Below are 63,916 nucleotides of genomic sequence, written 5' to 3'. Positions count from 1 at the left end.
GCCGCATTCCGCTCCCTGAAGCAGGCCTTTGCTTCCTCTCCAGTTCTCAATCGTCCAGAGTTGAACCGAAAGTTCACCTTGGAGGTGGATGCCTCCTCCTCAGGGGCCGGGGCAGTACTCATGCAGAAGACCGCCACCGGGAGAATGGTCACTTGCGGATTCTTCTCCAAGAGCTTCTCGCCACCTGAGCGCAACTACACCATCGGTGATCGAGAACTACTGGCCGTCAAACTGGCACTGGAGGAATGGCGTTACCTCCTGGAGGGTGCAGTATACCCCGTGATCATTTACACGGATCACAAGAACTTGGAATACCTGCGATCGGCTCAAAGACTGAACCCACGACAAGCCCGATGGTCCTTGTTCTTTGCCCGGTTCGATTTTCAACTCCATTTCCAGCCTGCGGATAAGAACATGCGAGCAGATGCCTTATCCAGGTCCTTTGTGCTAGTTGAGCAGGAAGAGGAGGCGTTCCAGCCCATCATTTGTCCCAGCAAGGTCATTCTGGTGGCTCCTGTCACCCAGGCTCAGATACCTCCTTGGAAGACCTATGTCTCAGAAACCGACAGGCAGAGAGTCTTACACTGGGGTCATGCCTCGAAAACAGCCGGCCATGCTGGCCAGAAGAAGACGTGGAGTACGATTACCCGTCACTATTGGTGGCCATCTCTTCGCGAGGATGTCGTCTCCGCCTTTCCATCCTGTGCCCGGAACAAACCGCCAATGCACCTTCCGTATGGCCGTCTTCTGCCTTTGCCAATTCCCTCCGTACCGTGGCGACACATTGCCATGGACTTCATAACGGACTTGCCCTTGTCCTCCGGACATACGGTCATATGGGTCGTGGTGGACCGTTTCTCTAAAATGGCTCATTTCATTCCCATGGTCGGACTACCCTCCGCTCCGGAGCTCGCTGACGCCTTCATACAACACGTCTTCCGGTTACATGGCTTTCCCGCACACATTGTGTCTGACAGGGGAACCCAGTTTACCTCACGTTTCTGGAGGGCCCTCTGCAAGCATCTGGGAGTGACTCTGGACTTTTCTTCAGCCTACCATCCTCAGTCAAATAACCAAGTGGAACGAGTCAATCAGATCCTGACTTCATTCCTGCGCCACTACATCAACGCCCATCATGACGATTGGTCCACGCTTCTTCCCTGGGCTGAATTCTCCTACAACCATCACGTCAGCGAGTCCACCTCCAGCTTTCCTTTCCATGTTGTTTACGGACTTCAGCCTTTCGTTCCTTTACCAGTATCCGCGGCTTCTGATGTCCCCGCTGCTGGCGCCCCAACCCGGGACTTCTCTGCCATATGGAACACTGTTAAGGCCTCTCTTGAACGCGCCTCCCTGCGGATGAAGAGACACGCCGACAAGAGGCGCCTGGATCCACCGAACTTCTCTCCTGGCGATCTGGTCTGGCTGGCTTCCAAATACATCCAATTGAAGCTGCCTTCGTACAAGTTGGGTCCTCGATACATCGGGCCGTTCAAGATTCTCAGCAAGATCAATGAGGTTTCCTACAAACTGCAGCTCCCAGCCATGATGCGGATACCCAACTCCTTCCATGTCTCCTTACTCAAGCCGGTGGTTCTTGGTCCCCTCTCCGATGACGCCTCTACGGCTCCTCCTCCTATTGCTGGCGATGACGTGTATGCGGTAAGGGATATCGTGGCCATGAAGACCGTGTGGGGCCGGCAGTTCTTCCTGGTGGACTGGGCAGGTTATGGCCCCGAGGACCGGTCCTGGGAACCTCAGGAGAATGTTGGCACTCCCCTGATTCGTGCCTTCCTGTCCCGGTTGCGGGGTGGGGGACGTGGGGGAGGGGGTACTGTCACGCTCCCCAGTCCCCGTGCTGCGATCCCCGGTCCCCGTGCTGCGATCCCCGGTCCCTGTGCTGCACTCCCCGGTCCCCATGGCACGCTCCCCGGTTCCCGACGGCGAGCTCCGCTCACCACTCCCGCTCACGGTCCTCCTGCTCCCTCTCTCCCGCCGGTATCCTCCAGGCGTCCCCGCTCCAGGCGTTCCTCCGCATCGCAGGACACCCTGTCCGGCACTCCTGCTTCCTCGGCGCCGCTTCCTTCCCTGGTCTCAGGCACTCAGGCACTCAGGCCTCGCGCATGCACGTTAGGGCGCGCGCGCGGTCATTAAGAAAGGGTCAAAGGGCCAGCGTCCAGAAACAGGATATTGGCTTGCAGGTACAGGGTATAAGAGGATTCTTCTTCCAGGTGGGCGGGGCCTGTTCTACATGTTTAGTAAGCTAGGAGTTCAGGTCCCCCTTTGCCTTGTCCGGTATTAACCCTTTTCTGTCTCGCAGAGCCCGTCCTGCCACGCCATCCGGTCCTAACCACGACTGCTGCGTAATTCCTGTCGGGGGCTGTCGGCTGAGGTGACCACCATCTTCTTCAGTCCGGACCCGGCTCCGATCCCCAACGCCACGTGGTGACCTCCGTCCTCTCGTCCAGCTGAATCCGGTTCCACCTGTCATCTCCACCCGGCACTGGAACCAGAGCTTTGTTGTTGGGACTACCATCTGGACCCTTGTGACCTCAGGGACATCTTCCTTCCTCCTTCCGGAACGGACTGTGCCCACACAGCTACTGCTTCGGCTACCGTGCATCAAGGCCCTCTGACGGGGTGACTGGACAGTCCCTGTATAGGGGTTAGCTCTGAGTTGCTCCGCTGGAGGAGTCCGGTGCACGGCCCAGCGTTTCCACCACCAGGACCTTACAATATCGCACTTTCAATTGTTTTGGCATTGCTAATGCCATTACAGATGAAAGCAATGATGTAAGAAGGAGTGCTCCACTCTCACCTCCATCATTCTCCCACTCTGTCTGCGCTAATATATGGAGAACTATGGGAGGGCTTTCTAATAAATGGAGTACGGTGGGGTGAATTATACTATATGGAGGACTATGGGATGGGGTGTGCATTATGATATATGGAAAATATGGAGGACTAAGAAGGTTCAGTATAATACAAGGAAGACTATGTGGTTGGATTATAACATATGGTGGACTATGGGGGTACATTATAATATATGGAGGACTATGAGGTGCATTATATTATATAAAGTAGTATAGGGGTGCATTATACCATTTGGAAAACTATGGAGGATGCATTATATATGGAGTACTATGGGGTGCATTACACTATCTGGAGAACAATGGAGATGCATTGCTATATATAGAGTACTATGGGGGTGCATTAGACTATCTGGAGGACTATGCAGGTGCATTATAATATCGCACATTCAACTGTATTGGCATCACGAATGGCGAGACAATTAAAGCAATGATGAAAGAAAAAGAGCTCCGCTCCCTTTTCCCTCATTCTCCTACTGTGTCTGCACTAATTCATGTAGGACTATGGGAGTGCCCTCTTTTCCAAGCGCACTTTTAGTGTCTCCCACTCCCACACAACCTCTTCATTCCGGCCTCTGCTGGCGTCCCTCAAGGTTCTGTCCTGGGACCCTTACTTTTTTCTATCTATACATTTGGCCTGGGACAACTCATAAAGTCCCATGGCTTCCAGTACCACCTATATGCCGATGACACCTCTCTAGCCCAGATGTCACATCTCTGCTGTCCAAAATCCCGGAGTGTCTATCTGCTATATCCTCCTTTTTCTCCTCTCGCTTCCTAAAGCTCAATGTGGCCAAAACTGAACTAATCATCTTTCCTCCATCTCACCTACACTCTCCACCTGATCTATCCATTACAATAAATAACACCATGCTCTTGCCAGTACCCAAAGTTCGGTGCCTCGGAGTGACCTTTGACTCTTCCTTGTACTTCATACCACACATCCGATCCCTCACCACCTCCTGCCGTCTTCAACTCAAAAAGATTTCCAGAATCCGTCCTTCCTCAATTCGCAATCTACAAAAATGCTAGTGCATGCCCTCATAATCTCCCGCCTCGATTACTGTAACATCCTCCTCTGTGGCCTCCCTGCTAATACGCTCACCCCTCTTCAGTCCATCCTTAATTCTGCTGCCCGACTGATCCACCTCTCGCGTCAATACCACCCTGCTTCTCCTCTCTGCAGATCCCTCCATTGTATCCCAATCTTCCATCGTATCCAATTCAAACTACTAACAGTGACCTACAAAGCCATCCATAATCTGTTTCCTCCTTTTATCTCTGAACTAATCTCCTGCTACACTCCAACACGTCATCTCTGGTCCTCCCAAGATCTCCTTCTCTCCTCCTCTCTCATTCGCTCCTCATGCAACCGACTCCAAGACTTCTCCCGAGCATCCCCAGTCTTCTGGAACTCGCTGCCTCATCACTTCAGACTATCTGCTACCCTTGCAAGCTTCAAACGGAACCTGAAAACTCATCTGTTCAGAAATATCTGTAATCTACAATGACCTCATTGCCTCACCACCGTACGGAGCTGCTGCCTCACCACCGTACGGAGCTGCCGCCCAACCTACACCCCACCTACTATCTCCTCCCCAAAATCCTATGGAAAGTAAGCCCGCAAGGGCAGGGCCCTCTTCCCTCTGTACTAGTCTGTCTACTGTAACTTGTATATGTATTCTGTATGTAACCCCTTCTCATGTACAGCACCATGGAATTAATGGTGCTCTATAAATAAATAATAATAATAATAAATAGAGTATGGGAGTATCATATTTGAAGGACTATGTGGGTGCATTATAATATATTGAGGACTATGGGGGTGCATTATAATATATGGGGGACTATGAGGGTACATTATAATATATAGAAGACTATTGGGTGCATTATACTATATAGAGGACTATGGGGTGCAATATAATATATGGAATACTGGAGGACTATGGAGGTGCATTGTACTATATGGAGGACTATTGAGGTGCATTTTAATACATGAAGGAATATCGGGTGCATTATACTATATGGAGGACTATAGGGGATGCATTATTATATATGGAGGATTATGTGGGTGTATTATGATTTATAAAGGACTTTTGGGTGCATTATACTATATGAAGTACTATGGGGTGCAATATAATACATGGAGAACTATCGGGTGCATTATACTACGTGTTTTTCCAAAAATAAGCCCTCCCCCAAAAATAAGCCCTAGTCGCGGATCTATAATGAAGTGTCCGTGCAGCTAAAAAAGATACAGATACTGCAGGACACTTCATTATACACAGCGGCACCCCGCAATTACACTTACCCGACACTGAGCGGCAGGACCTGCAGTGATCACACACCTGCACACATCAGCTCTCACACACACACACACAATCAGATCACACACACCAGATCTCACACACAAACATTGGATCGCACACACAGTCAGATCGCACACATAATCAGATCGCATACACAAACATCAGATCACACACACAAACATCGGCTCACACGCAAACATCAAATCACACACACAAACATCAGATCGCACACACATCGGATCGCACACACATCGGATCGCACACACATCGGATCGCACACACACTCACCTCATCCAGCGACACGATCTCTTCTCGCCGGCAGAATCCTGAGAGGCTGTGTAGTGGAGCGCAACGAACAGGACATGCGGCAGGACACGTGACTTGCTCTCATTCCCAGCAGCCATAAGTGCTGGATGTGATGTGATGTGTGCGCGGCGATCAGCTGTGTGTGTGTGTGTGTGTGTGTGTGTGTGTGTGATCTGCTGTGTGTGACTGCAATCGGCTGTGTTTTTCTGCGATCAGCTGTGTGTGTCTGCGTTTGGCTGTGTGTATCTGTGATCGGCTGTGTGTATCTGTGATCGGCTGTGTGTGCCTGCGATCGGCTGTGTGTGCCTGCGATCGGCTGTGTGTGATCTGCTGTGTATATCTGTGATCTGCTGTGTGTGTGTGTGATCTGCTGTGTGTGCCTGTGATCTGCTGTTTGTGTGTGATCTGCTGTGTGTGTGTGTGTGATCTGCTGTGTGTGCCTGTGATCTGCTGTGTGTCAGCGTGTCAGCTAGCAGCAGGGTAGGACGGCATGTCGCACCGACCGGAGATCACAGGGAGGACCTGGGAGTCACGCAGACGTCCTGGTCTGGTGAGTATAAGTCTCCTGGGAAGTGGGGGGGTCTGCTTTTTTGGGGGGTAAACTTACCCCCAACTGTGTTTCTCCAAGAATAAGACCTCCTCCAAAAATAAGCCCTAGTGCTTTTTTGGGGGGCAAAAAAAATATAAGACAGTGTCTTATTTTTGGAAAAACACGGTATATGGAGGACTACGTGGTGTGCATTATACTATATGAAGTACTATAGGGTACATTATAATATATGGAGGACTGTGGTGGTGTATTATACTATATGGAGGACTATGGAGATGCATTATAATATATGGAGGACTATGGTGGTGCATCATACCATTTGCAGTACTATGTTGTACATTATAATATATTAAGGACTATGTGGGTGCATTATAATATCATACTTTTCCTATTATCGGCATCACAAGTACCGATACAGTTGAAAGCAATAGTGAAAGAGGTCTTACGCATGATTTCCCTTTATGGCAATGGCAGTAAGCTCAGTTCTGTTCCCGTATTAATATAGTAAGCTCGGTTCTGCTCCCATATCTATGTGTTAGTGTTTAAAGTGAAGCTTGTACAGAGCCTAATTCGGACACCTGTGAGCAGTAAACTAATGGTGCTCAGCACATAATAGAAAGAGACATCAAGTAATATCGCTGAGGTAAATAGAAATGTGCGGACTCCCCGGAGGTAAAATTCAATGGTTTATTCTTCAAACATTAAAATATTGTACTTTGGTTCTGTTCCTGTATCTATGTAGTAAGTTTAGTTCTGTTCCAGTATCTATGTAGTAAGGTCGGTTTTGTTCCTGTATCTATATCCAAGCCCCATTTACTTTGAAGGCCTTTTATCTCTACTGCTTTAATATAGGAACGGGAGATTTGCAGGCTAAAAGTGGGATGCTGCAACTCAAGGGCAACTTCTTTGATTGCCCTCAAGCCAAAATATTACAGCCAGACCCTGGGCACCGAGCCCCCTGACTCATGGGCCCAGGAGTGGCTGTGTGGTCTGATGCCATTAGCCGTACAGCACTGAATTCGCCCTAAGGACTTGTTAATACAATGTATTCCAAAACAACATTGAAAACAATAAAATTGCAGCCTTTTTACTATATTTTTTTTAAATATGCATCAAAAAATGCATCAGGAACGTAAATACATGGTAAGTGCACAGGATTAACTGTATTTTTATGCAATTCTAATTAGTAAAGCGATTAGGATAATTAGTATTTGCTGCTTTGTTCATTTGTTCTTCATAACACAATATACTAATAAAATGAAATAAAAAAAAATAAAAAAAGTGTGACATACATTTTAGGATGTTTTTATCATTTTAGTTTTGAATTGTAAATAACAATGTGTAATAAAATGTTGCAGTTGTCATATTGGCCACAAGATGTCAGTATCAGATGCAAATGTTACAGACTTGTAAACCACAATTGCCACTTTTAACGTTATGATATTAAGTGTCTTTATGGTCTATGAATTATGGAGCACTGGAAGAAAATGAATGCATAAGAAAAAATAATAACATTGCTTCAAAAATTAGTTCTCCTCATGCCGAAACCCAGGATCGAACCAGGGACCTTTAGATCTTCAGTCTAACGCTCTCCCAACTGAGCTATTTCGGCTGGTGCTGTGCTAGCAATGCCAACAGTGTAAACCGATCCGCGGACAGGCTCGAGTCCAGTAACGAGTATAATGGAAGTCTATCTGGAACTCGAACATTTTTCCAGAAGATCCCACAGGAGGGCTGAGGGGGCTGAAATAATTGTTGAAATAGATGGAAACAGCACTCAAATTGAATGGCAACAGCATGCAGAAGACACCTGGATGCATCTCTGACTGCTGGGAACTAAAATAGATAAATAATTATAAAAAATGACTTTGGGTCCCCCTAGTTCTGATAATCAGACACGGTAAAGAAGACAACTGGGGGCTGATCTTATCAGGCTGGGATGGTCCATGGATTTTGGCCCCTTCCCCACTTAAAAATACCAGCCCGCATCCATCCCAAAATTGGCACATTCATTAGATGTGCCAATTCTGGCACTTTGTGTGGCTTTTCCTGATTGCACTCGGGGTAACATTTTTTGGGGATGGTTTCAGCTCTGTAATGTCAGCTGCCATCAAAGGTCGGTTTCACACATCCGGCTTTTCGCCAGTTTGACTGATGCGGCGCACGCCAGCACATGCTGTCATGTGACCGGAGAATGTGACCCAGAAGTTGCGGCTCTGCCACTGTACTGTATACACTGTACTGGCGTGCGCCGCATCCGTCAAACCGGCGAAAAGCCGCATGTGTGAAACCGACCAAACCCAGGGCTTAGTAATGGAGAGGTGTTTATCAGACACCCACATTATTAACCAGTTCTACAAAACAAAACACAGACACAGGAAAAAAGAGTTTTTTTGATACAAGACTCCCCACACTATCAATGCTGCCCTCAGCGAAACTGGGTGCTGCTGATTAGAGCTGTCTGCCTGGTGCCTGTGAATAGCTGCACTTTACTGCCATTAACAGTCTCCAGAGCTGCATTTGAGGATCATTGACTATGATGGAACATAGTGGGAACATTTTTGGCAATAAATTGGTGAATGAGAGAGTGTGATGGAGTCGTTAATCAAATAAACTATTTTTTCCTGTGTCTTTTTTTTTCACTTACTGGGTTAGTAATGAAGGTATCTGATGCCTCTCCATTACTAACCTCTGGGTTGATGCCAGAAGACATTACACAGCTGACTTCAATCCCCAAAAATTATTACCGTGATTGGCAATGCACTAGGGCAATTGGTAAGAGCCAGGAAAGCGCCAGAATCATGCAGATGTGAAGCCGCGTTTTTTTGTGGTTTTATACTTCTGAAAAGCTGTGATTCTGCATCTAAAAAAGAAACTGCAGTTTTTTCCATGTTATTTTAAGCTCCACATAGAAAACGCTAGCGAAAAATAAGCAACAAAATCGAAGAGTTGAGCGGCGTCTTTTCATGAAATCACATCCATCTGTTTTGGACAGTTAGGCTATGTTCGCACGTTGCGTTTTTTTCCACGTTTCTGCAGCGTTTTTAGCAGCAGTGTTTTTGCGCTAAAACGCATGCGTTTTTGATTGCCAGCAAAGTCTATGGGAAAAGCAGAAATCCTGTCTGCACTTTGCTTTTATTTCTGCAGCGTTTAATTTGCATATTTGTGGTCAAAAACCATGCTGAAAAAGAAGCAGCATGTCAGTTGTTTTTGCCATTTCTGCAGCGTTTCCTTAACATTGGAGTCAATGAGAAATGGCAAAACGCAAACAAAATCACAATTCCTGCGTTTTTCATGCTTTTTACCTGCTTTTCCACTGCGTTTTTGGCTCCAAAAATGCATGATTTTCTGGACAAAATTTAATGGGTTCTAATGTTCCTTTACACACACACAATAACCAAAAATTTAAATGTTAAAAAATTAGAAACTTCACCTATTTTTCTGATAAAATGTGCATAACCACTATTTTCTCATTAAAAATGATAATTTCCCGAGGGGGCGTGGCCTGGCCATGGTGGAGACAAGACGCATGTGAGCACCGCTCCTGACCCGAGCCAAGAATAAACGGAGAAACAGAGCAGTAAACTCAATCAAAACCAGTCCATGGGAGTCAGGAAGAGGCAGAGATCAAAAGCAGCACCCGTTAGACCACCTGCAGCGACAACGGGAGACATAACCAGATACCTGACAGGCCCCAGTCAGGCAGGCATGACAGACCGTGCAGCAGCTTCAGAGGCCATCCACCCACGCATGTCCCTGAGGAGTGCTGCAGACAGGCAGGGGACAGAAGCGATGCTCAGCACAGCCCCACGGGCCTCCGGTGGAGTGAATCAGGAGCTGCAGGGACCTCCGATGAGCAGTGAGTCAGTGCCCACGTGGAGGGAAGATGGCGCCGAGAGTGCAGAGGAGATGCTGCTGATAACACAAAGGTCACCACTTGAACGTGAGTCTCTGTCTGGGAGGGAGAAGGGGTTAATTGTTTCATGCAGCGGCGGCAGGAGACAAGCAGAGCAGCCACACGCACTGACATTAAACAGTGATAAGACAGAAGCCTGGATGACAGGAGCTGGCACACAGAGTGAGATAACTGCTGAGAACAGGAATGTGGTGAGGGGGGAGGGGAATGAAGGAGCAGACAGCAGATCACATAGCTCTTCCCAACAAAGCCCCCCCTCTCACTCTAATCTACCCCACATGAATGCACGCCAGGAACCGGGGCAGAAAGCAGATACCATCATAATGCCACATACCAATATAGTAACAAGGTGGGAGCTCCCTCCACGGCTCCAAAGCACAGAAGCTGAAACAGACAACAGAGCCGCTCTAGGGGGCCATACAATGGCCATGGATATTCAAAGCCTGGCTGCTCATATCAGAAACATCCCAACCAAACATGACATGGAGAAATATGTTGAAAGACTGGAAAGTTCTTATAAAGCTGAATTGACAATGCTGAAAGATGAGGTCCAGCACTGGGGTGAAAGAGTCACAGCAATCGAGGCTGCTGCATCCACATTGTCTGGCCAAATTACAACACAATAAGAGGATACATCTATTCACTCTTTTCAACTCCACTACCTGGCGGATATGATAGACGATGCTGAAAACAGGGGACGAAGAAACAACATAAGGGTCAGAGGGCTCCCAGAATCGGTACCCACGGGAGAGCTGCATGCAACACTCGAAGAAATCTTTAACCCCCTACTCGGTTCCCCCGGGGAGGCACACCTGGAGCCGGATAGAGCCCATAGAGCCCTGGGCCCTAAACCCGTGGATCCAAACTTCCCACGGGATGTAATCTGCAGAGTCCACAGATACCAAGTGAAAGACTCTATAATGACCCAAGCTCGGGCAGTGGGAGATGTTTGTTTCCAGGGAACCCGCCTGCAGATCCTTCCGGACTTATCGAGATGGACCCTACAGAAAAGGAAAGCTCTAAGGCCATTGCTAGACGTCCTCAGGGAACGCAATATACCATACTCATGGGGCTTCCCATTTCGTCTGAGAGTACACTGAGAGGGCCGGATGCATATGCTTACCCATCCCAGAGGTCTTCAGGACTTTACGGCAGCATTGAATCTACCGCGAGTCCAGATAACAGAGTGGCCGGAGCTACCATCGGGTCTGCAGGCAGATGGTCCGAATCACCCGCAGCCACAACGGCGCAGAGACCCGAGGAGAAGGATGAGACGAGAGGAAATGGAGCAGTAGTGAATGAGGCTCTGAGCGAGTGGTCTTTATCACGGTTATACTGATAAAATTTATTGTTGATGGTCGGGCTGCGGAGGCCGGTCACACACGTCCCAAGACAACCCAGTTATGCTTATTTTCTAAGGATTAGAGGCAGTTGGCTCTCATTTAAGGGCCCCACTGTGACCGGCCTCTGTGAGCACAAACCTTGGAGTAACACAGAAGAGCGGAGGAGCAAGTGGAGAGGGACCGTCGCTCCCTCATAATAAAGAAAGTGTATAAATATATGCATTGATAACATGATCCGCAAAGGAAGACCAACAGCAAATACTGGTACCATTATATAGTTTTGACACCTGTAGGGGGCATCGGTTTAAATGCTCACAATAATATTTTGTTAAGCTTACATATATTGAAAGTTCTTGGCTCGGGGGGAGATTCTCCCCTTGGAAAGCACAACCCCTATAGAGGGTTCTATTCCTCACGTTGCGAGGATTAGTTAAAAGTATCACCCTCCTTTCTTGTGTCTGGGGGTGAGGAAGACGAGAATTTGAAGTTTTTTGGGTTTTTTTTATTCTCCTCTGACCCACCCTTAGAGGAAAGTCAGGGAGATAGAGGTGGACTCGAAGTGCTGACTTCTTGACTTTCTTGTATTCTTTTTTCTTTTTCCTTTTTTACCTTCATCTTCCTCCTAAAGGAACTCTAGCCTTCTCCCCACTTATAACCATAACCTTTTCTTCCCCCTCCTTTCCCTCTTCCCTGTGTTAATCCCCTAGTACCCGGAGTGTTCTTTACCTTAGGAGATAGTGCTGCGCTGGGATAGAATGCCGGGATTAAAAATAGGCTCACTGAATGTTAGGGGATTCAACGTGCCCCAAAAGAGATCACATATCCTATATGAGATGCACAAACAAAGAGTTAAAATTTTCATCATTCAGGAAACGCACTTTAAAACTGGCCACATACCAAATCTACATAACAGATACTTTGCACATTGGCTTCACAGCACGAACAATGAATCAAGATCGAAAGGGGTCTCAATCGCAATACACAAAAACCTGGTCCACACGGTTTTAGATTCTAAGACAGACAAGACAGGCAGATATGCTTTGCTAAAAGTTAAAATAGGCTCGGTGGTCTACACGATCGCGGGGTGGTACGGACCAAATATTAATCAAACTAAAGCATGCTGCTCTTTTTTAAAGGATCTATCAGAATTCGCGGAGGGGGAGGTGCTGGTGGGAGGAGACTTTAACTTTGCACTGAATCCCACAATGGATGTGTCAACGGGGAGGAGCGCCATATCTCAGAGACGCTTGAGCGCCCTAAAACGTAAGTTAGCAGATCTCCACATGGTTGATGTGTGGAGAATCATGCACCCCACAGATAAAGATTATACATTTTTCTCTAATCCCCACCAGACTTACAGTCGCATTGACTTTATTCTGGTCAGCCAAAGAGTTATTTCGTGGCACCCGGTCGCGGCTATAGGGAATGCGGTCTGGTCTGATCATGCTCCAGTGTTCCTGGAGATCTCCCCACTGGACTACCCAAACAGGGCGTGGACGTGGCGGCTCAAGGATTCCTTATTAAGAGATGAAACATGTGTAACAGACCTAAGGGAGACAATGGAAAGGGCTGCTCTCAATAGATGCAGAAAAAGCATTTGACCGTGTGCATTGGGGATTCATGAACTCAGCATTAAGACAAATTGGTTTAGGCCCGAACTTTGTGAGTAAGATAATGGCCTTGTACTCTAGACCGTCGGCCCGAGTTCGGGTTAACGGGGCCCTCTCGGATCCGGTGGAAATCAGAAACGGCACCCGTCAGGGGTGCCCTTTATCCCCCCTTCTATATGTCATTGTTATGGAGCACCTTGCAGTGGCCATTAGACAGAACCCCAATGTACACGGTCTGAGCATTGGAGACAGGGAATTTAAGACGGCTATATACGCAGATGACCTCCTGCTCTATACGTCCCAACCTCTGATCACATTCCCTTCACTACTAAAAGAATTCGAACGATTTGGAAATTTGAGCAATTTTAAAATAAATTATTCCAAAACAGAAGCGCTAAACATCTCCCTTAAAATAGAGGAAGTCGCCCTACTAAAAGAAAAATTCCCGTTTCGATGGCAGGCATCCTCAATAAAATATTTAGGGGTAACGATCCCATCTAATTTGGGGACACTTTATTCCCTGAATTACCAAGTCTTATTAAACAGAACCCTAAAAGATATGGAAGAGTACAACAAACGACCCCTTTCGTGGTTCGGCCGCGTAAACACATTCAAAATGGACATACTACCACGATTCCTTTACATCTTTCAGGCGATACCTATAAATCCCCCTCCGGCCTTCTTTAAGACATTGAGGTCCGCACTGGTTCGCTTTGTGTGGAAAGGGGGAAAACCAAGGATCAAATATCAGACTTTGATACGACCCAAACAGAGGGGGGGGAGCCGGATTGCCTGATTTACGTACCTATCACCATGCTGTCCTGGTGGCTAGGTTGTTAGACTGGCATTTTCACCGGCAGACCAAGCAGTGGGTGGCACTAGAGCAGCTTTATTCCCCAGTTCCGCTTGGGGCACTCCCCTGGCTATTACGAAAAGAGTTGGAGGATGTAAGGAGACAGGTGGAGCCTGGTGGGATTTTGCTCAGGGCGACACTGGAGGTATGGGAGGCCACAAAGCTGAAAAGCAATCAAGAAGGGTAATCCCGGCACACAGCATATGAAAAAATGGTAAGTCCAGGTATGGTATGCTTGAACAAAATTTCTTTATTTTTCAACAATTATTGTACTGCCCGCCCAACGTTTTGGCTCACGCAGGAGCCTTCATCAGGGGTCAAGAGCACTAAGAAAAAGAGATATGGTATACAAAGAAAAACAAACAGAAACAGTGTTTACAAAATGCATCATAACATTACATCAAACAAGTAATAAGGTAAGTAACCTATTGGGGACTATGCAAAAGAGGGGGAAACCATTGCCGTAGTGTGAGGGGTAACCTAAAGGGATCTAACCGCTAGAAAAGGAGAAATCCTATGAGTATGAAGGGTGAAAGGAGGAAGAGAACAATGCAAAGGAAAAAAGAGATATAGTGAGAAGGAGAGGGAAACAGGGAAAAGAGCGAAGCTGAAAAGTATGCATTAGTCAAGAAGTAAAGGAAAAAATTTTTTCCTTTACTTCTTGACTAATGCATACTTTTCAGCTTCGCTCTTTTCCCTGTTTCCCTCTCCTTCTCACTATATCTCTTTTTTCCTTTGCATTGTTCTCTTCCTCCTTTCACCCTTCATACTCATAGGATTTCTCCTTTTCTAGCGGTTAGATCCCTTTAGGTTACCCCTCACACTACGGCAATGGTTTCCCCCTCTTTTGCATAGTCCCCAATAGGTTACTTACCTTATTACTTGTTTGATGTAATGTTATGATGCATTTTGTAAACACTGTTTCTGTTTGTTTTTCTTTGTATACCATATCTCTTTTTCTTAGTGCTCTTGACCCCTGATGAAGGCTCCTGCGTGAGCCAAAACGTTGGGCGGGCAGTACAATAATTGTTGAAAAATAAAGAAATTTTGTTCAAGCATACCATACCTGGACTTACCATTTTTTCATATGCTGTGTGCCGGGATTACCCTTCTTGATTGACTTATTTTTTTCCCGAGCACCAGGTCATTGCAGTGAGCACAACTTATTCTTCTTTACAAAGCTGAAAAGCGGCCTGATTGGCTCGCCCACTCCTCTGATGCCTTTGTTCGGCAATCCGGGCTTCCCTCCGGGGTGTACGGTGGAGAGATTTCTGGGCTGGCAACGAAGTTTGGATATTAGACTGGGGCAGATATTACAGGGCAGAGACTTGCCCCCTTTTGAAGACTTTCAGGCCGCGTTCCCCGGATTGAGATTGAGGTGGCTCGAATACATACAACTTCACTCCTTTGTGCGATCCTGGCTGGGTGGGAAGAGGCCCCCCTCCCCGTATACATCCACCCCATTTGAACACTTATTCCTGCAGAGTTTGCCTCCGACGCACCAGATCTCCCTCATTTGCAATATGATGAACAGGAACCTCTATTCTGAGGACCCCAGTTACATTGGAAGATGGGAATCGGAATTAGGTTTCAGCCTTACTGAGGACGAAAAACGAAAGGCGTATGTGTTCTCCCACAAGATCTCAGTAGCATGCAATGCCCAGGAAAAGAGCTTTAAGCTACTGGCAAGATGGTATCAATGCCCGGTCAACCTCCATAGAGCCTTCCCTATGGTCCCGGAGGAGTGTTGGCGCTGTGGCTCAGACAAAGGTACGCTGCCACACATTTGGTGGGGTTGTAACAAACTATCCAACTTTTGGACTCAGGTGTTTGCGACCTACAACCAAATGGCAGGAGAAAGCGTAACTCCTTCCATTAAGATCGCCCTTCTGTCTATTTTACCCGGTTCACTGGGATGCCAAAAGAAGCGCCTGTTGCGGTTCTTTTTGATTGCGGCCAGAGCAGTCATTCCACGACACTGGAGGACCACAGTGACCCCCGGAATAGGGGAATGGCTGACAGAGTTAACGCATCTTTGTCACATGGAGGAACTCTCCTCTTGGGTATCGGGCACAAATGAGAAGTTTACCAAACTATGGCAGCCGTGGATACTGTTCAAGGAGTCCCCTGCATTCAGGAGCCTGTTCTAGTGACAGTGCATAAACAACCCCTCTTACCTCCCTCCCGCAACCCCTTGTATAAGTCCCTTCCTTTTCCTTCTCCCCTCTCTTTCTATTCTGCTATCTACTCACTCTATATCTTGACCACTTTTCTAGTAAGGTTCTTCATATAGACAGGCGGGTCTAGCCCTTTGGAAGTAAAAGGTGACAAACAGTAACCTATGAATATGGAATAGTCACAGATAATCTATCAAAACACGGGTGGAAATACATTCTTGTCAGTAATGTATTATATAGATTGTATAAACACCAAGGGTAGCGGCCCATCTACGGAACTTGAAGTGGCTAATATTCTCTTATTTTTCTTTCTGTATGCTTGTTATGTTTAATCTGTTTCTGTTATGGAAATCTTTAATAAAAACTGATTGGTTAAAAAAAAAATGATAATTTCCCATATAGTTTTATTAAATGTTAATTTTATACTTTTTTTTCTCTTTTTTCATTCTTTTTGACTAATTCAACTTTATTTCTCAGTGTCTTGATCTCAAAAACGCATCTACAGAAACGCAGGTGAAAACGCAGGTAAAAAGCGCTAAAAACACACTAAAAACGCGGTAAAAACGCATGCGTTTTTAGCGCTTAAAAATGGTCAAAAGCCATTTGGTCAAAAACCAAGGGAAGGAAAACGTGCAGAATAAACTGCAGGTACTCCGACGCAACGTGCGCACATAGCCTTAAACACAGCAGAATATATGTGCAAAAAAAAAAAGCAGCAGAAAAACCTGGCATTTACGCTACATGTGAACACGGACTAAATGTCAGAGCAAAGTGGATGCGATTTTTTGAAAGCTCTGCTCTTGGTGCGTCTAAAGACACCACTGAAATGTGCAGTTTGGTTCTTTTTTTTTCTTTATAGGCCTCTTTGTGGAGCCTGAAAAACACACAAGCAAAAAAAAATGCCGTATTTTAAAATATAGAATCAAAGCTTTTCTGTAGTATTAAAATGCATTAAAAACCCAGATTCAAATCTGCACGAAACATGTATCAAATATCAGGGAAAACATATAAAAACCGCAGCAAACATGCAATAACCAGATAAGATTGTTATTGTGCTGCGTGATGTGGACACCTGCAGAAGTAAGCAGCATTTATGCTACGTGTGAACATGGCCCCAACATTACATTTTTTTTATATGTTTTAATAGAGAAAAAGAATCAATTGCATCATTTTTTTGCTCCTTTTTTTTTACTCCATTTACCGTTCACCATAAATAATCTGATTGATGTGTTGCTGGGGTCTTTACGATTACAGGGACACCAAATATATATTTGCAGAGCTGTCATATTTATTATTTTTAAAAAATGTGCAATAAAAATTACATTATTCTATTTTTTTTATCTATTTTTAATTTTATTAGAAGAAAAAAAAATATTTTACTCTCCCTCTGGAAAACAGGAGATAGAGATGCTGCTCTGGGCTTACAAGCTATGGGCCTAGAGGCATGTAATGTAATTTTTAGTTGATTTTCCTTTATTCTTTTAATATTACACAGGGATTGGTTTATTTTGTTTACACTAATACACTGCATATCTATAATCCAGCACATTAGCTACAGGTGAAAGGGTTAAGAGAGGCTTTGGGATATTTTCATTACATTATACCATATTAATGGCAGGGATAGGGTTAAATGTGTTGTTACACAAAGAGATATTGATTTCATTCTGGATCCTCAGCTGTCCCTATAAGAAACCATTGTGAGCTGATATTGCAGTTAGAAGAGTGTTAGACAGAAGAGCTGACGCTCCACGGCTCAATACTGCGTTACAGAGTAAATTCTATGTAAGATTTTAGTGTTATTATGTTTTCTAAAATGTACTAAATAAAAATGCTGATGTCAGAAGTGGGATTCGAACCCACGCCTCCAGAGGAGACTGCGACCTGAACGCAGCGCCTTAGACCGCTCGGCCATCCTGACTTCTGTTCAACTCTTTGAATTAACTCTTTCCACACCAATCGGCAGAAAGATACTTGTGATGAAATGAAATATATCATGACTTGTTTTAATATTGATTCTTAACCTCTTAAGGACAAAGCCAATTTTGTCCCTAATGACAGAGCCATTTTTTGCAATTCTGACCAGTGTCACTTTCACGGGTTATATCTCTAGAACACTTCAACAGATGTCGGTGATTCTGACATTGTTTTTTGTGACATATTGTACTTCAGGATAGTTATAAATTTAGGACAATATGTTTTCCTGTGATATTATTTGTGAAAAAAAAAAAATCGGAAATTTGAAGAAAATTCTGAAAATGTCACAATTTTCAAACTTTTAATTTTTATGCCCTTAAAGCAGAGAGTTACCGTATGTCACACAAAATCAGTATGAAATAACATTTTCCACATATCTACTTTACATCAGCGCAATTTTTGAAACAACATTTTTTGGGGTTAGGAAGTTAGAAGGGTTTAAAGTTCATCAGCAATATCTCATTTTTTCAACAAAAATCACAAGTAGTGATCATCTTTCGGCCAACTGGTTTGGAAAGAGTTAATCCTGAAGCATAAACAGTAGTCAGGATGGCCGAGCGGTCTAAGCAATCATCAACATCATTTCATTATCATTAGTAAAAAATTGTTTTTAAAATTAAGTTAAAGTCTAGCTGATGTGCATAGCGGAAACACCAAGCCCCAGTGGCCTAATGGATAAGGCACTGGCCTCCTAAGCCAGGGATTGTGGGTTCGAGTCCCATCTGGGGTGGTTGTTTCCCTTTTATAGCTTTCTTTTATCTCTTCTTCCGCAATTGCTTTTTGGTCTCTGTTATATTAATGGGGTAGTTCACCCATATTCATTATTGGCCTCATCTATATTATAACCACACTGTACCTTTTAATATACATAACGGCCAAAAACTAGTATGATATAAACAACAAGAACCATAGTATACGGTCAAAAACAATCAATTTATTAGCAAAATTTATTAACATAGACACATAACATACAAAATGCCAACAGGTATTGGGAGGACAGAGAATATTGCACACTATAATAGTAGATCAGATTAATATCCAAGGACTAATAAAAATATAAAGTGAGACAGTGCTTGTAAACATCCAAGGAAAGTTCTTTATGTATTTAGCCTGAATTGCAGTCTATGGAATTATAAAGTGCAAAAGTGCACGTTCTAGCAATAAACAAACAGCAGGGGGAGCCCAAACAATTGATTTATATAGCGATCCAAAGTAAGTGGATAGTATAATTATGCAAAGCAAATCTAAGAGGATTCGGGCGATTGCAGTGTGCAAATATGCTAAAAAGGATAATAACCGGCGGCAAAGCAGGGCACAACAGGCAAGACAATGAGAGATCTACAATTAACTAAGTAAATGGGCTTGCAAGTAGCACATAATACCTCTGTCCACACACCCACGCCTCCAACGCACGTTTCGTGACAACTTCTTCAGGGAGCGTGCGTTGGAGGCGTGGGTGTGTGGACAGAGGTATTATGTGCTACTTGCAAGCCCATTTACTTAGTTAATTGTAGATCTCTCATTGTCTTGCCTGTTGTGCCCTGCTTTGCCGCCGGTTATTATCCTTTTTAGCATATTTGCACACTGCAATCGCCCAAATCCTCTTAGATTTGCTTTGCATAATTATACTATCCACTTACTTTGGATCTCTATATAAATCAATTGTTTGGGCTCCCCCTGCTGTTTGTTTATTGCTAGAACGTGCACTTTTGCACTTTATAATTCCATAGGCTGCAATTCAGGCTAAATACATAAAGAACTTTCCTTGGATGTTTACAAGCACTGTCTCACTTTATATTATTAGTCCTTGGATATTATTCTGATCTACTATTATAGTGTGCAATATTCTCTGTCCTCCCAATACTTGTTGGCATTTTGTATGTTATGTGTCTATGTTAATAAATTTTGCTAATAAATTGATTGTTTTTGGCCGTATACTATGGTTCTCATCGATATTATGTTGAGAAACAAGGTTTCTCTCATATACCTTGTGTACCCAATAGTGCCTGTGAGCAGCGCTAATGTGGCGCCCTGGTCTAGCCAGGTCGTCACGGATAACACTCAAACACCCCCCACCACCATTAGACAGGGACACCAGCCAAACACAAAACCCTTGTTGCCTCCCTCCAGTGTCTGATGTCCACACCAGGTGGGGCGGAGCTAAGTGGTTGGCTCCACCCACCGAGGAGTTCACAGGCCTGGAGGCGGGAAAAGTGACAGTTTAGTCCAGGAGGTGGACGTGAAAGGAGTAAACACTTGGGTGTCTGGGTTTGTGGCCCAAGCACTGACAGCAAGGTTGGCAGACGGTGGTGGCAGTCTGCAGGACTGGTGTAGCAACACGGAACCGTAGGACCGGGGACGGGCGACGGCCCGCCGGTACCGACCGGGGAGCGAAGTGAAGCCAGCACACACAGGCAGAGCCATCGGACCCCGACCAGGCTTGGAGCCGCTGACAATATTCAGATCCGAATGTGACTGGAACCCCAGGGGTTTCACAACAGCAAAAGTCCTGATTGAAGGCAACCGCCCACACCGTGAGGGTATACAGCTACCGCCTAAGGCTAGAGACCCGAGGGCCAGCGCCTGCGGGCAAACGGGCTCCTCCGGTACCCATACACCGGGGAGCGGACTACCGTTGGGAATCCATAGTAGTCAGAAGAAGAACATCAAGGTGCAGGGAAAGACAGCCGCCATCACCTGTCCGGGGAGAGACACTGCAGCCGGCTGCGGGACCCGTACATCCAGCCGTTTGGTTTACCGAGGACTTTGTACCTTTCTTGCTGAGTGAGTACACCCGTGCCATCCGGCACCTCGCCGCGCTGTCCCTGCAACCCTGCACCTCACCGACCCTGCCTCCCCGTCACCCTATCGGGCCCCGGGACCACCGACTCCTACCCACGGAGGGGGAAAACAACATCCCAGCTGCTCCCTACCATCGCTCCCGGGATCCCTGTCATCAGCAGCGGTGGTGCCCATCTTCACCACGACCCGTGGGTGGCGTCATGGACTAAATCACCCAAACCAACCTCCCCTTTCACTCATGGGCGAGGAGCGCCGCTCGAGTCCCTGGATCCGGCCCACCGCTCGAGCCACCGAGCAGCAGCCATCGCAGCAGCGCCAGACCCGAGCGTTAGCGAGAGCGCAGCAGCGACAGCGTCCTCCCCTCCTCGACACTATTGTGCTCCACTTTCCTCTTTGCATGACCCCCGGGCTCCGTGATCTCTGATGTCCATTGATATCACGTCAAGTGAGGCAGGACCCAGTCTCCCTGAGTGACTGGGTTGTCGGCGGCGTTTCACCACTCAGCACAGCCCAACGTCACAGTCCATCCTCTCCCTGCTCCCTCCTCCTTCACTGCAGATCACGCAAGCAGGAAACATGCTGGGCTGTAACAAGCAGTGAAACACAGTCCACAGTTCAGTGACTCATGGAGACTGGGGCCAGCTGCGGTGTTGTCATGTGAACAGGAAGTTGACGTGACATCACAACTGTACATCTTAAAGGGCCAGGGTACCTTTCACTCGCCTTCCGGTCCTGGATGGGGGGGTGGACTTTGGCAGAGCCCTTCCCAGCACACCTACCCTGAGGAAGCCGTTTTTCTTGCGGCGATACGCGTGGGCCTTGCTCACGGGATTCCATGCCTACCCCCCGTCCCTGCCTCCACATTCCTTACCATCCTCTCCCTTAGAGGGACTTATGGTCTGTATACGAGCATAGGTATATTGCTACATCAGGTTATTTGATTATAGTCAGTTATTGCAAACTTTATACTTTTGACTATGTCCTGGTATTGTTGGGCCTCTTCTTGCCCTGTGGCTTTATGAAGGTATATGCTTATATTCTCCCTCTGGGTTTTGTTACGGCTGTATACATCCTGTTTATTGTCATCTCAAATTTTGCCACGTGTCATTAATGCTTGTATTTCATGATTTGTAATACGCACAATATTGCTTTGGAGCTGGGCGGTGGACGCATGCTGTGCTATTAGGTGTGTGTTTTGTATTTTAATGGTTTTTAACTTTTGCTACAAATAAAGGTTGTTTTTACCATTTATTGTTGTTGTGCTCCCCATCATGTGCGGTACTCTTCTCATCTTGTCTCCATAGAGCCCTTCCCAGGTGACAATAGCGGAGTGGCTGGTGACTGGGCACATTGGGCACAGTCAGATTAAATGCACCAATACAAGCAAGAAAAGTAGCACAAAAGAAAACAGGTATTGAGTAAGGCTAGGGGCAAAGCCAAGACCAAAAAGACCAGAGCAGAGAACAAACCAGAAGAAACACAAACCACTAACCTTACTACCCAGGCACAACTGAAAATAATCAGCACTGGCCCAGAGGAGATAGCGGGTATAAATCTCCCTCTCCTGGATCAGCTGACATTGCTGAGGTAACTCCCAGTCTCCACCTTCAACCCAGAGTGAAGTGAACCTCCCACTGCCTTGCTGAACCAGAAGACATGGCTTCCCAGACTAGAGCAGTAAGGGAAAGAAAAGAAGTATTTTTTTAAATGAGTGAGTACACTGGTGAAGGACTATAGAGGTGCATTATAATATTTGTAGGATATGGGGATACATTTTAATATATGGACATCTATTGAGTTGCATTATAAAATATTGAGGACTATGAGGGTGCATTATAATATGTGGGGGACTATGGTGTGCTTTATCATATATGTACAACTATTGAGGTGCATTAAAAGATGATGAGGACTATGGGGGTGCATTACAATGTATGGAGGACTATGGGAGGTGCATTATTATATGTGCAGGACTATGTGGATGCATTATAATATCGCACTTTCAACTGTGTTGGCATCGCTGATGCCATTACAGATGAAAGCAATGATGTAAGAAGGAGTGCTCCACTCTCAACTCCATCATTCTCCCACTCTGTCTGTGCTAATATATGGAGAACTATGGGAGGGCTTTCTAATAAATGGAGTTCTGTGGGGGGAATTATACTATATGGAGGACTATAGGATGGGGTGTGCATTATGATATATGGAAAATATGGAGCACTAAGAAGGTTCAGTATAATACAAGGAAGACTATGTGGTTGGATTATAACATATGGTGGACTATGGGGGTACATTATAATATATGGATGACTGAGGTGCATTATATTATATAAAGTAATATAGGGGTGCATTATACCATTTGGAGGACTATGGAGGATACATTATATTTGGTGTACTATGGGGTGCATTACACTATCTGGAGAACAATGGAGATGCATTATTATATATAGAGTACTATGCAGGTGCATTATAATATCGCACATTCAACTGTATTGGCATCATGGATGGCGAGACAATTAAAGCAATGATGAAAGAGGAAGAACTCCGCTCCCTTTTCCCTCATTCTTCTACTGTGTCTGCACTAATACATGGAGGACTATGAGAGTGCCCTCTCTTGGATCTCTTCATACCTTTCCAAGCTCACTTTTATTGTCTCCCACTCCCACACAACCTCTTCATCCCGCCATCTCTCTGTTGGTGTCCCTTACTTTTTTCTATCAATACATTTGGCCTTGCACAACTCAAAGTCCCATGGCTTCCAGTACCACCTATATGCTGATGACACTCAGATCTTCCTCTCTGGCCCAGATGTCACATCTCTGCTGTCCAAAATCCCGGAGTGTCTATCTGCTATATCCTCCTTTTTCTCCTTTTGCTTCCTAAAGCTGAACTAATCATCTTTCCTCCATCTCACCTACACTGTCCATCTGATCTATCTATTACAATAACTAACACCATGCTCTCGCCAGTACCCAAAGTTCGGTGCCTCGGAGTGACCTTTGACTCTGCCTTGTCCTCCATACCACACATCCAATCCCTCACCACCTCCTGCCATCTTCAACTCAAAAATATTTCCAGAATCCGTCCTTTCCTCAATTCGCAATCTACAAAAATGCTAGTGCATGCCCTCATAATCTCCCGCCTCGATTACTGTAACATCCTCCTCTGTGGTCTCCCTGCTAATACGCTCGCCCCTCTTCAGTCCATCCTTAATTCTGCTGCAAGACTGATCTACCTCTCGCCTCAATACCACCCCGCATCTCCTCTCTGCAAATCCCAATCTTCCATCATATCCAATTCAAACTACTAACACTGAACTACAAAGCCATCCATAATCTGTTTCCTCCGTATATCTCTGAACTAATCTCGCACTACACTCCAACATGTCATCTCTGGTCCTCCTAAGATCTCCTTCTCTCCTCCTCTCTCATTCGCTCCTCATGCAACCGACTCCAAGACTTCTCCCGAGCATACCCAGTCTTCTGGAACTCGCTGCCTTAACACGTCAGACTATCTGCTACCCTTGCAAGCTTGAAACGGAAACTGAAAACTCATCTGTTCAGAAATGTCTATAATCTACAATAACCTCATTGCTTCACCACCGTGCTGAGCTGCCGCCTCACCAGCGTGCGGAGCTGCCGCCTCATCACCGTGCGGAGCTGCCACCTCACCACCGTGCGGAGCTGCCGCCCAAACTACACTCCACCTACTGTCTTCTCCCCAAAATCTTATAGAATGTAAGCCTGCAAGGGTAGGGACCTCCTCCCTCTGTACTAATCTGTCTACTGTAACTTGTATATGTGTTCTGTATGTAACCCCTTTCTCATGTACAGCACCATGGAATTAATCGTGCGCTATAAATAAATAATAATAAAAAAAAACTATGGGAGTGTATCATATTTGAAGGACTATGTGGGTGCATTATAATATATTGAGGACTATGGGGGTGCATTATAATATATGGGGGACTATGAGGTGGTAATATAATATATGGAGGACTATGGGGAATGCATTATTATATATGGAGGACTATGGGGGTGCATTATAATACATGAAGGACTATCGGGTGCATTATACTATATGGAGGACTATATGGTGTGTATTATACTATATGAAGTACTATAGGGTACAATATAATATATGGAGGACTATGGTGGTGTATTATACTATATGGAGGACTATGGAGATGTATTATAATATATGGAGGACTATGGTGGTGCATCATACCATTTGGAGTACTATGTTGTGCATTATAATATATTAAGGACTATGTGAGTGCATTATAATATCATACTTTTCACATTATCGGCATCAGAGATACCGACATAGTTGAAAGCAATAGTGAAAGAGGTCTTACGCATGATTTCCCTTTATGGCAATGGCAGTAAGCTCAGTTCTGTTCCCGTATTAATATAGTAAGCTCGGTTCTGTTCACGTATCTATGTATTAGGCTCTGTGCAACCTTCACTTGAAAAACTAATTCGGACACCTGTAGGGGGTGGGCAGACCCCTTACAAAGGAGCCCGGAATGTTGTTGCTGTTTAATAAAAATGTTTTTATTATTGTTATATTGTTTTAGTGGGATCCCCTAGTGGCCGGGTGGGACGGCTGTCACCACAGTGGAGAGGAGGAGCCGGCAGCAGAAAGGGGAGGGAGAAGAAGTGTTGTTGAGGAAAAGTGTGAGATTTGAAGGCAGTTGGTTGTGGGACAGGAGAGAAGAAGCAGAGCAGGGGCAGAGTGTGGGAGCTGGATAAAGGAGAAGCCGGAGAGTAAAGGAGCAGGCAGAATCTCAAGAGCGAAGCAGACCGGTGTGGGTCCGGTTTGTGGGTAGCCATAGTGGGAGCCGGGTGAAGCACAGTAGCCGGGCACATCCCCACTGGAGAAGACGCCAAGGGCAGGTTTCCCCCAGCTAAAGCAGTGTACAACCATCTAAATCTGCATATCTGCCGGTTGTGTGAAGAAGCGGTGAACAATAAAAAATGCTTGCTGATTTCACTGAAACACGTCTGAAGAGTGTTTGTCCATCGGACGACCGTTGCACCACCACACTCTGCCCCACCATGACATCTCCTGTCCCCAAAGTGACGGCGGAGCCAGGGGTAAGCCTGATAGCAAGGGCCACGACTACAAGCCCTGAGGCACCCCTGGCACCCCGTTACATGTGGCGTAGTCGGCAGGATCCGGATTGTATGCAAGGGTTCCCGACCCAAGAAGACGGAGACCAAGTCGTGGCTAGGGCACAGGATCCGGATTATTGGAGAAGAGTCCCGATCCCTTGGTGGGAAGAAGAAGTAGTGCCTGAGGCGTTGGACCGGGCACAAGATGGCGGCAAGATGGCCGTCGTCTTTAAGGACGCAGAAAGCGCGCGAAAAGTTGGCGCCAAAAGAAGAGCCTGGGGCTGGCCGGTGCCGAAAAAGAAGTTCGGAGTACTCCGCCCAAAGAGGGGAGGTGCCGGTCCCAGGGCACGAATGAAGATATGTGAAGTGGGCGGTATTCCAGAGAAAAAGAAGAACCGCTGCGGAGGGGTCGATCTGATGTGTGAGACTGGGGGTGGAGTATACCCAAGAGCGGGAAAAATAGGCCCGCCTCCACTTCCTCCAGCATCTCCACTGACTCCGCCGCCATTATCAGAGTTGCCGACTGCTAACGAGATGGAGACCTCCAGCCAGCAGCAAGATGTGGTGGCCGCGCTGGCAGCCACTAACCTGGGCCGAGGACGTCCTAAGCAGACTGCGGCTGCAGCTGCGGAAGCACTTCCTATCAACATACCGGCTGTACCAGGAGGACAAGAGCGCCCGACCAAAGTGACCTGGGTTACAACGTGGGACGCTGTGACCGGAGAGACCACAACTGAGGTCCGGGCGACGTACACCGCTCGGCTGCCGTCGGGGAATCGGCCCCTGGGAATCCCATACCCAGACCTGGAGACACCCCCGCCAGTCGCGGTGGGACCGTCGACACCTGTTCCAGTTCAAGCTCCGGAAGATCCACACGCCTGGAAGCTGGAAAGGGACAACTGGGGTTTCTTTTGGGACCCAATACAGCCGTCACCCCTACCTCAACGGAAGTCCCCGTCCCCAGAACCGGACCCGGTACAGGAGCGACTGCTTGCCGAGACCGTGGCCCGGGAAATGATGGCTGGTTCCCGGAGTGAGGAGTTCGAGCAGCAGTGCACCACAGGAATTGTTGTGAAGTTTAATCAGAAGGAGGGTTACGGCTTCATCAAGGACGAAGAGACCGGCGATGACTATTTCTATAACAGAGTGCACCTGGACGTTGAAGGCCTACCCCAGCGCCTGCACACGTTATATCCGGGGGAAAAGGTCCGGTTTATGCGAGAGGTGGGATGCCGAGGCCTCTTCGCAGTTGGCGTAACCCGGATGCCTACCTCACAAGAGGCTGCTCAATGGCAGCAAGAACTGGAGTGGGAGGAATGCCAGTACCGGCGGCGGTCGCAGCCAAGACCGGTGCTGGCTGAACTCTCCTACCCGAAACGCACCTTAGCCGTAACTCCTGAAGTGATGCCCGGACCGACCGCTGACCCAGAGAAGGGAACCCCGGCGGTGCTGGCTATTAGCCAAAACATAACCACACATCCGGTAATTGTCATGGACCTACTTCAGCCGCCTCGTGCAGCGACCCCGTCACCCCCATTGGGGGTTGAGGAGACCAAGGCACCGGAGCCCACCGTCGGTTATGAGCCCTTCCAGAGATTGCGCCGGCTGCCCGGGCAGTCCTTGTCGGACTATGTGAGGGCTCAACAAGCTGAATGGAAGCGGGCTTTGCGCCCGGAGTGAAGTGTCCTGATCGGCTTGTTTGAAGACCGGCGTTGTTTTGAACCGGCAGAAGTTTTACTGTTAATCACCGTTCAAGTTGTTAAGCCCGGAGAGAGCCAGCTGCTGGACTGAGCCAGGGGCTCCCTCCGCGTCATTGGAGAAGATGTTACCGCTGTGTGTTCCTGCCGTCTAAACGTCTAAAACCGGGAGTGCTGCAAAAGCCTCCGGGCAGAAGCTCCACTAAGACCGGGAGTGCCTGCCGACGGCCTCCGGGCACGACTAAGACCGGGAGCTTCCAGGAGGAACTCCGGGCGCTGGACTGGCGTACCCCCGTCGGGTGCCCTAGGGTACACATGGTTGTCGTTTTACTAAAATGACTTTGGTTAGTTTTAAATGTGTTTTAGGGTTGTGCCTTGCCGGGAGGCTCAGGCTTTAAGAGGGGAGGTATGTAGGGGGTGGGCAGACCCCTTACAAAGGAGCCCGGAATGTTGTTGCTGTTTAATAAAAATGTTTTTATTATTGTTATATTGTTTTAGTGGGATCCCCTAGTGGCCGGGTGGGACGGCTGTCACCACAGTGGAGAGGAGGAGCCGGCAGCAGAAAGGGGAGGGAGGAGAATTGTTGTTGAGGAAAAGTGTGAGATTGGAAGGCAGTTGGTTGTGGGACATGAGAGAAGAAGCAGAGCAGGGGCAGAGTGTGGGAGCTGGATAAAGGAGAAGCCGGAGAGTAAAGGAGCAGGCAGAATCTCAAGAGCGAAGCAGACCGGTGTGGGTCCGGTTTGTGGGTAGCCATAGTGGGAGCCGGGTGAAGCAGAGTAGCCGGGTACATCCCCACTGGAGAAGACGCCAAGGGCAGGTTTCCCCCAGCTAAAGCAGTGTACAACCATCTATATCTGCATATCTGCCGGTTGTGTGAAGAAGCGGTGAACAATAAAAAATGCTTGCTGATTTCACTGAAACACCTCTGAAGAGTGTTTGTCCGTCGGACGACCGCTGCACCACCACACTCTGCCCCACCATGACATCTCCTGTCCCCAAAGTGACGGCGGAGCCAGGGGTAAGCCTGATAGCAAGGGCCACGACTACAAGCCCTGAGGCACCCCTGGCACCCCGTTACACACCTGTGATCAGTAAACTAATGGTGCTCAGCACATAATAGAAAGAGACATCAAGTAATATCTCAGAGGTAGATAGAAATGTGCGGACTCTTCAGAGGTAAAATTCAATGGTTTATTCTTCAATCCATAAAATATTGTACTTTTGTTCATTCCTGTATCTATGTAGTAAGTTTGGTTTTGTTCCTGTATCTTTATCCAAGCCCCATTTACTTTGAAAGCCTTTTATCTCTACTGCTTTAATATTGGAACGGGAGATTTGCAGGCTAAAGGTGGGATGCTGCAACTCAAGAGCCACTGCTTTCTGATTGCCCCCAAGCCAAAATATTACAGCCAGACCCTGGGCACCGAGCCCCCTGACTCATGGGCCCAGGAGAGGCTGTGTGGTCTGATGCTATTAGCCGTACACCACTGAATTCGCCCTAAGGACTTGTTAATACAATGTATTCCAAAAGAACATTGAAAACAATAAAATTGCTGCATTTTTACTATATTTGTTTGCAATATGCAACACAAAATGCATCAGGAACGTAAATACATGGTAAATGCACAGGATTAACTGTATTTTTATGCAATTCTAATTAGTAAAGCGATTAGGATAATTAGTATTTGCTGCTTTGTTCATTTGTTCTTCATAACACAATATACTAATAAAATGAAATATAAAAGTACACATAGAAGTAACAGCATACATTTTAGGATGTTTTTTATCATTTTAGTTTTGATTTGTGAATAACAATGTGTAATAAAATGTTGCAGTTGTCATATTGGCCACAAGATGTCAGTATCAGATACAAATGTTACAGACTTGTAAACCACAATTGCCACTTTTAACGTTATGATATTAAGTGTCTTTATGGTCTATGAATTATGGAGCACTGGAAAAAAAATGCATAAGAAAAAAATAATAACATTGCTTTAAAAATTAGTTCTCCTCATGCCAAAACCCAGGGTCAAACCAGGGATCTATAGAACTTCAGTCTAACGCTCTCCCGTCTAACGCTCTCCCAACAGAGCTATTTCTCCAACAGTGTAAACCCATCTTCAGAAAAGTTCTATTAAAAAATATTAATTGTTATATCACCATCAGTTATTTCGGCTGGTGCTGTGCTATCAATGCCAACAGTGTAAACCCAACTCCAATAAAGTTCCATTAATTTATATATACATTATATCACCATCAGTTCTAAAGATTAATCATTTTCCAAATTCAAAATTAGAAATGTATAACAGCATATTTAAAGGAATACAATAGTGGGCTAGTTAGTGGGTTAAAGATGATGGAGCACTAAATTACTCAAGTGCTTGATACTCATATCGAGCAGGTTGGATCCATGTACAGGCTCGAGCCCAGTAACAAGTATAATGAAACTCAAGCATTTTTCCAGAAGATCCCACAGGAGGGCTGAGGGGGCTGAAATAATTGTTGAAATAGATGGAAATAGCACTCAAATTAAATGGAAACAGCATGCAGAAGACACCTGGATGCATCTCTGACTGCTGGGAGCTAAAATAAATATCGAATTTAAAAAAATGACTTTGGGTTCCCCTATTTTTGATAATCAGCCACGATAAAGAATACAGCTGGGGGCTGATCTTATCAGGCTGGGATGGTCCATGGATATTAGCCCCTTCTCAGCTTAAAAATACCAGCCCACATCCATCCCAGATTTTGCACAACCATTAGATGTGCCAATCCTGGCACTTTACATGACTTTTCCTGATTGCCCTTGGGGTAACATTTTTTGGGGATGATTTCAGCTGTGTAATGTCAGCTGCCATCAAACCCAGGGCTTAGTAATGGAGAGGTGTTTATCAGACACCCCCATTATTAACCAGTTCTAAAAACAAAACACAGACACAGGAAAAAATAGTTTATTTGAATAAAGACTCCCCACACTATCAATACTGCCCTCAGCAAAACTGGGAGCTGCTGATAAGAGCTGTTTACCTGGTGCTTGTAAATAGCTGCACTTTACTACTATTCACAGTCTCCAGAGCTGCATTTGAGGATCATTGACTATGATGGAACATAGTGTGAACATTTTTGATAATAAATTGGTGAATGAGAGAGTGTGATGGAGTCGTTAATCAAATAAACTATTTTTTCCTGTGTGTCTTTTTTTTTCACTTACTGGGATAGTAATGAAGGTGTCTGATGCCCTCCATTACTAACCCCTGCGTTGATGCCAGAAGACATTACACAGCTGACATCAATCCCCAAAATTATTACCATGTTTGGCAATGCACCAGGGCAATTGGGAAGAGCCAGGAAAGCACCAGAATCATGCAGATGTGAAGCCACGTTTTTTTGTGTTTTTATAGTACAGAAAAGCTGTGATTCTGCATCTAAAAAAAGAAAATGCAGTTTTTTCCATGTTTTTTTAATCTCCACATAGAAACCGCTAGCGAAAAATCAACACAAAAACCGAAGAGTTGAGCGGCGTCTTTTCATGAAAACACATCCATCTGGCTTAAACAGTTAAACATAGCAGAATATATGTGCAAAAAAAAAAAAACAGCAGAAAAACCTGGCATTTACGCTACATGTGAACACGGACTATATGTCAGAGCAAAATGGATGTGATTTCTTGAAAGCTCCGCTCTCGGTGTGTCTAAAGATGCCACTGAACTGGGCAGTTTTGGTGATTTTTTTTCTCTATAGGCTTCTTTGTGGAGCCTAAAAAAAAACACAAGCACAAAAAAATGCTGTATTTTTTAATGTAGAATCAAAGCTTTTCTGTAGTATTAAAATGCATTAAAACCCCGGATTCAAATCTGCAACAAACATGTATCAAATATCAGGGAAAACATAAAAACCCACAGAAAACATGCAATAACCAGATAAGATTATTATTTTGCGTGATGCGGACACCTGCACAAGTAAGCAGCATTTATGCTACGTGTGAACATGGCCCCAACATTACTTTTTTTATGTCTTTTAATATAGAAAAATAATCAATTGCATCATTTTTTTGTTCTTTTTTTTTTACTCCATTTACCGATCACCATAAATAATCTGATTGATCTGTTGTTGGGGTCTTTACGATTACAGGGACACCAAATATATATTTGCTGAGCTGTCATATTTATTATTTTTTAAAAATGTGCAATAAAAATTACATTATTCTATTTTTTTTTTTATCTATTTTTAATTTTAATAGAAGAAAAAAAAATCTTTTACTCTCCCTCTGGAAAACAGGAGATAGAGATGCTGCTCTGGGCTTACAAGCTATGGGCCTAGAGGCATGTAATGTAATTTTTTGTTGATTTTCCTTTATTCTTTTAATATTACACAGGGATTGGTTTATTTTGTTTACACTAATACACTGCATATCTATAATCCAGCACATTAGCTACAGGTGAAAGGGTTAAGAGAGGCTTTGTGATATTTTCATTACATTATATATATATAATATATATATATTTTTAAAAAATGTGCAATAAAAATTACATTCTATTTTTTTAAATTTATTTTTAATTTTATTAGAAAAAAATCTTTTACTCTCCCTCTGGAAAACAGGACATAGGGATGCTGCTCTGGGCTTACAAGCTATGGGCCTAGAGGCATGTAATGTAATTGTAGATTTCTAATGGCCAATGTGACAACTGCAATATTTCATTACAAATTGTTTTTTTAATTTATATATTTTTAGTTAATTTTCTTTTATTCTTTTAAAAATACACAGGGATTGGTTTATATTGTTTACACTAATACACTGCATATCTCTAATCCAGCACATAAACTACAGGTGAAAGGGTACAATATTAATGTCAGGGTTAAAGGTGTTGTCACTCAGATACTGATTTCATTCAGGATTTCTCAGCTGTCCCTATAAGAAACCATTGTGAGCTGATATTGCAGAGTTAGAAGAGTGTTAGACAGAAGAGCTGAAGCTCCACGGCTCAATACTGCGTTACAGAGTAAATTCTATATAAGATTTTAGCGTTATTATTTTTTCAAAAATATAAAAAGCGATAACAGGAGATAATCTGTACAATATCTACACAGAAAGAAAACATTGATGTCAGAAGTGGGATTCGAACCCACGCCTCCAGAGGAGACTGCGACCTGAACGCAGCGCCTTAGACCGCTCGGCCATCCTGACTTCTGTTCAACTCTCCGAATTAACTCTTTCCAAACCAGTCAGCAGAAAGATACTTGTGATGAAATTAAATATATCATAACTTGTTTTAACATACATTCCTAACCTTTTAAGGACAAAGCCAATTTTGTCCCTAATGTCGAAGCCAAATGTTGGCCCTAATGACATAGCCATTTTTTGCAATTCTGACCAGTGTCACTTTCACAAGTTATATCTCTAGAACACTTCAACTGATCCCAGTGATTCTGACATTGTTTTTTTGTGACATATTGTACTTCAGGATAGTTATAAATTTAAAAAAGATCTAACAGAGGAACAGCTTACCAAATTCAACAAAGAAGTTGATGGGGAATTTGTGAAGTGGGAGAATTAAATCAGGACCACTAAAACTAAGAAACTCCAAAGAGACATAAATGACCGCGCTAATAAGCAAATGTATAGATGGAGAAAAGGTCGGGTGCGTCAACTTAATTACAACAGACCTACATCTATCTCCATATCATCCCGTACTTCGGGGGATAGCACGGAAGTGGAGGAGAAAGAGGAGAATCATATGTCTCTGAGCATTAATAATAAAAAATTCAATGGAGGCCCTAGACAGACCCGGGGAACAACTCAGGGGAAAAGAAAGGGTGTCTCTCCTACAACACCACAGGAACAACAGAAAAACAAAAAAAGTCAACTGGAGGTAATTAATCTGTCTACTCATTCTCTGACTAAAGCCCAGGTGCAGGTCCTTCAGTTGGGATTGTCATTTGTGCCTACCGGCACCTTTGATCTCTTTACCACTGTAAAGGACCTCCACCTGTTCGCTCGAAAACTAGTACTGCATAAACTCCATCATAAGGCTGATAATGGTGAGGAATCATTGACGGAGAGGGAGAAGGAGGCCATTGCCACCTTGGAAGAGTTGGAGAGAGAGGGTGATGGTGGTGTGTCTATGACCTTCCCAAGGGAAATTCTGCCAAGATCAACCACATTTCCCCCTCTGTCTATCTGTCCGCAAATTGAGATTTTTGTCAGGTTAGTTACCAAGGAGCTTGAGAAGATTCCGAGATACAGCTCTGGTGACAACCTGACTAGACATCAGCGTACTGCCATACAAGAACTTCGCAGTATGACTGATGTTGTAATAAAAAATGCGGACAAGGGGGGAAATGTGGTCCTTTGGCCTATAACCAAATATGAACGCGAGGCGTTCAAGCAGTTGAATAATCAGGAGACATATCTGAGACTCACCACAAATCCAACCCCTGGCTACAAAATTGAACTAATGTCCATATTGGATGAGGCCCTACTGGAGGGGATTATTACATCTAAAATTAGAGATGGACTCCTGGTAAAAAATCCCCGATTACCGACTTTCTATTTGTTACCTAAGGTTCACAAAGATGCCACCAATCCCCCTGGACATCCCATCATCTCGGGGATTGGTGGCCTTTGTGAACCAATCTGCACCTATGTGGATTTCTATCTGAAACCATTGGTGCAGAATCTACCATCATATCTACGGGACACAAACGATTTATTGAGGAAACTGGATGGTGTGCACATGGAGGATGACATGTGGCTGGTCACAGCGGACGTGGAGTCCCTGTACACTTGCATCTCACATGAACAAGGTATTGAGGCATCTAGATACTTTTTATCTTGTAGCTCATGGGACAGATCTCTGTGTGAATTTATTCTAACACTCCTGGACTTCATCCTCCGCCATAACGTTTTTATATTTAAAGACTGGTACTTCCTGCAGAGACGTGGTACCGCCATGGGAGCGGCGTGTGCACCATAGTATGCGGGGCTGTTTCTGGGTAGGTGGGAGCAGACTGTTTTACACGAGCTGCCGCTTGCCCAGAACATAGTCTGCTGGTACAGGTACATCGATGACGTGCTGCTCCTGTGGCAGGGGACACGGTCTCTGCTGGATGCTTTTATGGATGAGCTAAACCGGAATAATTATAATGTGAAACTTACATATAAGGCAGACCAACACAAAATGGAATTTTTGGACGTTATGGTGGAGGTTGGAGAGGGAGGCATGATTGAGACGGATCTATTTAGAAAGACCACTTCCGTAAATGCATTGTTACATGCTTCATCAGCTCACCAGAGATCAACCATCCGAGCTATTCCTGCTGGTCAATTTCTGAGGGCAAAAAGGATATGCTCTACACCTCAGAAATTTGAACATCAGGCTGATGAGCTTCGTGTGAGATTCAGGGAGAGGGGATATGGCGCCCGTGGAATTAAACAAGGATATATGAGAGCCAAACACACATCCAGAGAACACCTCTTATATGGACATAATACGAGGATATCGGATGGTGGTATGAGTTATACTCGGTTCATCTCCACGTACAATGGCCAGTGGAGACAAATCAGGGATGCACTGTCCAGACATTGGCCCGTCCTACAGACGGACGCAGTTCTGGCCAGTGATTTGCCAGGAGTTACTAACTTCTAGAAGGGGTAGGAGCCTACGGGACCTCCTGGTGGACAGCCACTATGTGGCCAAGACACCTGGAGGCCTGTTTGGACATAATACCCCCAGGACGGGAAGCTTTACATGTGGCGACTGTGTTACGTGTAAGTCAGGCAATATCATTAGGGGCAAGGAGTTCTTTTCGGCCGATGGTAAACGATGCTTCTGTATCAAGAAGTATATCTCGTGCAGTAGCACGTACGTAATATATCATGCCAAGTGCCCCTGTGACTTGGTCTATGTGGGCCTGACTACGAGACAATTACGTGTTCGTATACGCGAGCATGTTCGCGACATTTTGAAGGCACCTACCGTGACGGACCTATCGCTGTTGAGGACTCTCCCCAGGCACTTCAAAGTCCACTATAAATGTGACCCCAGTGGGCTGAAGGTGATGGGGATAGACCTTGTCAGCGGTGGGATCCGTGGGGGTAATCTCAAAATGGCCCTCTCTAGACTTGAATGCAGGTGGATCTTCTCTTCGGGGACCCTGGCCCCTGCAGGATTGAACGAACAACTAAGTTTTGCCCCATTTCTTAATACCTGAATATTCTAAATAGAGGGTTTCTATTCTCCAACCTGTTATAAGGGTTATCTTGTGGTTTTTGTCCTATGGACGACCTTATTATAATATCTTCCTATTATCGTGCTGCTTTTTAATTGCATGTTGTTCTATTCCAGTAACTTTTTCATCTGAGGAGTATTTGGACTTCCTGTTTCCCCTCCCCCTTCCCGTGTGCCCTCCTAGTGATGGGATATGATCTCGGAGTCAAGCATAAGGACGCTACGAAAGATCTGATGGCTGCTCTATGAAGCATCATTGGATATAATTGCTGTATTTAATGTGTCTTTGTGTTCTAATCTGATGGTATATGTGTCCATACATCAATGTTTGTGATATACCATGTGGTAGCTAAATGGACGTATCTGATGTATGGATTGGGCATCCAAATTCATTGAGTGAGGGTATCATATTAAATGACAGATAATGGACATGTTGGTCCAATTATGGATACCGACCAGATACTCAATGTGAATGTGCAGCCATTCTACCATTGCGCCCTGTAGCCCATGTCGATGTATATGGATGTGATTATATCTAAACTAATTGATGTATCCTTGAGTGTTTGGCGGTGGCTGCATCCATCTATATGGACATGGCATGTTTAGCACATGAACTCACCAATATGATGGGTTCTCTTTACTGTTTGATTATGAAGCATTATTGGATACAATTGTCGCCTTTATACGTATATATGTGTGCTTACCCGAGTCCATATGTGTCCATATAGTGGATTGGTGACCTGCCTATGATAAAGTCAAATGGACGTGTCTTTTTGTATGATTGTGACACTCAGTTTTGTTGAGATGGTCTGCTACAGTATATGTGAGACAATGGATACATCTGTCCAGTTGTGGACACAGACCAGATACGTAATTTGAGTGTGCAACCATACTATTACTGGTTCCTATAGCCTGTGCTTAAGCACAATAATAAATCCTCCATATTAAATTAAAGCGACCTGTGTTATTTGGCGGAGGCTATACTCTGCTATATGGACGGGGTACGCTAGAACATTGACTCACTAATATGATACAAACATGTGATGTAGATGTTATCCTTGATTGCCCGTCTGTGCTGTCCATCTTTGACCCTCCCAGCGCACTGTCCAGACGCGATTCTCGGGTGTATACACCCGGCGGCATCCAAGGTGACTATGCGCATGCGTTAAAGACGTCACTGGAGAATTTTGCTCCTACGCATGTGCAGTTGATCGCCGCTTACCGCCGGTTTGTGTACGGATATTCCCGTGACGCGATGTACACGTGCGCGTGATAGGCGGGCGGATGGACAGCACCTGGAGACCATGGGGTATTTCAGGGAGTGGGAAAGGGGTCCATGACAGCGTGTGGTGCCCCTGAGAAAGGTACCCGAAACGCGCGTCGGGCGTGGACCTTGGACCGGCTCCCTTCCTACCTCGACCTCTGGTATGTACTTCAGACAATGATATCTCCGGCTCTGCTCATTGAGCATTCCGGGTGACTATACCTTGCACACCCACTGGTGAAGCCAGGTGGAGGGAGTTTACTTTCTGTATCTGGGCATATTGTTATGGGTTACTTGATTGGCGATTTGCCCTATGATTCCCCAGGCACAGTCTTTTACACTTAGTGTCCGGTCTCAGTCCCCACGTTGGTGAGGTTCTAATGTCCTCTTACTTTGTGATTACTAGAATAAGGAGTGTACATTGTGCACTCCCGTTTTAAATGTCTGTGATTATTAATAATAAAATATCTTGGATAATATTTCTCCATTGTGTGGTATCACATTTTTTTGAATCTTAATCGGAGTTTTCCTATCATATCCAAATCTTATTATGGGGATTATTATGGTCAGATAATATCTGCTTAATATGTATAATTATAGTGGTTTATATCCCCTTTTTTCTATGAAAATCTTTTCAAGCTATGGGCCTAAAGGCATGTAATGTAATTGTAGATTTCTAATGGCCAATGTGACAACTGCAATATTTCATTACAAATTGTTTTTTTAATTTATATATTTTTAGTTAATTTTCTATTATTCTTTTAAAAATACACAGGGATTGGTTTATATTGTTTACACTAATACACTGCATATCTCTAATCCAGTACATTAGCTGCAGGTGAAAGGGTACAATATTAATGTCAGGGTTAAAGGTGTTGTCACTCAGATACTGATTTCATTCTGGATCCTCAGCTGTCCCTATAAGAAACCATTGTGAGCTGATATTGCAGAGTTAGAAGAGTGTTAGACAGAAGAGCTGAAGCTCCGCGGCTCAATTCTGCGTTACAGAGTAAATTCTATATAAGATTTTAGCGTTATTATTTTTTCAAAAATATAAAAAGCGATAACAGGAGATAATCTGTACAATATCTACACAGAAAGAAAACATTGATGTCAGAAGTGGGATTCGAACCCACGCCTCCAGAGGAGACTGCGACCTGAACGCAGCGCCTTAGACCGCTCGGCCATCCTGACTTCTGTTTAACTCTCTGAATTAACTCTTTCCAAACCAGTCAGCAGAAAGATACTTGTGATGAAATTAAATATATCATAACTTGTTTTAACATAGATTCTTAACCTTTTAAGGACAAAGCCAATTTTGTCCCTAATGTCGAAGCCAAATGTTGGCCCTAATGACGTAGCCATTTTTTGCAATTCTGACCAGTGTCACTTTCACAAGTTATATCTCTAGAACACTTCAACTGATCCCAGTGATTCTGACATTGTTTTTTGTGACATATTGTACTTCAGGATAGTTATAAATTTAGGACGATAATTTTTGCCATGATACTATTTGTTACAAAAACGGAAAATTGATGAAAATTTTGAAAATGTCACAATTTTCAAACTTTTAATTTTCATGCCCTTAAATCAGATAGTTGTCACACAAAATCATTATTAAATAACATTTTCCACATGTCTACTTTACAACAGCGCAATTTTTGAAGCAAATTTTTTTGGGGTTAGGAAGTTAGAAAGGTTGGTTCAAAGTTCATCAGCAATTTCTCATTTTTTCAACAAAAATCACAAGTAATGATCATCTTTTTGCCAACTGGTTTGGAAAGAGTTAATCCTGAAGCATAAACAGTAGTCAGTATGGCCGAGCAGTCTAAGAAATCATGAACATCATTTCATTAGTTCAAATTGTTTTAAAATTGAGCCAAAGTCTAGCTGATGTGCTCAGTGAAAACACCAAACCCCAGTGGCCTAATGGATAAGATAGTGGCCTCCTAAGCCAGGGATTGTGGGTTTGAGTTCTATGTGGGGTGGTGGATGTGTCACAGGCAGAGGGGACGTGCTCGCCACGCTCGGGTCCGGAGCTTATGCTCGGTGGCTCCAGCGGTGGGCTGGACCTGGGGAGTCAAGCAGCAATCCTGACCTATAAGTTAAAGGGGATGGTTGGTTTGTGGAGAGAGTTCGTGATGCCACCCATGGGATGTGGTGGTGATGATGGCACCGCTGCTGGTGATGGGGATCATGGGAGAGATGGTGGGGAGCAGCAAAGATGTTGTCCCCTCCGTGGGTAGGGGGTTGGTGATCCTGGGGCTCAGTGGTGTAACAGGGGGTGCAGGGTTGCAGGCACAGCGTGGCATGGTGCCGGATGGCACTGGTGTACTCACTCAGACAATCAATGACAGAGTCTCTGGTAAACCAAACGTCTGGATGGACGGGTCCCGTAGCCGGCTGCAGTGTTGTTGTGCTCTCCCCGGATGGCTGATGGTGGCTGTCTTTCCCTGCACCTTTTAGAATGTTCTGACTCCTGTGGTTGCCCACCGGTAATCCGCTCCTCGGCGTATAGGTGCCGTAAGAGCCCGTTTTGCGCGCTGGCCCTTGGATCTCTAGCCTGTGGCAGTGGCTGTATATCCTCTCGGTGTGGACTGTTGCCTTCTGTCGGGTCTTGGTTGTTGGGAAACCCCTGGGGGTTCCTGTCACACTCGGATTTGACTATTGTCGGCGGCTCCAAGCCTGGTCGGGGTCCGATGGCCCTGCCTGTGTGCTTAGCTTCACTCCGCTCCCCGGTTCAGTACCGGCGGGCCAACACCCGACCCCGGTCCCTACGGCTTTGCAGAGTTCCACTAACTCCTGCAGACGGCCACCACCATCTGTCAACCTTGCTGTCAGTGCCTGGGCTCCGACCCAGACACTTGCAGTTCGTGTCCTCTCACTTTCACCTCCAAACTCTCTCTACTGCTTTTCCCGCCTCCAGGCCTGTGAACTCCTCGGTGGGTGGGGCCAACCACCTGGCTCCGCCCCACCTGGTGTGGACATCAGACCCTGGAGGGAGGTAACAAGGGTTTTTGGTTGACTGGTGTAACTGTCTAGGGTGGGGGGGGGTGTATGTTGGTATGTATGTGACTACCTGGCTAATCCAGGGCGTCACACTCCCCCTTGGTAAAATGCAGACCGTCCGCGGGCTGCCCGTCCATCACCGGTTTTATTTTTGTTTCTGCAAAAGATAAACTAACATATAAACTTTCAACATAAGCATGTTTTAGTTCTTCCCTTACGGGAGGCACGGTACTTTACTGTTGCAAACGGTAAACATTTTTATTAAAACGGACGGGTTCATGGTAATCCGCTCCCCCACCCAAGCAACCTAAACCTTGGTGCTGCCTCTAAGAAACGGGCAGCACCCCTCTTTCCCAGTCCTGGCCCAGGTTATCCGAGCGGGAACGGGTACGGTGACTCGCACCCGGCTGTCACTTCAGGGGACCCCACGTCCAGGGGGGACCCCTGACCCCCGGAGGATGGCCACCGATCCAGGTGGTGGCTGGGCCCCAGCCTCCTCTGCTGCGGGCCCTTCCTCCAGTCTGCCTCTCCGGAGGCGGCACAGAACGGAAAACGGCCCACAAGTTATTTACAAACCCACAAGTTCGTGGGTGGCCTGCTAGTTCTCGGCCATGTTCATGAACAGTTTCTCATGTGGGCGGTAAAACACATAGAGTCCCTCCGGGGACAACTTGCCGGCAACGGCCGGGATAATCAACTGGTTGCTGATCAGGTGAGACTTCGGATTGATTTATGTTCATTCATTGGAAAAACAAAGTGCTGAGAGTCCCAAGGGGGACAACTTGGTTACAAAGGGTGGACCGCTGCTATTACTTGAGGTCACCCTCCTCAAAGGCCTCCTCCAACTCAACATCCAGACAGCACGGTGGGGGAGGGGACTGGGACTGTTTCTGGGCACTGCGGCCTACCCTCTGCTTGACATCCAGAGCAAACCAGCCCCTCTCCCCGCAATGGCGGGTGTAAGTCACTAAGTCGCCCGGTTGTAAGTCGCGACCAGGGTGACCGGTTGGCAGGTGAGAGTTCACATCTCGGCGGGCCATGAAGCTGTGTGCGGAGGTGCTTGCTCAAAAGCAATGCCGGAGGGTCTGAGGGCCGCAGGTCCATGGCCTGGTGCAGCGTTTCACTCTGCTGAGAAAGTTGGTGCCGGTCGCTCCAGCCACCCCAGATTGCCTGCTGCAGTAATGGTAGCGGAACCCGGCTACTCTAATGTTTAAAGTTGAGTTTACATTGTTGCCATTGTAATAATAAGATGCAAATGTTGAAACATGCTGATTTACATGCCCGCCAATGACCCTTAAACGTAACCTGATTCTTAGTTATGCTTTATTATTAAACATGGATCATGGCTGCAGAACTGGCAGCAGTACTTACAGCAGCCAGCACAAACTTGTGCCTCTTGTATAGAGTTGCGCCTCGTGCGCCTACCAGAGTCGTCTTTTACACCTCCAGGACTTCAATGCTGTCGCCAGGAACTGCCAAGGTGCCTGGAAAAGGGGTGTCCACCAGGATTAGAAGTGGCATCAAGGATCCAGGTTGTTTGGGTGGTGGGTTGAAGGGAGAGGGACAATGGGAATAGACTGTCGCAGAAAGGGGCTGCAGCAGAGTAGGCTGAGCCACCGACTACCGCTACAACCGGTAGTGTTCCCCATTGTTCTAGTAAATGAACTCTGAGAGTTTCGTAACGTTCAAGAGTATTGCCTCCCCTATGTGGAAAAATATTTATGCATAACCTGTTATTCTTTTTCAGTTTGAAACAAAAATAAATCCTCTGGGTGTCCTGTAGGTCGGGGACGAGCTACGTTTAATCAAGGGGGAATGTGATGCCCCTGACTCTATCAGGGTGTCACAGTGAACTGCACTTCTTTCTCTTATGGTGCAGAACTCATCCTCCATGGTTCTGGGATCATAACTCTGGTATTGTTCCCATCAGCACTCAAATCCTAACCACACCTCACACCACACTCTGTCAGGCACACTAGTGGGTGGTCTAGCTTTAAAAGGGCCACCCGCCTAGGGGTCAGACAGGCTGGTGGGAGGGACATAGTCAGTTTAGAAGTAGCCCTTAGAGAGTGAGGAGCTGAGGGAGTTGTAGCTCCCTGGGAGACTTTGGTTAGGTCGCAGAAAGTGGTCTGGGACCGGAGGAGTCGGAGACCCGGTCGCAGGGTTTTGGAGAAGGGTGCCCAGACTTAGTTTTGGAGAACGGTCGGCACCGGAAAGTCCAGTAACTGGACTGGTACCGAGCACGGCAGGGTACAGGACCCTAGATCAGGGAGTAGCTTCACGCAATCTGGTAATGCACCTGTGGAGGATAGTCTCTTTATGAATTTCCCCAAGAGCTCAGAGACCGAAGGCACCAACACAACGAGGAAGATAAGGCTTTCCAGCTTATGCGGCCCACTGAAATCCCAAGTGTCAGCCATCGAGAGCACAGCTTCCCTATTTAAATATAGGGAGCGGGATCCTGACAGCTTCAGGCCGAGGGTCACTCAGAAACATCTATCTACATGTGCATGGAGGCAGGCTCTGGACCACTAAACAATACCAGCGGTAACGGAGTCCCGGACGAGCTCCCCAAAGTGGCAGCGGCACCCAGAGACTTGGTTTACTTCTGTGTCAGAGTCTGCTTAATGGTTGAACCAACATCCACACAGTCTGAGTGAGTACACTGCCCTCTCTGTGTCTTGCCTGCCCACACAGCCCACACCACGATACCCTCCACCTATCCTTTAGAGTCCCGGGGTCTCCCCTACGTGTGGAGGGAACATCATCTGGCTGCCCCGCTCCATCTTCCCCGGGTACTCCCATCGGCAGCGGCGGTACTCTCCTTACCACGAACCACGGGTGGCGTCACGAACTCTCCCATGTAAATATCCCCCCCTTTACATTTTGAAGTGGCCGCAATCCCCCATGTCCAAAGACCCTGGAGCCACAGTGACCCCGGATCCGAGCAGTTCGAAAACTTTGACGTCACTAACAGGATCGGACTGTTCTCACTAACCTGGCTGACATGTGCCTTGAAAAATCCGAAGTGCAGTGCTGAAGGTCTGTTCCCGCCATTTTCTGCCATTTTGGAGCCTAAAAAAGACAACTACGCCATTTTCCTCGCCAAAAGAGCAGGAAACTGAAGCTCCGCCCCTCATCAAGAGAGCACAGCCGGAAGCTGGAGAGCTGGCTGCCAAAAACTAAGGGGGCGTAACGGGATGTAACAGTGGAAGGGGTGCAGGGATGCCAGGACTCTGCCCATAAAGTTCCTGAAACCCACAGAGACAAGATGTCGGCAGCAAGGGACTGGTCACCGGAGCGTGCTGCTCCCGGGACCACAACCCGGATCGAGGAAGAGACCAAGCAACTCTGCAGGAGGATGCAGACGCAGTTCCTCTACTGTACATGCTGGACCACTGGAGAGTAGAAATGAGGAGCCTGACTGTGGCGGTACGGGCCTGTGAGTTGGAGGCCCTGTGCGTGGAGCGGGTAAGCAGCTACCCAGTCCCGGTTGAACCGACCTACCCAGTTGCGGGATCTGGTCTGCCCCCGGCCACCACAATGGCCCAGCCACCATCCCCCTCACCCTCAGCGGACGCCGAGCCACTACCCCCAACCCGACAGCGAAACCTCCAGCTCCAGCGGAAAGCAAGCAGGCCACCACGTCTCCGGCCTCACTACCGGTCAGTCCAGACCAGGCCGCATTGTCTCCGGTCCCATTATCGGTCGGATCAGACCCGGCCGCATCACCGGGTCCGTACCTCGGTACGGAACACCTGGACCCTGCTATCCCAACTGCGGAGCAGCCAGTTCTGTTACCTATCACAGCGGAGGAATAGCTTGTTGAGATGCCAGTTCTGCTGCCGCGCAGCCTCCCGGTAGCTGCCGGGGCTGCAGGAGTCCATCTACAGCTGATTATCCTGGAGGAGGCGGAACCTGAGATCAGTGCCTACGATTGGCAAAGGCATTGGCGGCAGCTGATGAAGCTGTGTGCGGAGGTGTTTGCTCGAGAGCAGAGCCGGAGGGTCCGAGGGCCGCAGGTCCGTGGCCCGCTGCAGCGTTTCACTCTGCTGAGAAAGTTGGTGCCTGTCGCTCCGGCCACTCCAAATTGCCTGTTGCAGTAATGGTAGCGGAGCCCGGCTACTTTAATGTTTAAAGTTGAGTTTACATTGTTGCCATTGTAATAATAATATGAAAATGTTGAAAAATGCTGATTTACATGCCCGCCAATGATCCGTAAACGTAACCTGATTCTTAGTTATGCTTTATTATTAAACATGGATCATGGCTGCAGAACTGGCAGCAGCCAGCACAAACTTGTGCCTCTTGTATATAGTTGCGCCTCGTGCGCCTACCAGAGTCGTCTTTTACACCTCCAGGACTTCAATGCTGTCGCCAGGGACTGCCAAGGTGCCTGGAAAAGGGGTGTCCACCAGGATTAGAAGTGGCATCAAGGATCCAGGTTGTTTGGGTGGTGGGTTGAAGGGAGAGGGACAATGGGAATAGACTGTCGCAGAAAGGGGCTGCAGCAGAGTAGGCTGAGCCACCGACTACCGCTACAACCGGTAGTGTTCCCCATTGTTCTAGTAAATGAACTCTGAGAGTTTCGTAACGTTCAAGAGTATTGCCTCCCCTATGTGGGAAGAATATTTATGCATAACCTGTTATTCTTTTTCAGTTTGAAACAAAAATAAATCCTCTGGGTGTCCTGTAGTTCGGGGACGAGCTACGTTTAATCAATTGGGAATGTGATGCCCCTGACTCTATCAGGGTGTCACAGTGAACTGCACTTCTTTCTCTTATGGTGCAGAACTCATCCTCCATGGCTCTGGGATCATAACTCTGGTATTGCTCCCATCAGCACTCAAATCCTAACCACACCTCACACCAGACCCTGTCAGGCACACTAGTGGGTGGTCTAGCTTTAAAAGGGCCACCCGCCCAGGGGTAAGACAGACTGGTGGGAGAGACATAGTCAGTTTAGAAGTAGCCCTTAGAGAGTGAGGAGCTGAGGGAGTTGTAGCTCCCTGGGAGACTTTGGTTAGGTCGCAGACAGTGGTCCTGGACTTGAGGAGTCGGAGACCCGGTCGCAGGGTTTTGGAGAAGGGTGCCCAGACTTAGTTTTGGAGAACGGTCGGCACCGGAAAGTCCAGTAACTGGACTGGTACCGAGCATGGCAGGGTACAGGACCCTAGATCAGGGACAGGGAGTAGCTTCACGCAATCTGGTAATGCACCTGTGGAGGATAGTCTCTTTATGAATTTCCCCAAGAGCTCAGAGAACGAAGGCACCAACACAACGAGGAAGATAAGGCTTTCCAGCTTATGCGGCCCACTGAAATCCCAAGTGTCAGCCATCGAGAGCACAGCTTCCCTATTTAAATATAGGGAGCGGGATCCTGACAGCTTCAGGCCGAGGGTCACTCAGAAACATCTATCTACATGTGCATGGAGGCAGGCTCCGGACCACTAAACAATACCAGCGGTAACGGATTCCCGGACGAGCTCCAAAAGTGGCAGCGGCACCCAGAGACTTGGTTTACTTCTGTGTCAGAGTCTGCTTAATGGTTGAACCAACATCCACACAGTCTGAGTGAGTACACTGCCCTCTCTGCATCCTGCCTTCCCACACAGCCCACACCACAATACCCTCCACCTATCCTTTAGAGTCCCGGGGTCTCCCCTACATGTGGAGGGAACATCATCTGACTGCCCCGCTCCATCTTCCTCGGGTACTCCCATCGGCAGCGGCGGTACTCCCCTTACCGCGAACCACGGGTGGCGTCACGAACTCTCCCTTGTAAATATTCCCCCCTTTTACATTTCGAAGTGGCCGCAAGTCCCCGGGTCTGGAGACCCTCGAGCCACAGTGACCCCGGATTCGAGCAGTTCGACTGCTGCAGCGGCGGCATACATACACACACACACACACACACACATACACTCAGCTTTATAATATATATATATATATACATACAGTATATATATATATACATACAGTCATATGAAAAAGTTTGGGCACCCCTATTAATATTAACCTTTTTTCTTTATAACAATTTGGGTTTTTGCAACAGCTATTTCAATTTCATATATCTAATAACTGATGGACTGAGTAGTATTTCTGGATTGAAATGAGGTTTATTGTACTAACAGAAAATGTGCAATCCGCATTTAAACAAAATTTGACCGGTGCAAAAGTATGGGCACCTCAACATAAAAGTGACATTATTATTTTGTAGATCCTCCTTTTGCAAAAATAACAGCCTCTAGTCGCTTCCTGTAGCTTTTAATGAGTTCCTGGATCCTGGATGAAGGTATATTTGACCATTCCTGTTTACAAAACAATTCCAGTTCAGTTAAGTTTGATGGTCGCCGAGCATGGACAGCTCGCTTCAAATCATCCCACAGATTTTCAATGATATTCCGGTCTGGGGACTGGGATGGCCAATCCAGAACATTGTAATTGTTCCTCTGCATGAATGCCAGAGTAGATATGGAGCGGTGTTTTGGATCATTGTCTTGCTGAAACATCAATCCCCTGCGTAACTTCAATTTCGTCACTGATTCTTGCACATTATTGTCAAGAATCTGCTGATACTGAGTTGAATCCATGCGACCCTCAACTTTAACAAGATTCCCTTATGCCAGCATTGGCCATACAGCCCCAAAGCATGATGGAACCTCCACCAAATTTTACTGTGGGTAGCAAGTGCTTTTCTTGGAATGCCGTGTTTTTTGCCTCCATGCATAACGCCTTTTTGTATGACCAAACCACTCAATCTTTGTTTCATCAGTCCACAGGACCTTCTTCCAAAATGTAACTGGCTTGTCCAAATGTGCTTTTGCATACCTCAGGCGACTCTGTTTGTGGCGTGCTTGCAGAAACGGCTTCTTTCTCATCACTCTCCCATACAGCTTCTCCTTGTGCAACATGCGCTGTATTGTTGACCGATGCACATTTACACCATCTGCAGCAAAATGATGCTGCAGGTCTTTGGAGGTGGTCTTTGGATTGTCCTTGACTGTTCTCAGCATTCTTGTTCTCTGCCTTTCTGATATTTTTCTTGGCCTGCCACTTCTGGGCTTAACAAGAACTGTACCTGTGTTCTTCCATTTCCTTACTATGTTCCTCACAGTGGAAACTGACAGTTTAAATCTCTGAGACAACTTTTTGTATCCTTCTCCGGAACAACTATGTTGAATAATTTTGTTTTCAGATCATTTGAGAGTTGTTTTGAGGAGCCCATGATGCCACTCTTCATAGGAGATTCAAATAGGAGAACAACTTGCAAGTGGCCACCTTACATACCTTTTCTCATGATTGGATACACCTGCCTATGAAGTTCAAAGCTCAATCAGGTTACAAAACTAATTTAGTGCTTTAGTAAGTCAGTAAAAAGTAGTTAGGAGTGTTCAAATCAAGAAATTGATAAGGGTGCCCATACTTTTACACCGGTCAAATTTTGTTTAAATGCAGATTGCACATTTTCTGTTAGTACAATAAACCTCATTTCAATCCAGAAATATTACTCAGTCCATCAGTTATTAGATATATGAAACTGAAATAGCTGTTGCAAAGGTTAACATTAATAGGGGTGCCCAAACTTTTTCATATGACTGTATATATATGTGTTACCGGCAGTGTGTAAAAACAGGCATTCGATATAATACCTAGGCAATGTATAGAAATGGAAATGGGACGTCAAAGTATGAAATATATCAGATGTTCATACATTTCCTAGTCATTCTATAGACTACCTAAATGACAAACAGGCGGAGTGTAGAATACTACAGCAGTGGTCTGTCCAAAAGTAGGTGGACAGAGTAGGCAGCATTTTGAACCAACTCTATGCAAGATCACAATTCAGTGTTTGTCAAAGGGCTTGTTCAAGGTTCAAGATGTTCCTGACCACAAAATACCTCTTCGATCTGCTGCTACTGCTCAGTCCAGAGGAAGTGGCCAAGGATTTTTGAAGTGTATGTGTAAAGGCCCCTTTGCACACTGAGACTTTCAGCGATCCCAACCTGGCCGGGATCGCTACAAAGTCTATGGTGAGTCTCTGGTGAGCTGTCAAACAGGCAAACCTGGCCAACGACGCAACAGCGATCCGGACCTGCAGAACGACCTAGCTAGTCAAACACTGGAAACGAGTGATGTGTCACAATATCTGTCAATCACTATTCTCTGTCAGTCGGTCTCTCCCTCTCGGTCTCTATTCTCTCTCTGTCGGTCCGTCACTATCTCTGTCCCTGTCTCACAGTCTGTCGGTCATTTTCCCCTCCTCTCTCATACTCACCGTTCCCCCGATCCCCGGCGCGGCACTGCACGGCATTCACACTGCTGCGGCGGCTTTTACTATTTTGAAAAAGCCAGCCGCTCATTTAACAATTTCGTATTCCCTACTTTCCCCGCCCACAGGCGCCTATGATTGGTTGCAGTGAGACACGCCCCCACGCTGAGTGACAGGTGTCTCACTGCACCCAATCACAGCAGCCGGTGGGCATGTCTATACTGTGCAGTGAAATAAATAATTAAATAATTAAAAAAAACGGCGTGCAGTCCCCCCCCAATTTTAATACCAGCCAGATAAAGCCATACGGCTGAAGGTTGGTATTCTCAGGATGGGGAGCTCCACGTTATGGGGAGCCCCCCAGCCTAACAATATCAGTCAGCAGCCGCCCAGAATTGCCGCATACATTATATGCGACAGTTCTGGGACTGTACCCGGCTCTTCCCGATTTGCCCTGGTGCGTTGGCAAATCGAGGTAATAAGGAGTTATTGGCAGCCCATAGCTGCCAATAAGTCCTAGATTAATCATGTCAGGCATCTCCCCGAGATTCCTTCCATGATTAATCTGTAAATTACAGTAAATAAACACACACAACTGAAAAATCATTTATTAGAAATAAAAAACACAAACATATTCCCTCATCACCAATTTAATCAGCCCCAAAAAGCCCTCCATGTCCGGCGTAATCCACGGACCTCCAGTGTCGCTTCCAGCTCTGCTGCATGCAGGTGACAGGAGCAGCAGAAGACACCGCCGCTCCTGTCAGCTCCACGCAGCTAATGAAGGCAATAGCGCGATCGGCTGAGCTGTCACTGAGGTTACCCGCTGTCACTGGATCCAGCGGTGGATGCAGCGGTGGATTTAGCGGTAGCCGCGGGTAACCTCAGTGACAGCTCAGCTGATCGCGCTACTCACCTCAGTTGCTGCGTGGAGCTGACCGGAACGGCGGTGAGTAGCGCGATCAGCTGAGCTGTCACTGAGGTTACCCGCGGCCACCGCTGCATCCACCGCTGGATCCAGTGACAGCGGGTAACCTCAGTGACAGCTCAGCTGATCGCGATACTCACCTCATTTGCTGCGTGGAGCTGACAGGAGCGGCGGTGTATTCTGCTGCTCCTGTCACCTGCATGCAGCAGAGCTGGATGCGATGCTGGAGGTCCGCGGATTACGCCGGACAAGGAGGGCTTTTTGGGGCTGATTAAATTGGTGATGAGGGAATGTGTTTGTGTTTTATTTCTAATAAATGATTTTTTCGGTTGTGTGTGTTTATTTACTGTAATTTACAGATTAATCATGGAAGAATCTCGGGGAGACGCCTGACATGATTAATCTAGGACTTATTGGCAGCTATGGGCTGCCAATAACTCCTTATTACCCCGATTTGCCAACGCACCAGGGCAAATCGGGAAGAGCCGAGTACAGTCCCAGAACTGTCGCATATAATGTATGCGGCAATTCTGGGCGGCTGCTGACTGATATTGTTAGGCTGGGGGGCTCCCCATAACGTGGGGCTCCCCATCCTGAGAATACCAGCCTTCTGCCATATGGCTTTATCTGGCTGGTATTAAAATTGGGGGGGACCGCACGCCGTTTTTTTTAATTATTTAACTATTTATTTCACTGCACAGTATAGACCTGCCCACCGGCTGTTGTGATTGGGTGCAATGAGACACCTGTCACTCAGCGTGGGGGCGTGTCTCACTGCAACCAATTATAGGCGCCTGTGGGCGGGGAAAGTAGGGAATACGAAATTGTTTAATGGGCGGCCGGCTTTTTCAAAAGAGGAAAAGCCGCCGCAGCAGTGCGAATGCCGTGCAGTGCCGCGCCGGGGATCGGGGACCGGTGAGTATGAGAGAGGAGGGGAAAATGACCGACAGACTGTGAGAGATGGACAGAGATAGTGACGGACCGACAGAGAGAGAATACAGACCAAGAGGGAGAGACCGACTGACAGAGAATAGTGATTGACAGATATTGTGACACATCACTCGTTTCCAGTGTTTTAAGTCCCCTTTACACACTGAGACTTTGCTGCACAGCGGGAAACAAAGGACCAAAGAATGGTCCTGAACGATTTGTAGCGATCAGCAACTTCACAGCAGGGGCCAGGTCGCTGATGTGTTTCACACACTGCAATGTCGCTGGGGAGGTCGCTATTACGTCACAAAACCGGTGACGTTACAGCGATGTCGTTTGAGATGTTGCAGTGTGTAAAGCCACCTTAAGAGTAAGTGCCAAACAACAAATGCCTTTGTGTAAAAAAAAAAAAATGAAGCGCAATTCAAGATGCAATTCTAGCCTCCCGTGCTGCAGCAAATAGTCAGGAATGACACTTCTGATTCCTTTTTTTTCCCAACAATAATATCCTGTTGTTCATTTTGCATTTCGTCTTTGATGTTTTTGACTGTTTGTTACTAAAGACTAATAGTCAGGAATGACACTTCTGTTTCTTTGTGTTTTTCCCAGTAAAGATATCCTGTTGTTCATTTAGGATTTCTTCTTTCATTAGTTTTTTGACTGTTTGCTACTAAAGACTTTTCCAATCTGGGCATTTTATCAGACTTTGACTGAGCAGTTCTTGTCATTCTTTATACTGCAATACCTAGACATTTTATGTAATGCCTAGGAAAAGTATAGAACAACGCAGATATTTCATACCTTACCTGAAAACGACAGGGATTGTATACGGTACATTGCCTAGGTATTCTATAGAATGTCGGGTTTTCATACATTGCCTGCAACATATATATATATATATATATATATATATATATATATATATACAGTGTATATATATATATATATATATATATATATATTTATATACATACGCCATCTTTTTGTAACAACTTAATGAATTAATAGGAATAGGTGATACTATCTTATACTAATAGTTTCTACATTTGTACTTTTTACACGGGGTCTCTTATAGGAAGCTCTGTTTTTTAATTGTTTTTTAATTAATTTTTATAAATAAGTACTCAATAAAATTAATAAATTTGTAATTCTTCATGAATCTCTTGTCCTTGGCTTTATTGGCTTGTAAGGAAGTTGTAGTATCTACTTTTGAAGTGTCATGCACTTAATAATTTTTTGGACTGGGTCGTAACAATATTTCAACTGTGTTGGCATCGCTGATGCCATTACAGATTAAAGCAATGATGTAAGGAGTGCTCCACTCTCTCCTCCATCATTCTTCCACTGTGTCAGCGCAAATATATGGAGAACTATGGGAGTGCTTTCTAATAAATGGAGTACTGTGGGGTGAATTTTACTATATGGAGGACTATGGGATGGGGAGTGCATTATGATATATGGAGTATACGGCGGAATAAGGAGGTTCAGTATAATACAAAGAGGACTATGTGGTTGAATTATAATATATGGTGGACTATGGGGGTACTTTAAAATACCTGGAAGACTATGAGGTGCATTATATTATTCGGAGTATTATAGGGGTGCATTATACCATTTGGAAGATTATGGGGGATGTATCATATATGGAGTACTATGGGGTGCATTATACTATCTGGAGAACAAAAAAGGTACATTATTATATATGGAGTACTATGAGGGTGCATTACACTATCTGGAGGACTATGCGGGTGCATTATAATATCGCACTTTCAACTGTATTGGCATCATGGATGGCAAGAGAGTTCAAGCAATGATGAAAGAGGAAGAACTCCGCTCCTTCTTCTCTCATTCTCCTGCTGTGTCTGCACTAATGCATGGAGGACTATGGGAGTGCATTATAATAAATGGACTATGAGATTGCATCATATTTGAAGGACTATGTTGGTGCATTATAATATATTGAGGAATATGGAGTGCAATATAATATATGAAGGACTATGGAGGTGCATTGTACTATATGGAGGACTATGGGGGATGCATTACTATATATGGAGGATAATGTGGGTGTATTACAATTTATAACGGACTTTTGGGTGCATTATACTATATGAAGTATTTTGGGGTGCAATATAATATATTGAGGACTATGGGGGTGCATTATAATATATTAAGAACTATGTGGGGCATTATAATATCACACTTTTAATATTATTGGCATCACAGATACTGATACAGTTGAAAGCAATAGTGAAAGAGGTCTTCTGCATGATTTCTATGTATGCCACTGGCAGTAAGCTCAGTTCTGTTCCCGTATTAATATAGTAAGCTCAGTTCTGTTCCCATATCTATGTATTGGGCTCAATGCACAAGAAGAGGGATAAGTCTAGCACTACTGACAAAAATTTCAAAGCTCCATTTGATACACTAATTCGGACACCTGTGATTGGTAAAATGATTATGCTCAGCACATAATAGAGGAGACATCAAGTAATATCGCTGAGGTAGCTAGAAAAGTGCGGCACTCCCCGGAGGTAAAATTCAATCGTTTATTCTTCAATGCATAAAAAAATTGTACTTGGGTTCTGTTCCTGTATCTATGTAGTAAGTTTGGTTCTGCTCCCATATCTATGTTTGAAGCTCAGATTTGGTACTGTATTTATGCATCCAGCTCCGTTGTGTTCTTGTGTTAATGTAGTAGGCTCGATTTTTGTCCCATATCTATGCAGTGAAATTGGTTCTGTTCCTGTATCTATGTAGTAAATTCGGTTCTGTTCCTGTATCTATGTAGTAATTTCGGTCCTATTCCTGTATCTATATCCCAGCCACTTTCTTTGAAAGCCTTTTACATCTACTGCTTTAATGTAGGGACAAGAGGTAAGCAGGCTGAAGGTGGATTGCTGCAACTCAAGGGCCACTGCTTTCTGATTACCCCCAAGCCAAAGTATGATAGCCAGACCCTGGGCACCAAGCACGGGCCCAAAAGTGGCAATGTGGTCTGCCGCTGTTAGCAGTACAGTGCTGAATTCGCCCTAAGGACTTGTTCATTCAATGCATTCCAGAACAACATTGAAAACCATAAAATTGCTGCAGTTTTACTATATTTTTTTTTAAATACGCAACAAAAAATGCATCAGGTTATGTAAGTACAAGTAAGTAAGTACAAGGTAAGTACATAGGATTAAATGTATTTTTACGCAATTCAAGTTAGTAAAGGGATTAGCATAATTATTCTTTGTTGCATAGTTCATTTGTTCTTCAGCACACAAAATACTAATAAGATTAAAAATAAAACCCCATAAAAGTACACATAGAAGTAACAGCAAAAAAATAGAAAGTGTCACATACATTTTTGTTTTTTTTTATTATTTTAGTTTTGAATTGTAAATAACAATTTGTAATGAAATGTTGCAGTTGTCATATTGGCCACAAGATGTCAGTATCAGATACAAATGCTACAGACTTGTAAACCACAATTGCCATTTTTAAGGTTATTATAATAATTGTCTTTATGATCTATGAATTATGGATCCCCGGAAAAAAAATAATGCAAAAGAAAATGTAAAAATATTGCTACAAACTTTTTTTTCTCCTCATGCTGAAACCCGTGATCGAACCAGGGACCTTTAGATCTTCAGTCTAACGCTCTCCCAACTGAACTATTTCGGCTGGTGATGTTCTTTTAATGCCAACAGTCTAAACCCAACTCCAATAAAGATCCATTAAGTTTTTTTTTAGTATATCACCATTAGTTCTAAAGATTAATTATATTTAAAGTGATACAAAAGTGGACTAGTTAGGGTTAGTGATGATCGAGCACTAAAATGCTCAATTGCTTGATACTCATATCGAGCAGGATGGATCTGCGGACAGGCTCGAGTCAAGTAATAATGGAAGTCTATCTGGAACTAAAGCATTTTTCCAGAAGATCCCGCAGGAGGGCTGAGGAGGCTGAAATACTTGTTGAAACAGATGGAAACAACACTCAAATAGAACGGGAATAGCATGCAAAAAACGCCTGGATGCATCTCTGACTGCTGGGAATTAAAATAAATAAATAATTTTAAAAAATGACTTGGGGTCCTCCCAGGGCCGTATTTGCCACTAGGCACCCATGGTCCCGTGCCTAGGGCGGCACGTAACGGGGGGCGGCACTTTCTGGCAGCAAAAAAAAAAAAAAATTTTTATAATTTTTTTTTTTTTTTTTTTTTTACATCCCCACCCCCCCGTCCCTCCCTCCGTTACACTCGGCTGTGTTCCGGGGGGGGGGAGGGGGCGCACTTCTGCTGTCTATTTCAATACATGGTGGGCGCCAGGCATAGTGAGCTGACTAACCCCGGAAGTTCCATGGCCTGCACTAAGGGGTCAGAGGCGCGCGGGCGCGACATTCAGCTGACTGCCCCGTGCTGCAGCGTCCAATGCTGCAGATGACACACGCCGCAGAGGAGGACGCGTCTGAAGCTGGAGCCAGCCAGAAGAGGAGCCAGCCAGAGCAGGGCGGCGGGCACCGGAGCAGGTGTGATGGCAGAGGCAGAGCCTAGAATGTATGGGCTCCTTACAGGTTAGTTGATGATCGTTGCAAATTGCGATGCCTCTTATTGTCCACTGTAATCATGCAAGGGGAGGCTGGGGGAGAAAGAGGCTGAGGCTGGGGGAGGCTGGGAAGAGAGGGAGGCTGGGAAGAGAGAGAGGCTGGGGGGAGGCTGGGAAGAGAGAGAGGCTGGGGTGAGGCTGGGAAGAGAGAGAGGCTGGGGGGAGGCTGGGAAGAGAGAGAGGCTGAGGCTGGGAAGAGAGAGAGGCTGGGAAGAGAGAGGCTGAGGGGAGGCTGGGAAGAGAGAGAGACTGAGACTGGGGGGAGGCTGGGAAGAGAGAGAGGCTGAGGCTGGGGGAGGCTGGGAAGAGAGAGAGGCTGGGAAGAGAAAGAGGCTGAGGCTGGGGGGAGTCTGGGAAGAGAGAGAGAGGCTGAGGCTGGGAAGACAGAGAGGCTTAGGCTGGGGGGAGGCTGGGAAGAGAGAGAGGCTGAGGCTGGGAAGAGAGGCTGAGGCTGGGGGGAGAGAGGCTGAGGCTGGGGGGGAGGCTGGGGGGAGAGAGAGGCTAAGGCTGGGGGGAGAGAGGCTGGGGGGAGAGAGAGGCTGAGGCTGGGGGGAGAGAGAGGCTGAAGCTGGGGGGGAGGCTGGGAGAAGAGAGGCTGATTCTGGGGGAGTCTGGGAGGGGGAGGCTGATGCTGAGGGAGGCTGATGCTGAGGGAGGCGGGGAGGGTGAGGCTTGGAGGAGGGAAGCTGATGCTGAGGGAGACTTGGAGGAGTGAGGGAGGAGGGAGGCTGATGCTGGGGGAGGCTGGCAGGAGGGAGGCTGATGCTGGGGGAGGCTGGGAGGAGGGAGGCTGATGCTGGGGGAGGAGGGAGGCTGAGGCTAGGGGAGGCTGGGAGGAGGGAGGCTGATGCTGGGGGAGGTTGGGAGGAGGGAGGCTGAGGCTAGGGGAGGCTGGGAGGAGGGAGGCTGAAGCTGGGGAAGGCTGGGAGGAGGGAGGCTGAGGCTGGGGGAGGCTGAGGCTGGGGGAGGCTGGGAGGCTGAGGCTGGGAGGAGGGAGGCTGGGAGGAGGGAGGCTGGGAGGGGGAAGGTGAGGCTTGGAGGAGGGATGCTGATGCTGTGGGAGGCTGGTAGGAGGGAGGCTGATGCTGGGAGCAGGGAGGCTGATGCTGGGGGAGGCTGGGAGGAGAGAGGCTGATTCTGGGGGAGTCTGGGAGGGGGAGGCTGATGCTGAGGGAGGCTGATGCTGAGGGAGGCTGGGAGGGGGAGGGTGAGGCTTGGAGGAGAGAGGCTGATTCTGGGGGAGTCTGGGAGGGGGAGGCTGATGCTGAGGGAGGCTGATGCTGAGGGAGGCTGGGAGGGGGAGGGTGAGGCTTGGAGGAGGGAAGCTGATGCTGAGGGAGACTTGGAGGAGGGAGGGAGGAGGGAGGCTGATGCTGGGAGGAGGGAGGCTGATGCTGGGGGATGCTGGGAGGAGGGAGGCTGATGCTGGGGGAGGTTGGGAGGAAGGAGGCTGAGGCTAGGGGAGGCTGGGAGGAGGGAGGCTGATGCTGGGAGAGGTTGGGAGGAGGGAGGCTGAGGCTAGGGGAGGCTGGGAGGAGGGAGGCTGAAGCTGGGGAAGGCTGGGAGGAGGGAGGCTGAGGCTGGGGGAGGCTGATGCTGGGGGAGGCTGGGAGGAGGGAGGCTGATGCTGGGAGGAGGGAGGCTGATGCTGGGAGGAGGGAGGCTGATGCTGGGAGCAGGGAGGCTGATGCTGGGGGAGGCTGGGAGGAGAGAGGCTGATTCTGGGGGAGTCTGGGAGGGGGAGGCTGATGCTGAGGGAGGCTGATGCTGAGGGAGGCTGGGAGGGGGAGGGGGAGGCTTGGAGGAGGGAAGCTGATGCTGAGGGAGACTTGGAGGAGGGAGGGAGGAGGGAGGCTGAGGCTGGGGGAGGCTGGGAGGAGGGAGGCTGAGGCTGGGGGAGGCTGATGCTGGGGGAGGCTGGGAGAAGAGAGGCTGATGCTGGGGGAGGCTGGGAGGGGGAAGGTGAGGCTTGGAGGAGGGAGGCTGATGCTGGGGGAGGCTGGGAGGAGGAAGGCTGATGCTGGGGGAGGCTGGGAGGAGGAAGGCTGATGCTGGGGGAGGCTGGGAGGAGGGAGGCTGATGTTGGGGGAGGCTGGGAGGAGGGAGGCTGATACTGGGGGAGGCTGGGAGGAGGGAGGCTGATGCTGGGGGAGGCTGGGAGGAGGGAGGCTGAGGCTGGGGGAGGCTGGGAGGAGGGAGGCTGAGGCTGGGGGAGGCTGGGAGGAGGGAGGCTGGGAGGAGAGAGGCTGATGCTGGGAGGGGGAAGGTGAGGCTTGGAGGAGGGAGGCTGATGCTGGGGGAGGCTGGGAGGAGGAAGGCTGATGCTGGAGGAGGCTGGGAGGAGGAAGGCTGATGCTGGGGGAGGCTGGGAGGAGGAAGGCTGATGCTGGGGGAGGCTGGGAGGAGGGAGGCTGATGCTGGGGGAGGCTGGGAGGAGGGAGGCTGATGCTTGGGGAGGTTGGGAGGAGGGAGGCTGAGGCTAGGGGAGGCTGGGAGGAGGGAGGCTGAAGCTGGGGAAGGCTTGGGAGGAGGGAGGCGGAGGCTGAGGCTGGGGGAGGCTGGGAGGAGGGAGGCTGAGGCTGGGGGAGGCTGGGAGGAGGGAGGCTGAGGCTGGGAGGAGGGAGGTTGAGGCTGGGAGGGGGAAGGTGAGGCTGGGAGGAGGGAGGCTGATGCTGGGGGAGGCTGGGAGGAGGGAGGCTGATGCTGGGAGCAGGGAGGCTGATGCTGGGGGAGGCTGGGAGGAGAGAGGCTGATGCTGGAGGAGGCTGATGCTGGGGGAGGCTGGGAGGAGAGAGGCTGATGCTGGAGGAGGCTGATGCTGGGGGAGGCTGGGAGGAGAGAGGCTGATGCTGGAGGAGGCTGATGCTGGGGGAGGCTGGGAGGAGAGAGGCTGATGCTGGAGGAGGCTGATGCTGGGGGAGGCTGGGAGGAGAGAGGCTGATGCTGGAGGAGGCTGATGCTGGGGGAGGCTGGGAGGAGAGAGGCTGATGCTGGAGGAGGCTGATGCTGGGGGAGGCTGGGAGGAGAGAGGCTGATGCTGGGGGAGGCTGGGAGGAGAGAGGCTGATGCTGGAGGAGGCTCATGCTGGGGGAGGCTGGGAGGAGAGAGGCTGATGCTGGAGGAGGCTCATGCTGGGGGAGACTGGGAGGAGAGAGGCTGATGCTGGAGGAGGCTCATGCTGGGGGAGGCTGGGAGGAGAGAGGCTGATGCTGGGGGAGGCTGGGAGGGGGAGGGTGAGGCTTGGAGGAGGGAAGCTGATGCTGAGGGAGACTTGGAGGAGGGAGGGAGGAGGGAGGCTGATGCTGGGAGGAGGGAGGCTGATGCTGGGGGAGGCTGGGAGGAGGGAGGCTGATGCTGGGGGAGGTTGGGAGGAAGGAGGCTGAGGCTAGGGGAGGCTGGGAGGAGGGAGGCTGATGCTAGGAGAGGTTGGGAGGAGGGAGGCTGAGGCTAGGGGAGGCTGGGAGGAGGGAGGCTGAAGCTGGGGAAGGCTGGGAGGAGGGAGGCTGAGGCTGGGGGAGGCTGAGGCTGGGGGAGGCTGGGAGGAGGGAGGCTGGGAGGAGGGAGGCTGGGAGGAGGGAGGCTGGGAGGGGGAAGGTGAGGCTTGGAGGAGGGAGGCTGATGCTGGGGGAGGCTGGGAGGAGGGAGGCTGATGCTGGGAGGAGGGAGGCTGATGCTGGGAGGAGGGAGGCTGATGCTGGGAGCAGGGAGGCTGATGCTGGGGGAGGCTGGGAGGAGAGAGGCTGATTCTGGGGGAGTCTGGGAGGGGGAGGCTGATGCTGAGGGAGGCTGATGCTGAGGGAGGCTGGGAGGGGGAGGGGGAGGCTTGGAGGAGGGAAGCTGATGCTGAGGGAGACTTGGAGGAGGGAGGGAGGAGGGAGGCTGAGGCTGGGGGAGGCTGGGAGGAGGGAGGCTGAGGCTGGGGGAGGCTGATGCTGGGGGAGGCTGGGAGGAGGGAGGCTGATGTTGGGGGAGGCTGGGAGGAGGGAGGCTGATACTGGGGGAGGCTGGGAGGAGGGAGGCTGATGCTGGGGGAGGCTGGGAGGAGGGAGGCTGATGCTTGGGGAGGTTGGGAGGAGGGAGGCTGAGGCTGGGGGAGGCTGGGAGGAGGGAGGCTGAGGCTGGGGGAGGCTGGGAGGAGGGAGGCTGGGAGGAGAGAGGCTGATGCTGGGAGGGGGAAGGTGAGGCTTGGAGGAGGGAGGCTGATGCTGGGGGAGGCTGGGAGGAGGAAGGCTGATGCTGGAGGAGGCTGGGAGGAGGAAGGCTGATGCTGGGGGAGGCTGGGAGGAGGAAGGCTGATGCTGGGGGAGGCTGGGAGGAGGGAGGCTGATGCTGGGGGAGGCTGGGAGGAGGGAGGCTGATGCTGGGGGAGGCTGGGAGGAGGGAGGCTGATGCTTGGGGAGGTTGGGAGGAGGGAGGCTGAGGCTAGGGGAGGCTGGGAGGAGGGAGGCTGAAGCTGGGGAAGGCTTGGGAGGAGGGAGGCGGAGGCTGAGGCTGGGGGAGGCTGGGAGGAGGGAGGCTGAGGCTGGGGGAGGCTGGGAGGAGGGAGGCTGAGGCTGGGAGGAGGGAGGTTGAGGCTGGGAGGGGGAAGGTGAGGCTGGGAGGAGGGAGGCTGATGCTGGGGGAGGCTGGGAGGAGGGAGGCTGATGCTGGGAGCAGGGAGGCTGATGCTGGGGGAGGCTGGGAGGAGAGAGGCTGATGCTGGAGGAGGCTGATGCTGGGGGAGGCTGGGAGGAGAGAGGCTGATGCTGGAGGAGGCTGATGCTGGGGGAGGCTGGGAGGAGAGAGGCTGATGCTGGAGGAGGCTGATGCTGGGGGAGGCTGGGAGGAGAGAGGCTGATGCTGGAGGAGGCTGATGCTGGGGGAGGCTGGGAGGAGAGAGGCTGATGCTGGAGGAGGCTGATGCTGGGGGAGGCTGGGAGGAGAGAGGCTGATGCTGGAGGAGGCTGATGCTGGGGGAGGCTGGGAGGAGAGAGGCTGATGCTGGGGGAGGCTGGGAGGAGAGAGGCTGATGCTGGAGGAGGCTCATGCTGGGGGAGGCTGGGAGGAGAGAGGCTGATGCTGGAGGAGGCTCATGCTGGGGGAGACTGGGAGGAGAGAGGCTGATGCTGGAGGAGGCTCATGCTGGGGGAGGCTGGGAGGAGAGAGGCTGATGCTGGGGGAAGCTGGGGGATTGAGGCTGAAGCTGGGGGAGGCTGGGGAGAGAGAGGCTGATGCTGGGGGAGAGGCTGCTGGTGAAGGCGGGAGAGAGCGGACGCTGCTGGGGGAATGGGAGAGAGGGGCCAATGCTAGAGACAGAGGACAAGGGTTGAGGGATAGAGCAATGACAATATCGATGGGGGGGAGTGTAAGGGCTCAGAATAAGAGGGGGCCAGCATTGGGAGCTCATTATGAAGAAGGGGCAGCATGTCTGGGCTCAGTATGGAGTGGAACAATGTAGGGGAGTCAATATCAAGAGTGGGGTAGTGTGTGTGGGGGGGGTCTCAGCATAAGCGTTAGTATGGTGGTCTTAGGATGAATGGGGCAGCATGGAGGTGACATTATGGAAAAGAGGAAGGCAGCATTAGGAGCTCATGGAGAGGGGCAGCATGCACGGGACACTGAGGAGGGGGCAGCATGCATGGGACATTGTGAGGAGGGGGCAGCATGCATGGGACACTGTGAGGAGGGGGCAGCATGCATGGGACACTGTGAGGAGGGGGCAGCATGCATGGGACACTGTGAGGAGGGGCAGCATGCATGGGGCACTGTGAGGAGGGGGCAGCATGCATGGGACACTGTGAGGAGGGGACAGCATGCATGGGACACTGTGAGGAGGGGGCAGCATGCATGGGACACTGTGAGGAGGGGGCAGCATGCATGGGACACTGTGAGGAGGGGGCAGCATGCATGGGACACTGTGAGGAGGGGGCAGCATGCATGGGACACTGTGAGGAGGGGGCAGCATGCATGGGACACTGTGAGGAGGGGGCAGCATGCATGGGACACTGTGAGGAGGGGGCAGCATGCATGGGACACTGTGAGGAGGGGGCAGCATGCATGGGACACTGTGAGGAGGGGGCAGCATGATGTGAGGACAATGTGCAGATCATATTTCATAATTGAGGAAGGTGTGGTGGATATAATTTATAAGGGAGGGCAGTGTGTAGTTTATTAGGGGAAGTGTGACAGTCACAGTATATAAGTGGGGACGGTGGGAATATTTTATACTCATGCTATGTTTTGATGTGCCTGTGGTGATCCCCATTGGTGGGGGGGGGGGGGGTTAGTGCCCTTCGTTTCTCATTGATACTTTTTCAAGTGTTTTACAGAGTAGATCTGCCTTAAACAGAGGTCGTGTGCGAAAACTCAGTTTTACGTTGTCAATAAGGGGCGCGACCACTTAAAGTGCCTAGGGCAGCACGAAGGCAAAATACAGCCCTGGGTCCTCCCATTTTTAATAACCAGACACGGTAAAGAAGACACCTGGGGGCTGATATTATCAGGCTGGGATTGTCCATGGATATTGGCCCCTTTACAGCTTAAAAATACCAACCTGCAACCATCCCAGAATTGGCACATCCATTACAGTCATGGCCAAAAGTTTTGAGAATGCTACAAATATTAATTTTTACAAAGTCTACTGCTTAAGTTTATCTAATGGCAATTTGCATATACTCCAGAATGTCATAAAGAGTGATCAGCTTAACAGCAATTACTTGCAAAGTCAATATTGGCTAAGAAAATGAACTTTAACCCACATTTCACCATCATTGCATTCCTGCCTTAAAAGGAGCAGCTAACATTGTTTTAGTGATTGTTCCATTAACACAGGTGTGGGTGTTGATAGGACAGGGTTGGCGATCAATCAGTCATGATTAAGTAGGAATGACACCACTGGACACTTTAAAAGGAGGCTGGTGCTTGGTATCATTGTTTCTCTTCAGTTAACTATGATTATCTCTAAAGAAACACGTGCAGCCATCATTGCTCTGCACAAAAATGGCCTAACAGGGAAGAGTATCGCAGCTACAAAGATTGCACCTCAGTCAACAATCTATCGCATCATCAAGAACTTCAAGGAGAGAGCTTCCATTGTTGCCAAAAAGGCTCCAGGGCACCCAAAAAGGACCAGCAAATGCAAGGACCGTATCTTAGAACTGTTTCAGCTGCGGGATCGGGCTACCAGCAGTGCGGAGCTAGCTCAGCAATGGCAGCAGGCTGGTGTGAGTGCTTCTGCACGCACTGTGAGGTGGAGACTCTTTGAGCAAGGCCTGGTTTCAAGGAGGGCAGCAAAGAAGCCACTTCTCTCCAAAAAAAAACATCAGGGACCGACTGATATTCTGCAAAAGGTACAGGGAGTGGACTGCTGAGGACTGGGGTAAAGTCATTTTCTCAGATGAATCCTCTTTTCGATTGTTTGGGACATCTGGAAAACAGCTTGTTAGGAGAAGAAGAGGTGAGCGCTACCAACAGTCTTGTCTCATGCCAACTGTTAAGCATCCTGAAACGATTCATGTGTGGGTTTGCTTCTCAGCCAAGGGAATCGGCTCACTCACAGTCTTACCTAAAAACACAGCCATGAATAAAGAATGGTACCAGAATGTCCTCCAAGAGCAACTTCTCCCAACTGTCCAAGAGCAGTTTGGCGCCCAACAATGCCTTTTCCAGCATGATGGAGCACCTTGCCATAAAGCAAAGGTGATCACTAAATGGCTCATGGAACAAAACATAGAGATTTTGGATCCATGGCCTGGAAACTCCCCAGATCTTAATCCCATTGAGAACTTGTGGGCAATCATCAAGAGACGGGTGGACAAACAAAAACCAACAAATTCTGGCAAAATGCAAGCATTGCTTATGCAAGAATGGACAGCTATCAGTCAGGATTTGGTCCAGAAGTTGATTGAGAGCATGCCAGGGAGAATTGCAGAGGTCCTGAAGAAGAAGGGTCAACACTGCTGTTATCTACTTTCTTGTCGGGGCTACGGTTGACCACCATATGCACTTTCTGCTTAAACGCTCGCAGAGGAGTTGTGCCTGTCACAACTGAAACAGGTGAGTACCTGCCTCCTCACATTTATCCTCTTGTCTACCAGACCTATTTTGTGCTTCTTTCCTCCACAGTCTTTCCTGAAAACCAAAACACAGACACAGGAAAAAATAGTTTATTTGAATAAAGACTGCCCCGCACTATCACCGCTGCACTCAGCAAAACTGAATGATGCCAATGAGAGTTGTCTCACTACCTGGTACTTGTAAATAGCTGTGCTTTACTGCTATTCACAGTTGACAGAGCTGCATATGTGGATTCTCGACTATAATGGAGCTTCAACAGAACATTTTTGATAATAAATTGGTGAACGAGAGAGTGTGAGGGAGTCTTTAATCAAATAACCTATTTTTTCCTGTGTGTATTTTTTTTCCTTTTACTTACTGGGTTAGTAATAAAGGTGTCGGATGCCTTTCCATTACTAATCCCTGGGCTTCATGTCAGCTGACATTACACAGCTGACATCAATCCCCAAAAATATTTCCTTGATTGGCAATGCACCAGGACAATTGGGAAGAGTAAGGCACAGAACCAGAATTGGCGCATCTAATGGATGTGCCAGTTCTGGGGTGGCTGTGGCCTGGTATTTTTAGATTGTAAAGGAGCCAATATCCATGTACCTTCCTTTCCTGCTAATATCAGCCCACAGCTTTCTGCTTTACATTGGCTAATTATCAAAAATAGGGGGACCCCATGTCATTTTATTTCAATTATTTATTTATTAGGTTAAATAAGGTTAAAAATAAGATTTAGTGTCTCATGAAAGGCACTAAAGGGTGTTTTTAGCCTTGCTTAACCCAATAAATAATTTAAAAACACAACATGGAGTCCCCCCTATTTTTGATAATCAGCCAAGGTAAAACAGACAGCTGTGGGCTATCATCAGGCTGAGAAGGTCCATGGATATTGGTCCCTTCCAATCTTAAAAAATACCAGCCCGCAACCGCCCCCAAAATGGTTAATCACATCTCGATTGCCCTGGTGTGGTGGTAATCAGGGTAATATTTTTTGGGATTGATGTCAGCTTTGTAATGTCAACTAGCATCAAGCCCAAGGGTTAGTAATGTAGAGGCGTCTATAGACACCTTCATTACTAACCCAGTAAGTGAAAAGAAAAAAAGAAATATTAAAAATAGTTTATTTGA

General features: G+C 47.5%; 5 non-coding genes across 5 annotated transcripts; 1 reads left to right on the top strand and 4 right to left on the bottom strand.

Annotated features, from left to right (window-relative positions):
* Nucleotides 1-7,574: 7,574 nt before the first annotated feature.
* TRNAF-GAA (transfer RNA phenylalanine (anticodon GAA)) lies at nt 7,575-7,647 on the bottom strand. Its single transcript has one exon. It is a non-coding gene; the product is annotated as a tRNA-Phe (tRNA).
* Nucleotides 7,648-17,769: 10,122 nt separating this feature from the next.
* Nucleotides 17,770-17,852, bottom strand: TRNAL-CAG (transfer RNA leucine (anticodon CAG)). The gene has a single exon. It is a non-coding gene; the product is annotated as a tRNA-Leu (tRNA).
* Nucleotides 17,853-18,565: 713 nt separating this feature from the next.
* Nucleotides 18,566-18,638, top strand: TRNAR-CCU (transfer RNA arginine (anticodon CCU)). Its single transcript has one exon. It is a non-coding gene; the product is annotated as a tRNA-Arg (tRNA).
* Nucleotides 18,639-32,623: 13,985 nt separating this feature from the next.
* TRNAL-CAG (transfer RNA leucine (anticodon CAG)) lies at nt 32,624-32,706 on the bottom strand. Its single transcript has one exon. It is a non-coding gene; the product is annotated as a tRNA-Leu (tRNA).
* A 5,418-nt stretch (nt 32,707-38,124) lies between these two features.
* Nucleotides 38,125-38,207, bottom strand: TRNAL-CAG (transfer RNA leucine (anticodon CAG)). Its single transcript has one exon. It is a non-coding gene; the product is annotated as a tRNA-Leu (tRNA).
* Between the last annotated feature and the right edge of the window lie 25,709 nt (nt 38,208-63,916).

The sequence above is a fragment of the Anomaloglossus baeobatrachus genome, chromosome 11 (genome assembly GCF_048569485.1).
Source record: "Anomaloglossus baeobatrachus isolate aAnoBae1 chromosome 11, aAnoBae1.hap1, whole genome shotgun sequence".
Classification (NCBI taxonomy): Eukaryota; Metazoa; Chordata; class Amphibia; order Anura; family Aromobatidae; genus Anomaloglossus; species Anomaloglossus baeobatrachus.
Note: the sequence above shows the minus strand (reverse complement) of the source record. Positions and strands in the feature narration are given on the sequence as shown.